This window comes from Rattus norvegicus, chromosome 5 (genome assembly GCF_021556685.1).
Source record: "Rattus norvegicus strain SHRSP/BbbUtx chromosome 5, alternate assembly SHRSP_T2T, whole genome shotgun sequence".
Classification (NCBI taxonomy): domain Eukaryota; kingdom Metazoa; phylum Chordata; class Mammalia; order Rodentia; family Muridae; genus Rattus; species Rattus norvegicus.
In genome coordinates this window covers 75,254,406-75,326,494 of record NC_141538.1, presented here as the reverse complement: position 1 = coordinate 75,326,494, position 72,089 = coordinate 75,254,406, and the positions used below count along the sequence as shown (strand labels likewise).

At 41.9% G+C, this 72,089-nt stretch overlaps 1 protein-coding gene across 1 annotated transcript; it reads right to left on the bottom strand.

Moving 5' to 3' along the window:
- Window positions 1–13,413: 13,413 nt before the first annotated feature.
- Rad23b (RAD23 nucleotide excision repair protein B) lies at window positions 13,414–51,287 on the bottom strand. Its single transcript, NM_001025275.1, is given in 10 exon segments — window positions 13,414–14,747; window positions 18,908–19,096; window positions 19,802–19,929; window positions 20,892–21,027; window positions 22,158–22,285; window positions 25,027–25,082; window positions 31,092–31,360; window positions 33,624–33,703; window positions 35,180–35,261; window positions 50,930–51,287. Coding segments are annotated over 10 exon segments (1,248 nt in total). The 5' UTR covers window positions 50,996–51,287; the 3' UTR covers window positions 13,414–14,633.
- Window positions 51,288–72,089: the final 20,802 nt, after the last annotated feature.

The window sequence follows — 72,089 nt, the reverse complement described above, 5'->3', positions numbered from 1 at the left end:
TGTGTATTTACAGGTTGTTATCAATGTTCCTAAGGGCTGGATGGTACCAGTATGTTTAAGTAGGCAATTATATCTTACCAATTGGGTCAAAGATTATTGTGTTGTGTGTTCTTTAATGTGTAGATTTAAGTAGTGTAATGGAGTATGGGGCGACTGGTCTGGGCCGCCGAGGAGTTGGGATGTGTTTCCGCCAAGATATCTAGCAGATATCTTGAGACACCGTGGTGCGAACCTAGCGGGATAAAAGACAGCTTTACTCATTTATTTCAATATTTTTACAACAACAGGGTAGCTCTTGGGGAAGGTCTCTCCTGACCACAGACTCCTTTTCTAAAATGAATGCCTCCCTCTTTGCTGGCTCTCTGAGCAAGGCCCTAAAAAAGTCCCGCCTGCTTCTCACCTTGCCCCAGGCTGGGGGAGAGTCTCTCCTACACCCTAACTCCAGCATTTCTTTTGGATTCTTGACATTGCCAACAGATACCAATGCAGTACTGTGCCTAAGAACCCCAAGTCCCCTTCCCCAAGAGTGGTCCTTTCAGAGGTCTAGGGTGTTCCCTTACTCATTGTTACTGGCTGCCCATAGGGCTGCCTAATGAGGGGCTTCTGCCAGTCAGGTAGAATAAACCACCCGGTGAACCTCTGGGGACAAGTTGACATTACTCCAGCAGCCCCAGGATGGCAGAGAGGCCAGGTGGAGCTCCGCTCTTAATGAGAGACATCACAAACAGGCCATATGGCAGGCTATGTTCACAGACATATTTTCACCAAGCACCCACTGCACACCAGGTGCTAGTTGTTATGATGTATGGGTAAATTTTGGTCATCGGATTATTGAAGGTTGGGCACATGCATTTCCTTGTTTTTGGAAGAGGAAACAAAGGTGTCTGTTTCTTCCCTGGTTGCCGTGGGAAAATTCCCTGGCAAAAGCAACGGAAGGAAGGAAAAACTCAGTTCAAGGTATAGCCCATCCCCGCAGAGGGGTCAAGGAGGCAGGCGCTCGAAGCAGCTTGTTACATCGCATCCACTGTCAAGAGGCAGAGAGCGAGGAATGTATGTAAGTTTATTCATGCCCTCCCAGACACACACAGTGATGAAACCATGCAGGTACTCAGCCCCCCATCCCCCAACCACAGTGACCAGCAGGGTCTTAGATTGCAGTCATCAATTAATGCAGTCAAGATAACCCCCAGAAGTCCATCTCCCATGTGACTCTAGATTCTGTCTACTTGACAATGGACACTAAGCACTACAAGTCCACCTTTGTTAACTTGACTCAGACACATCATCTTTAAGCCATGAACTTCTGCACTTGTCCATTGGCTCACGACCGTATTATAATGTAAAATGAATTCATCATTATTTCCTGACTGTGGGAATGATGTGACTAGCTGCTTCAAGCTACCCCTCCCCCCACACTTTCCCTTTCCCGCCAGGATTGTATTAATTTGCTTTCTATTGCTGTCATAGAACACTGACTAAAAGCAACTGGGAGAAGAGATTTATTTGCCTTACAGTTCCCAACCAGAGTCATGAAAGGAAGACAAGGCAGGAACCTGAAGCGGGGACTGGAACACAGTCACTGCTTACTAGCTTGCACTGTGTGACTTCCACACCCTACTTTCTTACAACCTAGGACTACCTGCCCAAGGGTGACACTGCCTGGAGTGGACTGGGCTCTCCCACTGCAATCAGTAGTCAAGATGTCCTTACAGACTTGCTACAGTCAGGTTAATTTGATGAAGGTTCTGTTAAGGTCTAGGTGGACTGGTAAGGCCTAGGTGACTGTTTTACCTGGTTAGCCTGCCATTTTGTGCTGTTACGAACGTCATAAGGAAATTTCTCATATGCTGTTACTAGGATGTTCTGTGCTTTGATGTTCTTGGAGAGCAATCACAACAGCAGTCAGTTTGAACTACTTTATATAGTTACCCACAATAAGCTTGAACCCAAACCAACCACCCAGCCACACTTCCTGCACCCATGTATGAGCTTTTATGGTATTTGCCTTTATCAGCTGCCACTGGAATGGACCCCAACATAAGAGACACGCCCACACCTATTTAGAATACGACTTCCATTTTGAGTAGTGGTCAAATAAATTTTAAGTTCCTAAGACCTTCCTGGGAACTGACATCCTACTTGGCAGAAAGAGGCATGCACACGGTAACTGACATTCTGGTTGGCAAGTTAAGACATGGGTATTAGACAAGGCAAGTCCCCTGCCACAGAAGAATACCTTAACTAATGGGAACAACTGTATAACAAAGATATGTTCCTAAGGAAATACCTTATCCCTAAACTCTGACTGGTGAAAACGACTTGGCACAGATGTCTGTAGATCTCAAGCTTTAAAAGCCCTGGTAGGATTGTCCTAGTCAGGGTTCCTATTCCTGCACAAACATCATGACCAAGAAGCAAGTTGGGGATGAAAGGGTTTACTCAGCTCACACTTCCACATTGCTGTTCACCACCAAAGGAAGTCAGGACTGGAACTCAAGCAGGGCAGGAAGCAGGAGCTGATGCAGAGGCCATGGAGGGATGTTACTTACTGGCTTGCTTCCCCTGGCTTGCTCAGCTTGTTCTCTTACAGAACCCAGGACCACCAACCCAGGGATGGCACCACCCACAACGGGCTGGATTCCTCCCACCCCCTTGATCACTAGTTGAGAAAATGCCTTACAGCTGGGTCTCATGACATCATTTCCACAATCGAAGCTCCTTCTGTGATAGCTCCAGTTTGTGTCAAGTTAGCACACAAAACCAGCCAGTACAAGGATCTTGGCTCAATCCAGCTCTCCAGTCTGGATTGTGGTCCTGATAGATCTTTGGGGTGTGGTGTTGAACAAACCATCCCTATTTGAGATCTGTGTTTGAGTGGTTTGTGGAGTGATGCCCAGCCTCCAACAGGTTCCCTCTTCCCAGATGTCCCTAGTTTATGTCAAGTTAACAATAAAGTCACCCCACACAATGATGGATTGTACCTTAAACTGTGAGCCAGCACGAATGGAACCCTCTCTCCTTTAAATCGCCTTTGTCTGGGTATTGATCACAGCAACAGTAAAGAAAGTGAGCCATGCAGCTTATAGGCACGAACTGCTTACCCTGGTGTTTAGCTAAATGAATAACTGCTTGGTCAGAACGCTCACCCTCTCATTTCAAGAGCTTTGAAAATAAAAGGCACTCACCGATTTTATTCTTTTATTCACTATGAAAGGTGAGGGTCACAGAAGCCATCAGGGATGTGATTAATCTGTCACTTAAAATCCTTTATCGTTGACTTTTTCTTTCTCTCTCTCTCTCTCGCTCGCTCGCTCGCTCAAAAAAATTCACATTTGTTCATTCTTCCAGGCACCCAGAGGGGCTGAGGAAATAATTCAATGAGTAAGGTTGCTTTGCAAGCCTGGGAAACCAAGTTCATATTCCCAGCCCCCACATAAAAGCTAAACTCAGTGCATTCATCTGTAATCCTGGTTCTGGTGTTGTAAGACATGACACAGATCCTGGAGGCATGCTTGCTGGCTAGTTTATCTAAAACAGTGAGAGACTCTGTCTCAAAAATTTTTATTTTACGAGAGGGATGCCAGAACAAACAGGTCTCTGGCCTCCATGTGTGAATGCACCTTGGAGGGCACAGAAAATACGTGTGTGCACACATGGTCACATACAAACACACAAAGATCTGCCCTAGAGGATCTCTGAGTCTTAATGCAAAAAGAAATTAGATAAAGGAGGGGGTGATTGCAGCTTTGCAACGAGAGCTAATGTTATAGAGAGTCATATACGGGTACCAGACCAGTGTGGAGGGTCATGGGAGCCTCCACACAGTGAGGCTGCAATGGAAGGCTATTCGGTCAGTCAGTATGGAGGACTGTAAAGCACTCTAGGCCACTGTGGGACATTGTTTTAGGTTGTTCTTGCATGGGGCTCTGGCCATGAGAAGCTCTGGTACATTGACGGAGATCCTGTAAAGCTGGGGTAAAGGAATAGTGGGGTGAGCCTTTGAAGCTTAAAGGAGGAATGATGAGAAGGTGTGTTCAAGGAACAAGGTTCTGAAAGTCTAGTTCTGTTTTTCTTATCCTTGAAACACACATACACACAAATGTAAATGCCCATTTGCATTGTGTGGATGCATGCATTTGTGTACATGTGTGTTCTGAGCCCACAAGGCCTAAGGTGAATTTCCTGTCTTGCCACAGGCCACAAGTGCAGTGGTGTTAATGGATGCACAAAGTTGCTTACGAATTCTGGGCCACAAGAGTGGCTTCTTGAAGTAGTTTGGGTTCACTTTGCACAGCATCCTTGTACCTTCTAACAGCTGCCTCTCCAGCTAGACAATGGCACTGGGCTAAGCCAGGGAGAGATAACGAAATGACAGGCTTTCAGTAGGTCTGGCCGTGAGCTCATGCCCACTCCACCAAAGCTGGTGGGCCCAGCCTCCGACTTCATGAGCTTTGAGTCACTGGATGTGTTTTAAAGGTGATCAGTAACCAGGTTAGTTCTTCTAAACTGACAACCAATTTACAGCAATATAAACAAGAGAGCTATTAGAGAGTGAGAGAGCATCCATTAGACTGCAGATCTCACAAGCCCCTCTGTGCGCTCCTTTGGCCTTAGGGCAAAGGTCTAAGACCATCTCAAGGACTAAAAGAAAATTCCATTGCTCCTTGATCCTCACCTCCTCTAGACAGATCGGCATAAAGTGGAGGCCAGGAGCCACAGGTGGGGTCCCACCCTCTATCTAATTATGATTGCCAGAACACACAGCTCCCTCTCTCTCAGTTGCAGTTTCCCCATCTCCATGGCAACCCCTAAGGTCTAAGCAAGTCAGTGCAGTCTTTTTTTTTTTTTTTTTTTTTTTTTTTTTTTTTTTTTTTTTTTTTTTTTTTGTTCTTTTTTTTTTTTCGGAGCTGGGGACCGAACCCAGGGCCTTGCGCTTCCTAGGCAAGCGCTCTACCACTGAGCTAAATCTCCAACCCAGTGCAGTCTTTTTTAAAAAAGATTTATTTATTCATATTATATATGAGTACATTGTCGCTGTCTTCAGACACACCAGAAGAGGGCATCGGATCCCATTACAGATGGTTGTGAGCCACCATGTGGTTGCTGGGATTTGAACTCCGGACCTCTGGAAGAGCAGTCAGTGATCTTAACCACTGAGCTAAGCCATCAGTGCAGTCTTCAACATGCAGTCCTGTAGGTCCAGTTCCACCGCCCTTCTGCGATAGTGTATAACAGACACTGTGTGTGCCCGGTCTTCAGGTGGGCATCCTTCCCCTGACAATGACCCCACTTTTCCAAATCCCCAGAGCCTCTTCCTCACCTGTCCATTCCTTCCCCGTGCACTTCATGTGAGTCTGCCTCTCACCACAAGGGGGCGAGTCAGGGCAGAACGAGTAGTTTTTCTCCCTCTTCTTTTCCAGACTTTCTGAACAATGCTCATTTTGGACGGTTTACATTTTTCTCTTCAGTGTCAGGTGAACCAGTCCAACCCAGTAGCATTCAAAGGCTTCAAGCCACAGTACTGGGGATAGTCAGCCCCCATGTGACCAAATGAACACATTTTGATTTTTGTTTACACTATTCATAAAAGCAAGTTTTGATTTTTTACTTTGACACACTGTACATAAAAACATCCACACAAAGAAAGGACTATGATCAGAGGTGTGGTTTTCTTGCTGTTTGTTCTGAGAGTACACCAAGAGAGCAATCCTCTGCTGGCACGAGACACAAAAGCATCCACAGAGCCTTCAGTGTTCAAGTGGGATCTTAGCGGTGCATAGCTCACTAGAGAAAGGACTACAGGAGAATTTCTAGTCAGCATATACATATGCCGGGGTGTACAAGACCTGGATAAACAGACCTGGGCCAGTGTGAAAACGTACATCGGATAAGGTTTATAGAGGAGTTTAAAGCCAAGCAGTGAGTGAGCAAGAGGCTCAGTTGGAACTGTTTGCCCAGCACAAAGGCCCTAGGTTTGAGTTCCAAGCATCACATAAACTGAGCATGGTGGTGTGTGCCTGCAATCCAAGCACTTGGGTGGTGGGGGCAGGAAGACTGGGGGGTCTAGGTCATCATTGGCTACAGTGAGTTTAAGGTTAATGCTAGTTAGGGATTCAGGACACCTGAGGGTGGGGGACGGGACGGGACGGGGGGGGGGAGGGAGGGAGAGAGAGAGAGAGAGAGAGAGAGAGAGAGAGAGAGAGAGAGAGAGAGATCTGACCTGTGAGTCGTTAACAGTTGTGTGTTGAGGACCAAAGACCAAATAAAAACCAAATGGGTCATGTTAGAAAGGGGAGATTTCTGTTCAGAAGTGTGCAACACACCACACTGTAGAAAGAAAAAAGACAGGACCAGACCTTCATGGTCAGTGAGGGTGGAAAACATGTCAGTTTCTCCAACATGGATGCTAAGAACAAAGGCCTCATTTGGAGAGAGGTTTACAAAGCCCAACAGTGCAACTCCGGACCATAAATGATCTCCACCAGTAGAAAGAGGCAGATTCAGTGACTTATCTTTAAAAGGCCACTAATGAGACAGTCACTGCCATTTCTATCCCAACACAATGTCTCCTGCCTTTTAACGAGCCATAATCTACCCCGTGGACCAGAAATCAGTCTATGAATGGCAAACAAGAATTTTGTTGATTCTGGTTTAAGTGTGTGTGTATGTATGTATGTATGTATGTATGTATGTATGTATGTATGTATATATATCAGACCTGCAAATATTGTCATCACTTCCCCCTTTTCTACAGATGTTTGGACTTAATTAGGAAATGTCCAACTTTTTACAAAGTTGGGGAATGCCACCTCAAAATCTGTTTAAGTCTGGTTTTAGTTACATAGCTATGTATATGCATATGGAAGGTTCTCAAATGTCTCAAAAGCAAGACTTGTTTCAATTTGTATTCATTAGCCAGGAACAGATAAGGGTTAAAAATAAAAAACGGGGTTGGGGATTTAGCTCAGTGGTAGAGCGCTTGCCTAGCAAGTGCAGGGCCCTGGGTTCGGTCCCCACCTCTGAAAAAAAGAAAAAACAAAACAAAACAAAACAAAAAATCTGCATTGTTCTTGATTATGCCAACCTAGTTAGAAACATCACATGCGAATCAGAAGACACTGACCTTTAGTGAAATGCATTTCAGTGCTATGTGTATGACTATTAAGAATATCTAACATTTCTTTAAAAACAAAGAAAATGAATTTGCGTCCAGCCCAGTGGAGTGGTTTTGAGGGGGTTTCTGCATCTGGGGGAGGAGGGAAGGTGTTACTGCAGTACCATGAGCATCCCAGGGGCTCTCCCACTAGGCTCCTGCAGACAGGAGGTAATACCTCATTTTTCTGAGTCATTTAAGTGTGAAATAGAAAACCCACCATCTGCCATGGCAGCACTCTGATTTATGGGTCCTAGGACCTCCTTTCCCTTCAAAAACCCTCAAGGTTTCAGTTTGTGCTGGTTTTCACTTACCTACATTAAATGTCAAGATGCATAGTTTCCTTGTTTTGAAACAGTTTGGGCTGACTTGGAACTCACCATTCTCCTGCCTCAGCTTCCCGAGTACGGGGATTAGTGGCCAGTGACACCAGGGCTCAGTCCAAAGGTTTTGTTTTTGTTTTTTTGTTTTGTTTTGTTTTTTAATATTTACCTAAAATAAGTTCATCACACGAATTTTTAAAAACATCTTTTAATAAAAGTAATATTTTTTCCAGGGCTGAAGAGATGCCCATGGTTAAGAATGCACACTGCTCTTACAGAGGACACAAGACTGGTTCCTAGTGCCCAGTTGGGTGGCTCACAACTGATGTCACTCAGAACTCCAAGGAGATGCCACACTTCCAGCTTTCTTAAGCACTGGCAGCCCAGTCACATAAACATAATCAAAAAAAAAAAAAAAAACCAACCAAACAAACAAAAAAAACCATAAGAACAAGTCATTTTATAAGCAACTTTCAAATAAGCAGAGAGAAGGATGGCATTCATCGTATTGGAGCTTTGCCAATCTCTGTGCCTTCTGGTTCCACCAAGGATGGTTGGAGTCTCACTTTTCTTGGTCTTTTCTGGGGCTATGACATCACCTCATCTACCCCATGTGAAATGTGCTAAATAAACTATGAGTGGAACCGAAAACAGTCACGGAGTCATAGCGTTCATGGACTTCAGAGGCACTAAGACAAGTAGTCTTCATTTCACATTTTAGAAAGCTACTACTCCAGCGGTCAAAGCAGCAAGGAGGGAATAGGTACGCCAGGGATCAAGGAACCAGTCAGAGTGGCTAGGTCCTGGCACAGCACACATGCCTGACAAGTCCACCCCAGGGATAAGGATAGTAACAAAGTATGTACTAAGGGAGCACAACAGGAGGCCAAGGCCTGACCAATATAAATCACAGGAAGAAGATGCAAAGGATCCAGGACAGTAACTACTAACAAATTCACTAGGTCTATAAGTCACCAATGGCAAGCATGACAGTAAGAACTGATGCAGAAGCATCAGTAGACACTAGAGCAAGTAAGTGACAAACAAGGTATTTATAAAAGGTTAACTTGACGCCCCATCAACTTGTCAGCTACAACACAGGTTAGCTTTCGAGGGCAGAAGCCTGGCAGGGCCACCGCCTCCAAGCAAAGAAACATCAAGAAAAATAATCTGCTCACTTCACAGTAACATTCTCATTTTTTTCCCAATAGGTTTGTGCCCACGTCCAGTAATGAGCAACATTTTATGGCAGCTGCCTGGGAAGCAGTGAAGTCATGAAGATCAAAGAAAGAGCCTGCACCAAGAAAACCACAAGCAGCTTATGAACTGGCTGGGACTCTGGCTACAGTGGACATTGCTGAGAAAGCTGCAAAACTGGAAAGGGTTCTCAGAGGTGGACATCAGGTTATAGAAGTTCTTTGTTTAGTTCCATGTTCTCCTGCAAATTAAATATGTATATAAATACTGCATTTGAAAAGATGGTGCAAACTTATAAAAGCCACACTGAACCGCAGTATTTCAGAATGAGTAGGGGTCACTGGGCATGGAGGCACATGCCTTTGGTCCAAGCACTGTGAGGAGATGCTAACGGACCTCTGTGACTTACATAGTAAGCTCCAGGACAACTAGTAAGACTAGCTGTACATAGAACTACATAGTAAGAGTCAAATATAGACGTGAAATGTTTAATGACTAAGTTTTAATTTCCTTAGAACAATATCTTAGTCAAAATCTAACAGACCAAAAGAAAATCTAGAAAGAAAGAAAAAAGAGCCTGAAATTATGTTCTTGAAGCCATACATCAGAGTGCTGAGAAGTTACAGAAGGTACACCAGGCTCACCAAACAATCGAATACAGTCAGTCCCCCACACTATAAACCACCATGAGCATCACTTCCCCAGTAAACTTTGGTCTTCTCAGTTTTGAGGTGACACGTCAAGTGCTACCTCACGCACACAACTTGTGACCTGCGACTGAACACCTTAAAGTCAGTTTTCAAATAATTTTGGGAGTCTGACACTGGAGGAGGCTGTTAATAACCTAAACCCAGCATCTGGTCAGACATTGCTTTAGGACCCATGTAAGTATGGAGGGCTGTGGAGAGAAAGCAGTCTGCGGTGATTAGTTACCTGAGTTATGACCCAGGTAGGGATACCCAAATAGCAAAGTGTTATCTAGATGTGCCCATGGTCTAAGCCAGTCTCAACCTTCCTATTGCTGCGACTCTTCAATGCCGTTAGTTCCTTACATGATCTGTTTTTACTTTTTAACTGCAATTCTGCTAGTCATGAATTATAATGTAATGTACATACCTAACATGGAGGATATATATTCAACCCACCGGCTTAGGCAATCAGAATTTCAATCTTGTCTTACGAGGAAAGCAGACTGTTCTCATCAGTGTGGGTGGCTATCATAAAATCTGGTTTTGTCTTTAATTTCAGAAGGATTTTTCTGGGTTTTTTTCTTTTAGCCCAGGCTGGCCTTGAATTTGCTATGTAGTCAGGGCTGTTCTTGAACTCCAGATCCTGACACCTAAGTGCTAAGATTACAAGTGTGCAAAATGACGCTTGGGAGGATAGCCTGAATGGAAGACAAAGTTCTTCAGCCGTTGACTGGCAGCATAGCTCACAGTGACACCTTGTACACCAGCATAACCCCATTCCAACAGTCCAGTCTGTTTAGCCTTGGACTGAAGCTCCATTAGCTTTCACAGTTCTCCAGCCTTTCTCATAACAATGTCTGAATCCTATTGTTCCCATGCTCCTGGAGAATGGTGACTCAACACAAACCCTTTTAAGAGTTTATGATAAACGAACATGGAGTTTCCCAATCTTTACACCATGGTTCTCCCGAGTTCTCATCCACACACCCATCCGAGTACAGATCAAGTGTCTGAGACCAGGAGTGGTGGAATACCTAGAATCCCACTTGAGGGGCTGGCGGAGGAATGGAGACAAAGCCACCCAGATTACATGCTGGTTAACAGGCTAACCAGAGCCATGTAATGAGGTGTACACTCATTCTTCATTTTTCATCTAAAGCCACACCTATGTTGACCGTGTACTTTTTGTCTCACCTAAAAGTGTAAGAATATTCAGAGGTTTTCATATTGAGTACTGCAAGTTATCTGCAGATAAAGTACAGGAATTGAGCAGGTTATACAGACATTTTTATGTCAGTGGCTTAGGCATCTGGGGTCCTTGGAGTGCAGAGATCCTAGAAGCAACTTCCCATGGGTATCAAGGAAAGATGCGCAACCCACGGGGAAATGCTATCCATCATATATCCAAGGAATGGAGCCCTGAAAACAAAGCCATTTAAAGGCAGTTGAACAGGAAACAGCTTGACTGCAGAAGGCACAAGCCTGGATGACAGCTTTTCCATGTGTTCCTGGAGGATGTTAGGATGGCAAAGACCACACTACACCGAGTCTTCTTTGGTCTCAGGACCCTGGGGAGAACATAATCTGAGACCACAGTCACATGAGCTCCATAGATTCCTGAGCCTCCTTGCAGTTCCCATTACCGACAGTGCTTCTTTGGCAAGTGCAAGCCTCTGCCCCACCTCATCAGTGCACTCCCCATTTCCTCTGCAAATCAGTAGCAGAAAAAGACCCTGAAACCCAGGCAGTCAAAGCAGCCAAACCGCTCTGCTCTTGTCTCTCATCCTGCACTGTGATTGCTGGCCTATCTCCAGGTGCACCTACTAACGCTAGTGTGCTTGGGACCAATTCTCATCATCCTATTCCAAGAACAAGGACCGTGAGTCAATGGAGAGACTTCAAAGCAACCCAAGGCCAGAAGGTTAACATACCAGGCTCAAGATGCTCCTAGTGGATTTAGGAGCTTGTGACATCCACATGAGAGCCAAAGTAAGTGAAGACCTTAAGTCATGTCTCAGCATGGCAAGATAGAAACCAGAGGGAGCACAGCCAGAGAGCAGGAAAGGTTGAACATTTTCTGTGACAAATTAGGAGCTATTTTGTTCCAGTTGTTCCAAGTGATCAGCAGCAAACCTCACCAGCACTTAACAGCTAAATGAGCAAAACTACAAGGACAATGACGTGTTTATTCCCACCCCACAGAACCTGATTTCAGTACTGTTTAAAAATGTCAAGTCTGTGCCTTGTGCCACTTTTAATCTCAGCCTTCGGGAGGCAGAGGCAGGGCAGCCTGATCTATACAGTGAATTCCAGGACAGCCAAGACTACTTAAGAAACTCTGTCTTGGGGTTGGGGATTTAGCTCAGTGGTAGAGCGCTTGCCTAGCAAGCGCAAGGCCCTGGGTTCGGTCCCCAGCTCCGAAAAAAAGAACCAAAAAAAGAACCAAAAAAAGAACCAAAAAAAGAACCAAAAAAAAAAAAAAAAAAAAAAAAAACTCTGTCTTGAAAAAACAAAAAAACAAAAGGTAAAGACCATTTGTGGCATGCAGTAGTAAACCAGATTTTACTTGTGTGGCTATTGCTTTCCAGCCTGAACCAGGAAATAAAAAAGTGTGATCAGAGGTTTGGGGATTTAGCTCAGTGGTAGAGCGCTTGCCTAGCAGGCACAAGGCCCTGGGTTCCGTCCCAAGCTCTGGGGGAAAAAAAAAGTGTGATCAGCCCACTTGTCAGAAAGCAATCTCTGCTCTCAAGTTAGAGGTGCTATCACTTTTGGGCTGGGTCCTGGAAACGGAGGAATTGGTAATTCTGTGCCATCTATTAATTTAAATGCCTTCATGAACCTTTGTGAGTTATAGCCTATCAGGTATTCCACCACTGTGCCCATGTGCTAGCTGAGAACCATGACCCTGCAGCTGGCAGGATCAGCTTCTACTGAGGACAAATACTGGTGATGGAAACAACATCACTTCCCATCTAACCTTGTATAGAAATCTTAAAAAAAAAAAATGAGAAATGCAATATCAGGTGTGTTGAAAATACTTTATAGTCAATTCTCTGGAATCCTAGCCATCTAGTACAAGAAAACAGGGTGGAACATTTCAGTACTTTTAAACCACGAAACAAAAATATTTGACTAGAAGATGGCAAAATAATCGTACAAATATGAATTCAAGCTATTTCCAATAGAGTAGATAAACAACAAAAATAAGGATGCCAGTATATCTCAAATACAAGATCCAAAAGTCCAAGTCACCTCTGTTGTTAAACATAGTTACCCAAACTATCTAATTCAGCAGTAACAGCAACAGGCACAAAAGCCGCTTTGCTCATGGATGGTGTTTCTGCTGCGGAAGGAATGGTCACACTGGCCCTGTTGTCCTCTGGGGAAATCATTACTCCTACTATCTGCAGGTTTATGTTCAAGGACAGAAGTTCCATGCCACCAACTTCTGCTGTCACTTTCCAAGGAGAAACAACAGCTGCTATTTTTACAAGCTTCCTGTGTCGTCTTATGCTAACATTCTGAGCAGTAAGGAGCAGGCAGACAAATGGAAGCATTCTCCTATGCCACTTGAAATGTGTTACCGTCTTCCCAACCCACTGCCGCTCTGTCCTCAAAGAATGCTGTAATCTGTGTCATTCCCCTAAGACATCATCTCCCATGATCCACTGTAAAGCACAGGGGCAATACAACATCCAACTTCCTACCACATTTACGGAATAAATACATGGAAGTTAAACATGGTACAGCATGAAGGAAAATCACGGTTTCATTTATTTTCATGAACGGGTTATGAGCACACAATGAGAAAGCTTAAGAGTCATCACCAAGCGGTGGTGAGCACGGGACAAGAGACTGTCCAGGGGGTCTGCAAAGCCATCATCATCAGATGGTGGGAAGCGTCACGTCTATTGAACATTTATGTTCAGTAAAAGATTCGACAAATTCAACAAGCTGATACTGGGCCCCTCTTTACAATCAAATAACAATGCCAATGACGGAGTTTCCAAAGAAAAAGCAAGATGAGCAAATTCCAAATAAAAGCCAACACTGTGATTGAGATTTTTCTTTTAATATGCGACGAAATAGCTTGATTGTATATTTTCCAAAGTACTTTCCAGCCACATCTCCCAACCATACAAAAGTTTGCTCCCATCTTTGAATGCAGTAAAAGATGCTGGATTATAGTTCCACCCACCTTTTCTTTGAAAGCAATGTAATACTAATGGATTTAATGGCAATACATTCTTATCTAATAAAGAAAAACATCCACAAGTATCAGAAACCCAGTTTTGAAAGATGTGCGTTCATTTTGAACTGAATCAGCTTTTGTGGTGTTTTTAAAGGCAGCAGTTTGACTCACAACTTGCTGATCAAACACATTTCTACTGAGGAAAGGGGAGGGAAAGGGAGTAAATGCAGCAAAGTTTCTTCATTGGCCCCAAAAGTGCTAATTTCACAAAGGGATACACCGAAAGCAAACATGCAATGGTTGTTTTAAGTCTTTTACTGCAACACAACAGTGAAGTAAACAGTAATCAGACACCTACCAATCCCCCAAACAACACAGAATGTAAACAGGAAAATAACTCTGCCTATAAGTGTACAGCTTCTCAAATCATGTTAGATAGAGGGGCTCACATTCAATAATCAAGAAATTTTAAAATAGCAGTAATTATTTTCATTTTAAGAAAAAGCCCCCTTTCTGCCCTCCCCACCCTAAGCACTGAACATGAAGAATGGGCTTCCTTCTGCATCAATTTCATACTCATGTGAAGCAGCAACAATGACTATCAATAATTTGGCATTTCTGTTTACAGATGCTCCAATGTTTCCCCCTCAATTTCAAAAAGCCATTATCCAGTGTTGCCATAAAACAGACTGTAGATTCTAGGTAGCAAAGATTCTTTCAGAAACCAATGTTAAGTCAAAGAAAAGAGAAAGCAGGGCATCACACTAAATTTCTGGATCTAGTACACTAGAAAGAATGAAACCCAGGAAAAGTTACCTACTGCGTAGAAGAATAAAGCCCTGTAAAGGCGGTGTTTGGTTGTGTAGTATTTTACACTGTGTGGACCTGCAGCATCTGCTGACTGAAGCAGACATGCACTGTATGTATCCCTGCCCTATAGCCTAGCTCCCCACCCCCACCCCACCAACCTACTACCGTATACCAAATATTGTGGATATGAGCCCAAGTCACCCCAGACAATCCAGTGAACAAGGTTAGTGTAATGCACTGGTGTGAGTGTGAGGTACAAAAGAGTCCCTTCAGTCTTCATCAAAGTTCTGCTGTAGAAGAAAGTTGGCCGCCAGATTCTCGTTCTTCTCACAAGCAAAGTATGCTTGAATCACAAGTCCTTCAGGAAATCCTAATGCCTTTAACTGGAAAAGAAGGAAGCAATTAAATCCAGCTTATCAACTATGGTGGATATAAGTCTGCTTACATACTGGGGATTGCGACAAACAGCACCACGGAAAACGCTCAACAAAATCACACAAGGTCAGTCTCACTGGAACCTGGACTCACTGTTCAACACTCTTAGGGTGGAGAGAACATTATAACAATCGAAAATATTTATTTAATGCTGTTCTGAGTTAAGGAGATTAAATTAACAGGCACTCTATGCTAAAAGTATGCTCTGGTACCTACACTAAAAACCAGTAGTTAATTGTCCTGATTTAAAAGTAAATGAGCACAAACAAATATGGATATCAAATGGCTTTAGTAAGGGAAGGTTTAAGAAAGGGAGAGAGCATGTGGAAATACCTTAACTTGCTCATCAACTTCTTGTAAAAGCAAATGTTTCATTTCTTTTTTTTAATCAAATATATCATTCACTTTACATTCCAAAATCAATGTTGCATTGCTTAACATGGCCTGTATATTTCAATGCTGCTCTTCAGTTCCTTGCCTTATCAACACTTTATAGTAGAAAAGTGGATGATCAATTACAGTACCATGATGTATTGCGAAATAAAGACAACTATGCTTAAATTTATAGCATATTTGAATCATCAATATCAGTTACTGAATCTCATTTAAAAACTCGACTAAAGCCCTTAAAACCTTCAAATCAACTATTTACTATATAGAATCATTATTTCTTAGATGAATACCTCCCTCAACTGTCTCAAAGCCTTTCTCTGACAGACTACAGAAAGACTATTAAAAACTGGAAACAACAAAACAAAAACAAAAAACAAACTAAAAAACCCAACCCCAATTCAGCACAAGAAGCTATTTATAAATTAAAATAGAAAACTTCAAAAATGAATTTGTTAAGAGTTAAGTTGTGTACAAATTAAAACTAGGGTAGCTGAAGTAACAAGAAAGAGTTGGAACAATTCAATGACATACTGTGGTGAGACATAAACCTGAGACTTAAAGTCACACAATAACCAAAAGACAACTAGAATAGCTTTAGTTACTAGACAAATTTGTTACCAGAGATGAAGGACATTTTTACAACTAAAAGGAGGGGGCCAAGAAAACATAATGATAGACAGATATAACGAGAGGCCAAAAATACACCAAACCAACAGAACTACCACAGAAGAGAAAAACCAGCAATACTGCTGTACCCGAGGACTTCAATTGCACCACTATTAGTCACAGGGTACAGTCAGACAGGGCACCAACAAGGAAATCAAAGAAAGTAACCAGCACTATAAGGCAACTAGTCTTGACAACAGGAGAATGTTTAATAAGAGCATATTACTGTCTCAAATACTCAGTGCATATATGGATACATGTGTGTTTCTTTAATAATTGGATCAACCTTAATAAATTAAGAGTAAAACTAACCACTTAATATTAACAAGAAAATCAGTAACATTTAAAACAAAACAAAACACCACCTGAAAAGAGTGTGGCTGGAGTGGAGGGCAGGAACTTCAGGAGAGAAAATATCTTTCAATGATAAAAACAAAAAACAAACAAACGAAACCCACAAAAAGATCATTAACTGACAAACATTTAAGATGACCAGGAGGCAAAGAAACCTAAAGATTCAAGGAATAAATTTAGAACAATTCCTACCTTTTTGACAAAGGAAAGGTGTAATGAAGTACGTAAGCACAGGAGTTCCCCAAGAAAAATGAAGGTTCAAATGGCAACTGATAGTCTATCAACTCCTTAAAGAATCAATACCAATTCTTAAATTCTTCCAAAAAGAATTTAAAAAGTAAACACCATTTACTCTTGTGAGGCCCCAATTCCCCAGTATTAAAACAAGATATCCACGACCGAGAAACTACAAAGTAATAGTTGTTATGAATACAGGTATAAAACCCTCAACTAAATATTAGGAAACTGAACAAAACACCTTTATTTAATGGACAGTGGCCTTTATCCCAGGAATGCAAATGTTCCTCTACATAGAATAAATTATTTGTAAGAATGGAAGATGATCCTTTGATACTTAGAAAAAGTATTTAACCGTTTATGAGACAATCCTCACACCCTGACACTGAAGGGGAACTTCCCTCACCAGCGAACTCCATGGGAATAAACACACACATGAGTTTAGCAAGTTTAGGGGACTATAAGATCACCGTGCAAAACCAAGCTGTACTTCTACGCAGCTAATAGTGAACATTTTGAAATTAAGAAGAAAAAAATCCCAACAGCATCAAAAAGAATAGCTCTTAGGAATAAACTCAAATGTAGTACACATTTTTAATTTTTAATTACCATAGCTACCGTATACCATAGAACAAGCCTTGGTAAGCATTAAGTTGTTTCTTTGTTTTGAAATGATCTTACTACACAGTCAGTCTCAAGGCTACAGCTCCCGGGTGCTGGGATCACAATGCTGCTCCATCTCACTCAGACGGTTTTAAGGTCTCAGGGGGCACAGTGCTACATGTTGCAGTCCCAGCACTTGCAAAACGATGGAGAAGAATCAAGACTTAAAGGTTATCCTCACCCACGTACCAAGCTGAAAGCCCCCACAGGCTACTGTATATCAAGACTGCCTCAATGACAAACTCAAAAACCAAAGAGGGGAAAAAGAGATTCAGGACATTCCTCATATCCATTTCCAGGATAAGTAGAATAGAAAAACTCAGCCAAAACTTCTATCCCAGACAAGCTGATCTGAGATTTACACAGAAGAATGAGGGATCTGGATCCTCCACACCCTTTGTTTTCATACTTGTTGATAAATTATTCTCTGCCAGAAAAATGAGCCGATTCAAGCCAAATTAAAGTATAAAGGTAGGTTTCAACCTGGGGGGAGCTCTCAGGCAGGTTCACCAATCTCACAGGCGGGTCAGTGAAGTTGCCATGCAGATAGAAGACAGGAGGGCAGTGTTGGTGAGATGGGCGGAAAGAGGGAGAGAGAATGCAGAGAGGAGAAATGCAGAAAGGGAGAGAACCAAAACGTCTGGATTATATAGTGAAGAGCCCCTGTGTGAGAGGAAGCACAGCCCATGGTGGGGTCATGGTGGGGTATGCCTGCTATGCCCTGAGACAGACAGGGCCTGAGAAGCCTGGTACACTTTGGTATGTTAAATATGCACTTCTTATTTCAGACCACTTGTCCCAAGCCTGAAACTAGAAATCTGCAGTAAAGGTAGTGAATGAGGAGTAAGGTACTGGCCTGGGTGGCTATGGATAAACATAAATCAAAGGACTGAAACTAAGCCCCCAAACAACCCTGACACATCCATGCACCACTGACATTTTTATAGGAACCTATACCTTCAAAGTCTTTTCAACAAATGGTGTTGGGATACATGGATATCCACAGGCAAAATGGCAGACTGGCATACTCCATACCAAAAGAACTCACAAGGGATCACAGCCCTACACATAAAGGCAATCTGTGGATTCTTTGGATGAATTAATAAACCTTTCACCTGGATTAAGCAATGATCTAGAAAACACCACAAAACACAAAAATCAGAGAAAATAAAAGCTACAGTGAGAAACCAACTGAAGCCTAAGTACAGAAGAAAATTAAAGCCAGACATGGGCATGCACGTCTTTAATCTCACAGCAGGAGAGGCAGAGATCTCTGTGAACACAGGGCTCTATCTGATTACCATCTCAAAACACTTCATAACAATGTGAAAACAATGTCAAAAGTGAGGGAGAAATGGAGTTACTGATCAAAGAATCACAAGGTAGGCTATTGCAGGGCCCAAGCCTGTACCAGTCCACTTGTTAGGACATAAGGAGTTAGTGTCTCTCTCATGTTGATTATACACTACTCACATGTAATTCATATAGATATTTAACATTTTGGGGACAGTAGTAAAATCTGAAGTATGAAAAACGAATGATTTTGAATTAGTTATAATATTTAGTGCTTTAGCCAATTAACAGTCATACTTGATTTACTCAAGAAGGTACTTTGCTGCTATTGGAGCCAAGAAAGGACAACGTAGGGGATGTGGCTAAGAGTTAAGTCTTTACCGCAGTCCCTGGGGCAAGGGACAGAAAAATGCCACAGCTGCATGCCAGCAGGAGCCACTGGCCCAAGGTGCAGAGTGGTGTAAATACAGTGACCAAGGAACTCAACTGTACCTAAACTCACCCGTTCTATAGCTTCTTTCTCCTGAGGTGTTACTTGGATGTAGTTCATGTGACCACTGCCAGCTTCTGCAATTCCTCCACCGCCTCCACCTCCACCACCTCCACCACCTCCTCCTCCACCTTGACCACCAGCTTCCTGAACCGGTTCATTTAGCATCTGAATAAAATGCTCCTGGTGTTGGCTAATTTGCTGTAGTGATGTAAAAAACAGAAGAAATAACACATAATTACTTACTCCTAAATAAAAACAAGAAAAAGATTAGCCAGGCGCGAGGAACTACACTAATTTCATCTATTAGAAGGCAGAAACAGATCATCTTAGGCATGCCCGAGTCCTATAGGAAATTGAATTTCAGACCAGCTCTGTCTAAAAGAGTCAGAAAGTTAGTTTTAAGTGATTTCTTACATTATTATTAAAGAAACCCAACAGTTCTGAAATGTAAAAAAAAGAGAGCATGCAAATTCTTTCAAATACTCCACTCACAAAAACCAACAATGAAAAGCTACCACGGGCCTAAGTAGAGAGCTTACTCTTCATGTATAGTTTATTTTCCTCACTAGGCTATTCTGTGCCTATTTTCTGGTCTGGGCATGAAGCATGCCCACAGGTAAGTTTCTAAGAGGCAATGTCCACTAGTAGCAAGCTCATGAAAAGCAAGTCACAAAATTAAATAGCCTCTCGGATTCCCTAACACATAAATGTACCTGGGAAATCTGAGTGAGGAAACCAACCTCTCCCATTGCTAACGTAAGCAGTTAAAGCAATGCACGCTGACTAGTCTTTATCTCGATTCATTCCTCAATATGCCTACCTAGAACACAGGCTCTGGTTTACCTGTAGTACAGAATAAAACAACATTCAAGCCCATTTTCCAAATTAATATGGATGAGTCACCTGCAGCAACTGAGGGTTCTCCCGGCCTATCTGCTGTAGCAAAGCAGGAAGCAAGGAGGGGTTCTGCTGGATAATTTGTCTCATCTGTTGAAACTGAGGCTGATTCCGTAAAAACTCAAGGGGGTGGCCTGAAATATATACAAACATTTCAAAACAAAAACAGTAAGTATATGTAACAGCAGGTAGTTGAACAATGACTTAAGTTCTCGTGTTATAGAGAAAGTAAGTCACAAGGTCTCCAAACTCCAATGTGCCTGCCACCACTGCTCTAAAAAGTTATACTACTTTCTACTAGCAAAAGGATAGACTGCTGAGAGGCAAGCCCACCCACCATGCCCTGTGAACCATCACAAAAAAGCTGGTGTCCTATATCAAAATAAAAGGTTGTCATGTTATTGCCTGTGCTCACAATAAGAAACACATGCATGTTTATGGATATCTAGTCCTATATTATGTACAATAATGAAGTGAGACTCAGGGACCACAGTTACCTAGGAGGTGGCATCCTATAAATCTGAGTCAGAGCTATGCCTCCTCTTTGCACTACATGAGTCTCAACTGCCAAAATGAGAGCAAGAAGCTATCAACCTAAAACAAAACAAAACAAAACAAAACAAAACAAAAAAAAAAAAACAAAAAAAAAAAAACAAAACCCCAGCTTTTTAGAAATCAGCTTGCTACCACCACCACTGCCGTGTCTCTCTATGTACCCTGGCCATTTGAGAACTCTGCTGCGAAGACTACGTTCCCTATGTTCCCTCAAACTCAGATGTGTGTCTACCTGTGCTTCCCAATACTGGGATTAAGGAGTGTGCCTCCACACCCTGCCTGAAATGATAATTCTTAGCAAGGTAAGACATCCACTCAAAAGTCAAACAATTCAAACTGTGAATACACATTTTTTCCAGAGTGAACTACTAGTGTAAGCTCTGATAACACTGGTATACACTAAAAGCCAGAGAATCTCTCCTCTTTGAGTGAAGAAACAAAGCTTATCCAAGTGTTCTGGGAATGAATCTTAACCAGTGAAGTACGTTACATTAAACAATCTTACACTAAAAGACCATTCTCCACCTAACAGCTACTTTACCTCCAGAAGTGGTGGTTGTCGTTGCTGTTGTGGTCGCTGCAGCTGCAGCTACTGCTGGAGACTGAGGAGTTCCAGTACTCACAGCCTGTGGAGGAGGATCAACCACGGCCTGACTTTCTCTGTCTCCAGGGATTCCCTGCCAACACAATTTCAAATTTTAATCAATCTCAATGTAAATCTCTCTCTCTCTCTCTCTCTCTCTCTCTCTCTCTCTCACACACACACACACACACACACACACACGAATCTTACAAGTAGCCCAGATACAATGCTGTAGTGCAAGGGAGCATTGTTCAACAGAATTTTCCAGTGACAGATGCACTGTCCAGTAACAGCCACAACCCATGTCCAAATGAACCCTTAAGAGTATCAGTAATTAAGGCGTTCAATGCCCATGGGTTCCAGGCGACTTTTGGTGCAGAGGTTTTCATAATCTGTCATTCTGTGAAACAAAGGACTGTGTTTACACAAACCAGGCAACTGGTGGATAAGCGACCAAGTCTCCTCTACTGATCTAATGCTTCTAAACAAGTATCACCTAGAAAGTGCCACACATAAAAAGAAAAACTTCAAAGATGGACAAATTGGTATGTAATGTTAATAGTTTATATTTTGAGTTTCTGTATGTTTCAAACATTTATCTTTTGAAATGAGTACAATTTAAAAGGTACACTCAAATTTTCTATTTTGATGCACAAGATTTGATGCACACAATTATACGCATTTAAAAATCCATCAAATTTTTAACTTTAACAGATGGTAATGAGTTCATTTCCTATTAAACCAAGGCCAAATTTCTTTTCATAAGGAAGAAAGAGCAGTGACTAACAGGGGCTACACTACAGGCATTCAAAACAGCTATTTTTCACATGGAGTTACAAGACAATTAGATTCAGGGTACAGAATGTGGCATGAAATTCTCAGACAGAAAAGTTAATGCTGGCTCCTCCAGAGGAAAACTAATTTTGCTCTAAGTACTTCATAAGAGACCTAAGGTATCAGTCTGTTCAATTAGAGTTGCCTTCACCTGCGCTTCATTAGCATGAAAGGCACCAACTACCCCAAACAAGAGTCACTTCCTAACTCACCTCACATCATTTAAATCATTTCAGAATCTTTTCCAGAAGGTTACCTGATAGCAAAATCTCAATATTGGGTGGGGATGGGAACTATCCAGCATATAATGCTTTCCACTGAATTGTTAACTCATTTATTAAAACCTTAATTTCAAGAGTTTGAAAGAGAAAAGTAAAACACGGTTCTCACCATTAGAAGATATTCCACAGCTCTATCAGGGTTGTTGAAGCTGGCTCTCAGGGCTGCAATTACTTGTTCTCGTTCATAGCCCATTGACATGATCTCAGTTACCATATTCTCGTAAGACTGACCTGTCACTAAACAGGTGTGTGGGGAACAATGGGGGAGAAAAGTACAGGAACATTCAACATTCTCCTCATAGTTCTTGACTCCATGATGTTAGTGTTTCATATTGCTATGCTAGGCAGAGACGATTAACAATGTAGTAAGTCAACGTCACATTCTAACTCCCAGAACCTATAAATATGTAATCTATAAATATGTATGACAAAGGGAAGTGACCTTTCAGGTGGGCCCAATGTCATCAACAGGGTCCTTAAAAGTAAAGTGGGACAGAAACAGGGTTACAGACAATAAAGACAAAAGCACTGCTGCTGTTTTTTGCGGGTGGAGAAGGGGGTCTACAAGCTTCTAGAAGTGAAAGGGAACTAGGTTCTCCCAAGTCTCCAAATAACATACAGTCTTCCTTGGTATCAGGCAGCAAAATTCAGGTCAAAGGTTCTGACCTACCAAAAATGGCCAGATAACTTTGGTAACTTACAAAAGTAATAGAAAACTAGGAGGTTTTATATGCATAGTAAAAATACCAGGTACAGATACAAGAAAGAATTTACAGGTCAGGGAAGGCAGCCTGTCAATAAGAGACAGGGGAGTCAGCACCTGGGGATCATTCTTATACTTCCTTTGGAAGACTGCTGCTGTGCGTTGAAGGCCAGTGTTATCTACACAAGTTCAAGGACAGTATGAGGCATAAAGAAAAATGCTATTGCACAAAAAAACCAAGTCCACTGCTATATATATTTTAAACAATCAATTCTGGTGCAGTAAGACTGTGTTTTATCTTTTTCTTTTGACACCTTGTATTTTTCAAACTAATGGGAAACAAAGGTTGGAAAAGTTACAATTTCAGACCAGGTTGCAAGTATTGTATCTGAGTCACTAACATCCCCAACCCTCCCTGATGACAGTAGCTTGCCTGAATGAGAGCTGCTCCCTCAACTCTCAACTCACCTGTCTGTAAAACTATTTTCTTTCCCACTTGTGTTATGGCACCACTGCATTGCCACGTCAGAAAGTGGATTCATTATGGTCTCCCTTCTCCACCCCCAACTCTGTCCTCTAGTTTAAGTGACCAGCAGCCATGTTGTCACCTATGAACAACAGCAAACACACTGGTGCAAGCAAGTAAGGGAACAAAGACTTGTAAGGTTGCAGATTTCCCCCTGGAAGTTTACATAAACAAGTCTGCAAGTTCAGAGGGAAATGAGTAGCATTAATTCATGTGGGAATCCCACATGCATGGTATTCCGCCATTCCCACAGCTTAAATGTTTAACTATAGCCTAAGCCAGAACCATGGAAAGCACATAATTAGTCAGGAACAATATTTTACTAGAGTGCTTGAGAAGAAGGGTTTGAGACATACACAGAACAGGAATGGGATCACAAAAGCCAAGTGGGAAGTTAAAGAAACGAATTCAGCAGAGCAGAGACCCAGGGATTATAAAGCTGCCGTGGAATGTCCAGGGATATAAAGGCTAAATATAAGGGGCACTAGCATTCCTGTGTGCTGGCTCCTTGGTCAAGTCATAGATTGTTTTGCTTCCTACAGACTGAAACATGAGCAAAATATGCCTCTTCTTAAGATGTGTGTAAGTAAAAACATGACCAGTAGCAGCAGCAGCAGCAGCAGCAGCAGCAGCAGCAGCAGCAGCAGCAGCAGCAGCAGCAACAACAACAACAACAAAAGGCATCATCTACTTGGCTCCTGCTCAACAGCACCATCTTGGCGATACTGGCAACAACCAGAACCGTTAGTAACACTAGGGACAAGTACCAACTGGCTCCAGCTCTGAACCACAGAATGGTTAACATTCTCTAAGTACTCCTCTTGTCTAGTTCTTCCAATGCCTTTATAACAATTCTCTATAATTCATGGCTTCCTCTGTATGAAGTATAGTATGCCTTCTGTCTCATGAACGGATGTTTACTGAAAGTATTTGGTGGCAGTGTCGTCCCAGGACAGTTTCTCAAAGATGAAATTCTGAATTTAGTATACCCAGGTGATCTTAGGCTATTTAAAACATCTACATTTTTGTCACTACATACGATGAGGGTATCAAGGAGTTAAAGCCCAAGTAGTTCATTCAGGACCAATGTGTTATCCCAAGGGTTTTTAGAGCCATTGGAATGCTGCTGCTGCTGCTGCTGCTGCTGCTGCTGCTGCTGGGAAGCCCAGAACCCAGTCAAACAGACAGCTTCAACTATCCCAGTCTTTTGCCTACTATGTCAAAACAGAAACATGGATAAACAATAAAAACATTAACCGTACTCCAGGGGTTTAATCATAGGAGGGAAAAGCTGACAGTTTAGAGATGAAGGGAAAGGAGAAAGCATTATTAAAACAGGTCAAATCAAAGACTGGGGCAAGAAGACCTTTTTACTATGTGCCCATGTAAGCAACAGGAGGCAGCTGGAAATCTAGAAAGACAGCAAGGTGAATGAAGACTGGAGGTGAGCAAGCAAATATGAGGTACACAAAAGAAAATGACAAGGCCTTCTGTAATAGGCCATCCACAGACCAAACCTGTTAAGACCACATAAAGTTCACATTGGAAAATAATTTGCTTCAAAGGAGGTACTTAACCGCAAGAAGAGATTTTAAAGAATTCAGTAAAGAATACATCAAAGTCTCTAGTACTAACGATATAAGTAAATCATTTTAAAGCTTAACTGTAAGTGGTCATGAAGCTCACACTGTCAGTGTGGTCTAGAAGATGACACTGCACATCTGACAAGGTGTTTTCTAAGACACTCACCAAGGGCACTTGTTGCATCTTCAAAAAGATTTGACCGAGAAGAATCTCCTGGTGTACTGTAAAGAGTTTAGAAAAAAAATCATTTCAAAAAGTTTTGCATAACTCATTTTATAGTTACTAATTTCTAAAGGATATGTTTAAGTATTAAAGTGTGTGGGCAATCCAGTCTCGTAAGAGGTTATGTCCAAAGTTGTACCTGTAGGATTTATAGTTAATGAAAAAATTTCAATCTTAAGACTTCTGAGAATTCATCAATGCAAACAACATCAAAAGGCTATAAATGTAACACCCTTAAAACTCTTGCTCTAAGAATGAAAATAGCACCGCAGCTAAATTACCCCAGAAAAACAAGCTGCAGCAGCAGAACATTGAAAGTAGTATCTGATAAAGGAGCACACACATAAACCAAGTGAGGTGGCCACGTCTTTCAGTGAGGTTTTCTATGAAAGTTTTCAACAACTAATTGGGAAAGAAGGCATACAAGTTATATTGCATATGCAAAAAGAGGTGGTTGTATAGATCCTATGCTAACCTAAAGAAAACCTTAGGCATAAGGTCCTAGGTTAACCAGCAAAAACATGCATGCAGACATGCAAATTTCTGTTCTGTTGAGAAATCGATGAAGTTCAAAATTAAAAGGCTGACGAACAAGATTATAAAACACCATGGAGCTGCTGACAGTAGATATACACAATCGCTTTGATGTGAAGCTACCTAGAGGAATGAAGAGGACAAATGGGAGGAGCAATTAAAGGAGGTTGAAGTTATGCTCAGTGTACAATATTTATGATATTAAGTAGCAGGTAATTACAATCTTTATTTTCATATCCCAGAGTGTAGATATGTGTACCGCATGTGTAATGCCTTGGAAGTCAGAAGAGACATTAGATTTCCTTGACATGGAGTTATAGACCATGTGAGTGAGTCACCATGTGGGTGCTGGGAACTGAACCCTAGGCCCTCTGCCAGAGCAACTAGTGCTTATAATTGCTAGGCCATTTCACCAGCTCCACTATTACAAATTTTAAAGTGACAGTAAGAGTAAAAATTATCACATGCACTCCATACATTTAAACTTCTCTCCAATTTCAGCTTTTGAGTTAAATGTGTTTGTGTTCATAGGTGTCTGCATAGGCACAATATACACAGTGGGCAAAGGACAATGAGCGGCGGCTGGTTCTCTTCTACCATATTGGCCAGGCAAGTAAATCAAACTCAGGTTGTCTGGTTTGGAATCCAGTGCCTCTATCCACTGAGCCACCTCCTCACCATCCCTCATTCCAACTTTTAAGAGCAGAAACAATGCACTCAGGAAAGTACCAAGCATAACACCCACAAGGAAGTTACTTCTTAAAACATTAAGTATGTGGAGGACAAAAAATTTCAAAAGGCTCTTACAACCGAGACAACCACGAATATAGCAGTTTTCTATTTTAAAAAAGAACTATCTTAGTTTTGCTTGTATAGAGCTTATTTTGTTTTCTATATTCCCTAGGCTGGCCTTGAACTTGTGATCTTCCTGCCTCAGTCTCCCAAGTGCTAGAACTGTAATCATGTACCACTACACATACCCTCCCAACTAGTTTCTAAAGTTTAACTTAAAATTTATTTCATGTTAATAAGCCCAGGTCTATGTCAACATTTTCCTACAAATGCTTAGCAGTCCACCTAGTGGGCCAAAACAAACTCAAATAAGACACGGTGTAGTTGGTTTCTAACATGTTTTATTTCCCCTCATCCTTTACTAGGTTCTAACTTTATCTAACATGGAATCTTTATTAGAATTGATTCTTGTTAGTATATAATGTGGAATCCCTGTTTCCCACCTCCAGATGATGAAGCATTTATCAACATTTAATCAATACTTAAAATACTATTCCTCAATCTTGACTCAGTCTTACCACTTCTTCCTAATTATAAAGACAATCAATCATTCATTACTGAATGTATCAGACCATACATTAATAAACATGCTCAGACCAGAAAGACTTGCCCTCCACCCCAAGCAAGAGGACTTGAGTTTGACTCCTGGGAACAAGGAGAGAACCAACTCCCACAAGCTGTACTTTGAATTCTACATGAATGCCAAGGATGTTCATGCACACATACAAAAATGCAATGAAATTGTGCAAGACTACTCCAAGAAAATAAATATACAATGTTGCTGTATAGCTTGGCTTACATTCCACGGCCACTTTCACATGTCAGAAAGTACTAACGGTGTGGCAGATTACTGCTATACTCTAGCAGTCAGGAGACCTGCTCCTACTTCAGCGACAGAACCCAAGATAAATTTTGAGTTGACTAATGTGTCATTGGCCAACAATACTGACTCACAAAGCACAAATGAAATGAATTTCTTTCTTTCTTCCTTCCTTCCTTTCTCTTTTGAGATTTTAATGTATTTTGCCTGCATATGTTGCTATGCACCACTACACATGTGACTAGTGCCTTAGAAGGCCCTAAGATAGAGCATCAGAAGATTGTGAGCCACTATGTAAATGATGAAACTGAACCCAGGTCCTCTCACTGAGACATCTCTCCAGCCCACAAGTGCAGTTTCTTAATGGCAGTGATCAACACCACAATCTATATTGTTAACAGGTAGCCTTTGAAAACCAAAACTGACCTGAACAAAACAAATCATAGAAAACAAAACACCTGGCCAGCAGTGATGGAGAAGAAGCCTCCAGTATAGCTCCTAACGCCTATTCAAGTGCTGTGCTTTAAAAGGACACATCTGTCTTGTCTTCTAGACCCTCTGTCATACTCCCTGAAGATACACAATTAAGAAAAAAGACTAAGTAGCTAAGTGCTTGCTACAGCAGCACATATAATAGAACTCCTGAACAGCGATGACACTCAAGTAGCAGCTAGAGTATAAAGTCCAACTAGGAAGCATAGACAATTTTAGTGCCAGCACTCAAGAAGCGGAGGCAGGAGGATACCTGAGTTTCCAGCCAGACTGCTCTGTATAATGAGTTCCATCCAGGACACAGAGAAACCCTGCCACAAAATCCCAAACAAAAAAAGAAGTCTACAGTCTGCTTTCCTAGATCATTAAGTCTCCTTTCCTAACTTACTCTTGGGAGAATTAAAAGAATTAACAGTACTGCCTATATGCCCCTGGGTGTGATGCCATCCATTAGAGCTTGGACAATCCATTTGTGGCTATAACTGCCCCCTACCCGTAGAAAAATGACTCCCTTCCCCAGCAACCATCTACTGCCAGTAACTCCTCAGCTGGGGTAGGGCCACATGACCACCTCCCACCCACGCTAGAATGATGAACAGCTTGAGTTTAGGCAAAAAAATTAATCTAATTAGCACATTAATATTCTGTTCAGATGAGATATTCATACTGTGAGCTTTGTGAAGATATTAAGAAAGTCACTCACTACTAACTAAAGACATTAAATTTGTAATATCTAGATCGTGGGAGTAACCAATTTGTCAAATTCCTAAATTCCTTTCTACATACAGACTTTGATGAAATGGTTTAACTCAACTCTGGTGATCTTCCAGAGAACAGAATACATCCTAGCTGTATACTGGGAAACAGGTTTAAGTTAGGCAACGGTGCCACAGACGCTGAAAGAAAAGTATTCTAGTTTAACACAAGAAACTATTACAATGTCCCTTAAGCTTTGAGCTATTTTCTCAGCAAGGAACAGGAGATTCTAGACTCTTCCAAAACACAGCTGACTAGGTCACACATTGAAGCCACATTTGGGAGTAGAACATTTAAAACAAAAGTGTCCCATAACTCATGTTTTTCTAAAACCCCTAAAACCTCCAGAAAGAAGCAACTCAGAAGCTGTTTCAAGCTGTGTGCCATTCTGAGCAGTATGATGAAATACTGTGCTGTCGGCTTCCACCCGAGTCACGAACGCCGTGTGTCCATTATATCCATACTATATGTGTGTCTCCTGTAGTCTCAATTACCAAAACCACTGATGAGGTGCCACAGTATCGTGTTTATGAGACCTTTATTTTAATTTTAATAAAGGCCCCAAATACAAGAGTAGTGATGCTGAGGAATGAAACACAGCAGAGAAGCTTCCTGTAAGTGCCAGGATAAATGTTCTCAATGGCACTGGGGATGGAAGAGGTGCAGAGTGACAAATTTCAAAGTACTTATTTTTGGAGACAGGGTCTTCTCTACATAGCCCCGGTGGCCCTGGAACTCAGAGAACCATCCCAGGTGCTGGGATTAATGGCATGCAAAACTAGGCTCACCTCAAACAACTTTTTTCTTTGAGACAGAATCTGACTATGTAGGCCCATTCTGACTTTGAAGTTGCAATCCTTGTGCTCCGGCCTCTGGAGTGCTCTGATTAGTCATGGGCCACAATAGCTGGCTCATGTGCTACTTTTATCCCAGTAAGCTTCTTTTTTTTTTCCGGAGCTGGGGACCAAACCTAGGGCCTTGCGTAGCGCTCTACCACTGTGCTAAATCCCCAACCCCTCCAGTAAGTTTTTTTTTAATTGTGCTAATTTCTAGTCATTAATCTCTTAGTATGCCTGATCACTTTACCAGGAGCATGTTTACGGGGGGGGGGGGGGGGGGGGGACCAAACCCAGCATAGCAGGTACCCACTGGACATCTGGAACACATCCTTGTATGAGGGGCAAACTTGTGTATATTGTCATGAACACCATAAATATTTGCTTTCAAACATGGCTTTAAAGCATTTTCCACTATGACAGGCTCTGACTCCAAGTTCACATAGCTCCTGCTACTGGTGTTATTTACAAGTTGTACTAAGTCAGAAAACAAAAATAGTGTATTAGTGCCATTTCAGGTTAGTAGTAACAGAAGTCATATTTTAGATAAGGCAGGAAATCTCTTCTATGATTTTTAGGCAAGTTACTATGACTGAACCATTTGCTTTGGCCATTGTCACTATCAATAAAGAACGACCCACCACCGCCTGCAAGCAAATAAAAAAAAAAAAAAAAAATCAAATGCAAAACCACAATCCTGTCCAAAATACCTGCTCAATAATCCTTACTGCAATCCCTCCCCCACTCCTCATCTGATTTACCAGGTTCAGTGAGCAGTACTTCGGCAGTAAGTAATGAGGAAGCAGCTCTGCCGAGGAGGCGGTGGCTAAGAGTGTTATACAAAAGCCACAGGTGCCAATCATCTCCTGTGACAGCACTTCTGAATAAATGAGTCTGCATTGTTCACAGCTGCTGGCTCAACAAAAGGCATCAGAGGAAACAGCTACACTGCTGACTCTTCTTCAGCAGTCTCTGCACACACGCCACTTCCCACTTGCTTTAGACTGTCTAACTTTGACCCATATTTTATAGATGAGGAAAACACCCAAAGATCTTAACTACACTATTCTAAACCTATCAGAACTAACAAACGCCAGAACTAAAAATATAGTGCAACACAGCAGCTGAGTTACTGATATGGAAGGATGCTTCTGTTCATATGTAACAATGGCCACACACAACAAATAAAAATGACTGGCTGCTTTATAGTTATTCTTTTTAAAATATATATTTCTTGAACATCTCTAGTCAAAATAAGTAGTAGCTTTCCAGTAAACTTTTAAATCTAGAATATAGAAATCTACATAAAAATTTATGCCTATATTATTAATAGTAAACTATCAAAACAGAAACAAGCTGGCTGGGAAGATAGCTCAGGTGATAAACAGCCTGCTAGGCAGCCATAAGAAATTGGTTTAGACCCCCCCCCACACCAAAGCCATGTCAAAGTAGGGTGCAGAGGCATGCCCCTGTAACCTCAGCAATGTGGATGGTAAGGGGTGGATCCCAATGCTTCATTGGACAGCCTAGCTGAGCTGGCAAGCTCTGGATTCAGCCAAAGACCCTGTCTTAAGTAAGGTGGAGAGCAATAGAGACACATTACATTAACCTATACCCTCCACACGTGTGCACATACACATGCACAAACATGAAAAACAGACACAAGTACATGATTCAGAGTTCATTTAGAAATTAAAGATGTAACATAGTAGTCAGCTTGTTTCTTAAAAATTAAAAATATGGCTACTTGTGATGTAATTCTTAAACGTAGTCCTTACCTGTCAGCTGGTGCTGGGCTAGTAAGCACTGGTGTCTGTGCTGGCTTTTCTGCAGGTTTCTCGGGCTGAGTTGCACCAGTAGGTGCAGGTTCAGAAGATGCTGTAGTTGAGGCTGGAGTCGTGGAGGCAGGTGTGGAAGTGGGAGCCAGAGCAGGGGTGGGAGCTGGAGCCTGGGCCACAGCTGCTGCAGGGGAGGAGCTGACTGTAGTGGTGCTGGGAGAACTTGATTGCTGGGTTGTAGCTGGCACTGCTGATGTCACTGCTTTGGGCTGGATGTGTCAAACAACAAAGTAAATAAGGTATCACTGGACTTCAACAGCCACACAATCAGCCTAATAACCAGTAAACTGAACATCATTTTGTAAGCGGATGATAAAAGATCAACATTAGCAAATGAAAGCAATTCACTACTCTTCAAAGTACCTATGGAAATTTAAATATCTTAGCTCTCAAGTGCAATTAGCATTAGACAGTCCATCGAAGTCTTTACTTATACACCTTAACTGTACCTGTAAAGATTACATTGCCACATAAAAGCATTCACAAAGTAAGTTCTGGGGTGTGAAGTAGACTGTCTATGAACATGCCCAACAATCTGCTGTATTTTAGGAGGAAAACCTCCTGCTGTAAAGCAACACGGGTAAGGACTCACACGTCTCCATGAGCTAAGGTGTACAGCTAACGTATACAGAACAGACTAGCACTGATGAGGGAGAACATCCTTTTTTCCTTTCTGAGACTGAGTTCAGCATAACTTAATTCTAAGTCTATTTTTATGAAAATTTTGTGATTTCAGTTTTCTTTAGAACTGAAAAATATTCCGTTTTTATCTATACTAGATTTTTATTATCCATTTCACTATTTCCCACTGCTATTGTTATTCTGTGACTTTGGAGGAAACTCACATTTAATCCACCACTGACTAATTTGATAAAGTAACTTTGACCATCCACTTAAACTTGCTTTCATTATTACCAAGAGTGCTTTCCATGTTTGGTCCCTCCCAAACTCAGGTATTTAAACCCTAAAGTCTTTGTTGTTGTTTTCAGTGAGTGCTGGGACTAATGACATGATGTACCACCAAACCTGGCATAAACCCTAAAGTTTTATGACAAACCAGTATGAGGAAGGCAGAAATTACATCTGACTGTGCTATTAAAGGTAGGGCCTTTTAGATTACATTACAGCAGAGACTCCATAAATAATTCCAGTGGCTTTATAAGGACCAAAACACAAACAAACAACCCCTACACACTGATAGAAATCCAAGCATCACCACAATGACAACATGCTACTAGGTGTCCTTGTGCAGTCTTCACCATGCTGTTCGGACTTCCAGTCTCCACAACTGTGGCCTGATAATAAACCCTTTTCTGCTTTACACTTTTACCTTGGATATTTTATTACAGCAAAGATGACTAATACACTGCTCTTCCCCAGATTATCCATTTGTAAGCACATATACAAAGCAGTCTCTTTAAGGAATCAATGCTGAAGTTCTGATCTGTAAGTGTGTGCAGGCAGGGCCAGATGTCAACTCTCAAGGGCCATCCATCTTTAAAAGAAAATCTCTCGTTGGCCTAGAGCTCACCAAGTAGGCTAGACTAGAAGGCCAGTAAGCCCCAGGGCTGACCCTGTATGCCTCCCAGTACTGAGCTTCTAGCAGTGGATCTGAGCATGCATTTAATGATGTACTGGAGAGACAGAACTCGGTTCTTAGGAGGCTTGTAAGGTAAGCTTTACTTTACTGGCTTAGCTTTTCTTCAGTTCTCAAGCTGTACTTTAGAAAAAAGAGTTTATTTTCAAAAAATTACCCAATATATTTAATGTAGTTCAATATCATAAACCATAAAGCAATTCTTAAGAATTACTCCAGGGTTGGGGACTTAGCTCAGTGGTAGAGCATTTGCCTAGCAAGTGCAAAGCCCTGGGTTCAGTCCTCAGCTCCAGGAAAAAAAAAAAAAAAAGAATTACTCCAAAAATCATTCCATTTTTTTAGTTGACTTTTCCTTTTTTATTTTATAAAACTCTTATCTCTTGATTGAAAACTGAACTTGCATTCTTTCTTTCTTTGGCCCTGAGCTTGTTAGGTCTAACACATACCTTATCTAGTACCTGAAAGGCTACACATTAAAAGCTATACAAAGAAAGACATTTAATTTGATTGCTATTTTTAGATGATCACATGGTAACTTAACTATTCTGGCACCTCTTTTTAAGCAGTAAACACAGATAAAGGAAAAGTAAGAAACTCTTAAGGGGTGTCAAGGGAGAAATGCCCTTTTAAAAATATAATACTTTGTTTTATCTTACATAAACACAACTTTATGGCTACAAATATCTAATGTTACTTTTCTAAGGGGCTGAGGGAAACTTGCCTACATTTGGAAAGCAGGTAAGCACACCGTGCTCTTTGTTACATATGCTGTGCAGGGTGTAGAAATGCATGAACTGTGTGTGTCCATGTGGACTTGGTCACCGCTTTTGAGATGATTTATAAGCATAAAAATACATAAGTAGCACGAAACTTACCTTTGTCACCATAACCACCACAAAGTTTTTCTCATCAATTTTATATTCTTTGAGAGCAGTATCATCACTGAGGATTTTGCCTAATAATTCAGGGAGAAAAAAAGTTAAAGACATATCAAGCTTCTTCTTATAAAGAAACTACTCTTTTTAGTGGTAACCATTTCTACCAAGTAAAACTCCTAAAGAAAACCTTAACAACCACGTGAGGTAAATATAAACAGACGTGTACTACTTTAAAAGCACAAGTGTCTTACAAGATGTCTAACATCTCTAGTATATAAAACACAAATTGATTTGTTTTTAATTTATTAACTAACTCTAAGATTTACTAGACAAAGAAATTTGAAGTCCTGAAAAGAGATATTAAAGACAAAGGAAATTAAACATTTCTTTGTTAAAAAGATTTATTTATTTATTATGTATAAATACACTGTAGCTATCTTCAGACACACCAAAAGAGGGCATCAGATCCCATTACAGATGGTTGTGAGCCACCATGTAGTTGCTGGGAATTAAACTCAACCTCTGGAAGAGTAGTCAGTGCTCTTAGCCACTGAATCATCTCTCCAGCCCCAAAGTAAACATTTCAATTGCCTAGTCACCCTTTGGGAAATAAGTTTTTTTTTCCTGAAAGAAGGAATGAATAACTTCTTATTCTGAAATACCAAACATGTGATGAAGCAGTTGTTCCAACATCGTAAAAACAAAATACGTATATACAAAACAGGCCAAGTGAGCAAACAAAACCTTTCAGAGAAATAGCACAACACACAAGAAAGGGGAAGATTGGGGTTGGGGATTTAGCTCAGCGGTAGAGCGCTTGCCTAGCAAGCCCAAGGCCCTGGGTTCGGTCCCCAGCTCCGGAAAAAAAAAAAAGGGGGGGGGGGATTCTTGGAAGCCATGCTTAGGCTAGACACATTTAGAAGATTCACCTGCCTCCAAAGTGCTGGGATTAAAGGCATGTACCACCATGCCCAGCAAGAGGCCATCAAGTCTATTTTCCTGGGTTATCAGTGATGCCAATTAAATTTGCAATTTCCTAGTCATACTCTTGGGTACTTTTCTATTTGGGCCTCTTTTAATTATCAATTCAAAGTACTCTATATAATTTGTACTTAATTCTTTTTTTTTTTTTAATACTACCATGAAGGTCTTTTGATGTCTGAAATAAAACAAACCTTCATTCTTCTGCTGTGGTAGTTTAGAAAGATATACTGATTTTCTTTGACAGGAACAATTTCATGCACATTAGTGAACTAGTACACACATTATTAATAGATTAAAAATAATGATGCTCAGTTTATGAACGGCACACTAGTCGGCCACAATGCTCACAGACTAGGGAAATCACTCCATGGACCAGGAGGCAAATGTATGAAGAGAAGACTGATTATCAAACCATAATTAAATACCCATTTCCACTACCGTTATCTATGCAATCTTGTTTCTGACAGAATCAATTTGAAAATACTATCTTTTCTAAGATAACATTTCTAAAACTAAAACAATGTCAAACAGGCAAGACATGGCAATTAATCTCAGAATTGAATTCATACCTGCATAAATTAACTTCTGACCTGCTACCGGAAAGGCATCTTTCCCCTTCTCAGATTCAATCTTCTCTTTCAATGCCTTTACCTATAGGAAAAGTTTAAAGTAATTAAGAAAATTAAGCCTAAACAAAGAAAAAGTACAATATATGCTGAAAACAGAATGCAAGATAAAAATTCTAGTATTTTAATTAGTGCTTCAAGTACTCAAAGACCCTCCTTGTATTATTAGATGCCCCTGGTCTGAGCTTTCTTGTGCACTGTTACACATACATTGATCTAAAACGCATGAGGCCTGGATTCACCCTTTAGAACCACAAACATCTAACAAAACATTTTATATTTTGACTTATCATTTTAAAATAAAAATCTCAAAACTTAAAGATTTTTATTTCACAAAACTTATGAGCTTATCACTCAGATTAAGAAATGTCTTCTAGGGGCTGGGGATTTAGCTCAGTGGTAGAGCGCTTACCTAGGAAGCGCAAGGCCCTGGGTTCGGTCCCCAGCTCCGGGGAAAAAAAAAGGTCTTCTAGCTGGGTGGTGGTAGTAATGGGGGCTATTACAATAAAATCCCTATTTTGAAAAACAAAAACAAAAAACAAAATAGAAATGCATTCTTGCCTGGCATGGTAGCACATGCCTTTTATCTCAGCACCTTGGAGGCGGTAGATCTTTTAGAGCTTGAGCTGGCAAGCTTTATGTCAACTTGACATATGGCAGAATTATCTGAAAGGAGGGACTTCAACCGAGGTCTTCCAGTTGGACCCCCAACTACCAGGGAAAAGTATGTTACTGAATCTGTTGGCTGCCTGTGGATCCTGCTCCCATAAATGAAGGGCCCTGTCTGGCTTCATTGGGAGTGGATGCACCTAGTCCTACAGTGACTCAGTGTGCCAGGGTGGGGCGATACCAGGGACGTGGAAGGAGGGGGCTGCGATTGGAATATAAAATGAATGAGGAAAAAAAGATTTTCTTAGTGATTCTTAAGGCTGAATGAGCCTGTTACAGATGGTGCCTTCCTTGGGCTGTTAGTCCTGGTTTCTATAAGGATGCCAGGAGGAGAAAGCCAGTAAGTAGCAAGCCTCTGTGGACTTTGCATTAGCTCCTGCCTTCAAGTCTCTCCCTGCTTGAGTTCCTGTCCTGATATCCTTTGATAAGTTTTTCTGGAGAGACCAGGTTATACCAAGGCCTTTGCACACAGTCTGACTCCAGTCCCTACTAGAAAGTGAGAAGCTGCTGGGCACGGCTACGCGCTACCTTACACACATTGGCTATAAAGAGCAATCAAAGGAGCTCTGCAGAGGCTTAAGTGCAGCCTATCAGAAACAGCTAGCTGGGGACAGGAAGACGCTAAATTATACCTAATGGTGGTGGCAGCAGCTGGAACTCTATTGAGTTCAAGGCCAGCCTGGTCTAAAGAATGAGATCTAGGACAGCAAAAGCTACACAGAGAAACCTGTCTTTGACACCCTCCCACCCGCCGAAAAACTAGAGTACAATGTCAAAGTGTAAGCCAAAGAAACTCTTTCCTCCCCAACTTGCTTTTGGTCATGGCGGTTCATCACAGCAATAAAAACCCTAAGGCAGAGCTCAAGTCTGTTCTACATGGTAAGGTATATAGTGGAGCTTTAAAGAGAGTGCACTTGAGTAAGCAAGTGCAAGAGAGCAAAAGCTTTCTGGGGTTAGCAAAATGGCTCAGTAAGTAAAGGCACTTGCAGCTAAATCTGAGGACCTGAGTGAAATCCCCAGGACTTATGTAAGTTGTTTTCTAAGCCCCTATGCCATGACAAACACACATGAAAAAATAAGTACAGGTGAAAACAAAAGCCTTTTACGTTAAGCATTCTAAGAAATAAAATACTTTAGCTAAAATAAAATACATCAATACTAAAAGCAATTTTATTATAATGCTTTATAAACAACCAGAAGACCAAGGATATGTAATGCCATTTACCCAGCAGTGTTTTTTAATCCCGTCACAAGGTAATTCCAAGTTCATCCCAAGCTAAGAGCCACTGGGCCACTTAAATGATTCTCAACAAGTAACTAGGCCTCTCTCGCCATTAGTCTCATCTACAATGGAGGGCTGGAATGGATGACCTCTATGGCATTCCAATCCCTAGAACTACGTGGTAACAAGGCTCATTTAAAGAATTAGAAAATGAATCTAATCAACTCCTTGACCCAACCAGAAAGTAGAGAGGCTTATGACTTGAAAAGACAGACATGACTCTCCCTCATGTCTTCATGGAACTCTATTACTTTAAAGTCACAAAAATCAAGGACAAGATCAACGGGGAAATCCCATTCTCTTCAATTTTCTAGAATACTTCTGGAAACTGTCTAGGTTGGTGGTCCCACCCTTTCTGTGAAAAAAGAGATACAGTTTCTTTGCACAATTTGTTTTTATGCACACGGGTGGTGCTTCCCCTGCATGTATTGTCCCTGCACCAAGTGCATGCAGTACTCGCAGAGGCCAGAAGAGGGCACCAGAATCCTTAGGGGGACAGGAGTTGTAGATGGTTGTGACCCACCAAGTGGATGCTGGGAATCTAATACCAGTCTTCTGGAAGAGTAGCAGGATTCTTTACTGCTCAGCCACCTCTCTGGTCCTCTGTGTGGAATTGAAGTGATGCCATGGAGCTGGGCAGAGGTGGACACCTGTAATGTCGACACTCAAAGGAATCCTGCTCAAGCGTGATCTGGATTATGCAATCAGTCTGGGCTACACAGCAAGACTGTATTTTATTGATGCTCTTTCCAAAATAAAAGATTGGAGCATTTAACTATACTAACACGAATGCAATACTCAAAACACTAAGATAATGGTATTTTACCCACTCAGTTTTATAAGTACAAAGGTTAATTAAATTGTCTGCCCTATGACTACACACTACTCACTCTGGGATAGCTGGAACCCAAAGTGGTTCCCCATGACTCAAGCTTTAGTGCATTTTAGAAACATTCTCAGTTGCCTGTGTCACATTCACTTCCTTAAATGCTATTCTGATATAACACAACATCACAAAACTCTCGGTATACTATTTCCCACTGTTCTAAAATCCACCATTAAAAAAACTCAGGGGGGTTGTGGATTTAGCTCAGTGGTAGAGCGCTTGCCTAGGAAGTGCTAGGCCCTGGGTTCAGTCCCCAGCTCCGGGAAAAAAAAAAAAAACAAAAAACTCAGAAAATCATCTCAACATCAATAAACTCATAATATAAATTAAAGTCATTAGCCAATTAATATACTTTTCCTGTGATATAAAACCTAAGTGTGGGTCATCATGTCTTTCAGTCTACAACCAGTTTAACAACTTTGATTAATCTCTACGTAAGTCATTCCTTACTTCTTGTGTGAAATTTTACTCTAATTTTCCCTTGTCCTTATTGGCATATATTCATTGCACATGGCACTAGGCTGTTACATAAGGACATCTCCATACAGACATACAATGACTACGCTTAGGGCTTGTTCCCTCATCGCCTCCCTTTTGGGACACCTCTCTCCTCCTGTCTTTTTTAAAGACAATTTCACCTCTACTTTTATGCCATATATACACATGATTCGTCTTCAACAAATTTAGAGACCACAAATGAGAAAGCCTGTACCATAGGTATTTCTCAAACTGACTTAATTCATTTAAATACTGTTCTTTTGAGTTGCATCCACTGTCACACAAACAATACAGTACATAGTGTTTTGAGCTAGTGAGTGATCAGCTAGACATGCTGAATGAATATATTTTTATATTATATATTATATTTGTTATATAATAATATACAGCAATATGTGAAAGAAAATGGTAAAACAAAGCAGGAATCTTATTCCTGACAAAAAATACTGGGGAGAAAAAAATAAGACAAAATTAGCATGCATAGTCACCTAATAGAAACAATTTTTAAAAAAACTTTCAATATTTGTGCATATGCATGTGTATACTATGAGTGTGTGAAATCCACAAGTTGACACTGAGTCTACCTTACATATTGAGGCAGGGTTGTTTAAAAATGTGGCTAGTCTAGCCAGCTAGTTTCAGAGATTTCCCCTTCTCCACCTCCTGGGTCAACACAGAAAGCTACAGTACTTGCCTGGCAAACTTTTACATGGGTGATGGGGGTGCCGAAGATGGTCCTGATGCTTTTGCTATAAGCACTGTGCTGGCTAGTTTCACATCAATTTGACATAAGAGTCATCAAAGGCAAAGAAGCCTCAACTGAGAAAATGCCTCCTTAAAACTGGGCTGTAGGCACCATTTTCTTAATTAGTGATTGACTAGGGAGGGACCAGCCAGTTGTGGGATGTGCTATCGCTGGGCTGGTAGTTCTGGGTTCTCTAAGAAAGCAGGCTGAGCAAGTCATGGAGAGCAATAAACTAAAGGATACTTATACTTCTCCATGGAGTCTGGTTCAGCTCCTGCCTCCAGGTTCCTGTCCTGATTTCCTTGAAAGATGAGCAGTGGTGTAAAGTAAGCCAAATAAACAAACTCTTTCTTCCCCACGATGCTTTTTGTCATGGTGTTTCATCACAGCTATGACAACACTGAAACCCTGACAAACTCTTAACCCATTGAGTTTTCTCATTAGCCCAAGAAACTAGTTTTATTTCTCATAAACACAACATTTTTAAAACTTTAGAGCAATGTACTTTAGATTCACTTTTTCTTTTTCTTTTTTTCCCCAGAGCTGAGGACCAAATCCTGGGCCTTGAGCTTGCTAGGCAAGTGCTCTACCACTGAGCTAAATCCCCAACCCCTAGAGCAATGTACTTTAAAGGCCTAAACAACCACCTTCTAATTTTGTATATGAAAGGAAAACAAACAGAAACCCTTGTGAATTGCAACAAAAATATGTACATAGGACCAAAAAGGGGGCTCAATTTTTTACTGTTACAACTTATGCCTGAAAGAAATCAAAACTGTGATTAAAAAAATATCAAGGGCTGGAGAGATGGCTCAGTGGTTGAGAGCACTGATTGCTCTTCCAGAGGTCCTGAGTTCAATTCCCAGCAACCACATGGTGGCTCACAACCACCTGTAATGAGATCTGATGCCCTCTTGTGTCTGAAGAGAGTGACAACTACTTGTACAACTATTCACACAACTAAAATAAATAAATAACTAAAATAAATAAATCTTTAAAAAAAATATCAAGAGTCTGACAGTGAGAGCTCTAGGCATAAATATTATACCATTTGGCTAAAGAATCAGAGTAACAACTCAAACAGGAAAAAGAAATGCAAATGAAATAAAAAAGCAGTATGATGTAGTCTTGCACCTGCAGCAAAACAGTAAAATGACAGGAACAGATAATTTGGGTAAGTAGTGGTGAACCTGCCACGTTGACACCAGTCAAGAGCCAGTGTCACAATAAATATGGCAGCCATTTACACCTGCAGGCTGCACATCAAAAGACTCAACAACTGAAATACTTGTTTCTAGTCTCAGAGAAAGTCTTCCCACTATATACATAACATTCACATTACACTGGGTATTCAAGTAACCTAGAAAAGAATTACAGTACAGGAGTAATGTGAAATGTATGCGTGGAAGGTTTTTATTTAGGGTTAGGAAGTGTTCTGGAACTGTCTGATAGAACAAGATAGATGCAATTACTTCTCACCTACATCACACCTCCATGAGATGTGGTAGCTGGATGCCAGTCACCACATCCTAGAGACACCCAAGCAGCCCAGGAGAAATTTGTCTGGGGTAGGGAAAGAAGTTTCTGGCCAACAGCAAGCACCAAGGGGTTAGCCATTTGAGGGAGACACTGTTAACACTTACAATTAACAATTTACACTGATACAGATAGTTTAAAAGCAGTATGTAATAAGCCAGTAATTCAACTCAAATCATATACTCCCATTGTCTTTCCGAGGCAGGCATACCCATTTTTAACACTAAAACCTGAAAACAAACTTAAAACACTTATCAAGCTGGGATAGTAATTACTACACAAATATTCATTCGAATACTGTGCAGTATTAGTCAGTGAATGAATGACATATTTACAAAATCAAGAAAGGAAAAAGCCCTAGTGGCTGAACAATTCATTTTTGAAAACAAATTTAGTAAGGCAGAGTCTAAAGAGGTTACTCAACTAAAGACAAAGTTTCCACTTTACTATAACAAGTCTAGGTTACTTAACCAAGTAAAGGGAAAACTAGAGTTTGAAATAAAATGTTTTTATCACTCATCAACACTTATTAGCAATATACAAGAAAATTTGCGTTTTTAATTAAAAAAGAGAAAGTAGGCAAAGGGGACAACTACCATTGTATAATCTAAAATAAAAATTAAAACAGCAGGATGGGAAGATGGCTCAAAGAGTAAAAGCACAAGCAAGCACAGTAAACCTGAACTCAAACCTGACGGCGTGAATTTGGATTCCTGGAATGCACACAGCCAATTATACGTGGTGGCACCTTCCTGCTATCCCAGCACATCTGTGAAAAGGAGAAAGGAAACTGCACACACACACACATTCATGCCAGTACTCACAGGCCAGCTAACCAGAGTGAACTACATCTACACACAGTAGGGGACCTGCCTGGGACAGCAAGGTGATGGCTCAGCAAGTCAATGTGCAGTGGTCCTGCACCCCGAGGACTTGGTTGGATCTCAGAAACTCATAAAGAGGGGAGAGTAAGTTATCCACTGATCTCCAATACACACCAAGGCATGCTTGTGCTGTCCAAGGCACACACAATACACAGAAAAAAATTCCAAACTCAAATAAGTTTACAAAGGACTTCAGACTTACCCAAATTTCTTTGGGTAGTATCCCTGGCATCTGAAAAGTCTGACATAGGCACTAAGGAGCATTTTCTAAATTTCTTTTCTAAAGCAGATTCTGGATAATTATAGAGACAAAATTGATTATAAGGTTTTTACTGCTGGACAGTGGCAGTGCACAACCTTAATCCCAGTACTTGGGAGGCAGAGGCAGCTGGATCTCTGAGTTTGAGGCCAGCATGGTCTACAGACTGAGTTCTAGAACAGCTAGGGCTACACAAAGAAACTGGTGTATGGGGTGGTCGTGGGGAGATGTCTACCAACTGCGCAATGAAATCAGGAGAATCGCACCACTAAACTCAAGTGAAAAGATACAGCAAACAAAAGTAATCAATCCTCAGGTTTTGCTACCAAGGAGGGCAATCTAAAGCTTCATCCCCAGGAGCCAGGAGGCCAAACTAGAAGAGAACCAATTTTTCAACACTGCCTCCTGACAGCTGTGTATTTGTAGACAAATAAATAAAGGGTAATTATTTTAAAAGGCAATCTTCATTGGAGTTATTATCCAAAGGGTATTAGTTTAAATCAGCAATCTATTATTTTTCTCACAGAAACTAAAAAACTATGTAAAATGTTCCTAAGTCAACTTACACACATCAATTTAATTGCTTTTAAAATGCATTCCAGATGTTACAATCTTAACACAAAGCAGATAGAAATGGAAGTGTTGTGTGTGTAAGGTAAATCCCACACTATCTAGAGCTTTTAAAGTTTCTAGAAGAATAACAATAACCCACTTTATTGTGTGAGATGGGGAACCCACCTGCTTAATCAACCAAAGCAGTGTTGAGCATCTAAGATCTGATCACAGACAGTCACCTGCAGCAGATCTCCCTCCACTGGCTGAATGAGCTTATGTGCTGTGTAAAGAGTTCACAGAATTCATTCAGAAGTGAGACTGGCTTCACTGCCCAGGTATTTAGAAGGACAGATGGCACAGCCTCACTTGGCAGGATTCACTGTTACAGCACATTTAAGTTTAGCAAATTTCTTTAAAAATTTCATACCTTACCTATGGGGGTGGGGGGGAGGATGGATTGAAAACAGCACAATTTCCTTCAAATTTCACCATATACTTTTATGCACCAAATTACCTGGTTTTTACATCAACTATTTAAAGCAAGCAGGTAATGCATATTCCCTTTCTAAAGAGATTTTAAAAACACTGACCTCAAGGAGAAAAGAGGAGTGGACATACACGTGAAGAGCAGGGTCACTTCTCTAGTAACACTGTTTAGAGCACTTGGAAGAGAGCAAGACACAGAAGAGTGAAACAAAACCACTGTTCAAGTTTTGCTGTCAGGTAGAACCAAGAAACAAAACCAGAGCTCAGTTTTATTAATATGTGGACGATCATTTGCATACTCTAAAACTGGAAACCAAAGAGGTGCTGGGGACAAGTATAAAATGTTCCCAGCAGGTTCATGTGTTAAAATCAGCCTGCTACTAGTAGCACTATTTGGGGAGACTCTGGAAACTGTCAGGGAGGAAGTAAGACAGTGGGGGCATTCCTTTCAAAGTCTAACCCATAATTTCTATTCTCTGCTTCCTGATTCCATGAGGTAGACAGCTTCCTCCTCACTAGCTCCAGCTGCCATGATGTTCTACCCAAGTCCATAAGGCCAAGCAACTGTGGGATGAGCCCTCTTAAGTATCAGTGCTCTCTTACATTACTGACTTGGATGTGTTTAGTCACAGTCACATGAGGTGACTAATACAGGTAGGTAGTAATACAGATAGGTAGGCTATATCACCCTGACAGAAGACAGGAGATAGGTAGGGTAAAAAAATGCATGGTGGAGGCTTACATAATAGAGACATGAGTCTGAGACAATTCCATGCAACTAAGTATTTCCCTGACTACAAGGAGAAAGGAGTTCAAGCAGAAATCAAGATGATTTTACAGCTTCCAGGGATTCCCAATTGAGAACAATGGTGTAGGAGAGGGTCCATGCTGTCAAGCACTGTTGACAGCAAAATCTATGTATGTATTATTTCATACTCACAGAATCTTCAAAAAGGCTATCTAGTAACACTTTCCCCACTGTGATGAAGACACAGCCCTGGCTGGGTAACCTGCCCAAGGTCACAAATCAGCTATTTGGGCAGGACTGACTCAGGCAGTCTGGCTTCAGGTATGCTATGCTGAGTCTTCCAAGCATGTGAGTATATATAAATGCCAACCCTACTACTTTTCGGGAGTTAAGTGTAGAAGTGACAAGAAACAACAGCTAATGAAAATTGTTATCAAATTCCTTACAAAAAATCCCAATAGAGTTGGAATCAGAAATAGAAAAGAGTGCAAAGCTAAAAACATTACTAAGTGTGGTGTTTTAAATGAGAAATGTCCCATTGGCTCACATGTTTGAACACTTGGTCCCCAGTTGGTGGCAGTTTGTGGAGGTTATAGAACCTTTAAGAAGTAGAACCTTGAGGAAGTACATATGGGATGGCTATAAGAGTTTATAGCCTTGGGCTGGAGTGGTTAGGAGCACTGAATGCTCTTCCAAAGGTCCTGAGTTCAATTCCCAGAAACCACATGGTGGATCACAACCACCTGTAATGGGATCTGATGCCCTCAGAGCAACAGTGTGGTCATATGCATAAGATAAATAAATAAACCTTTAAAAATAGTTTAGAGCCTCACCAGTCTTGATGGCACATATCTCTAACCCCAGCACTTGTTAGGCGAGGTAGAGGCAGGTTAATCTCTGAGTTAGAGGCCAACCTGGTCTATAAAGGGAGCTTCAGGACAGCCAGGGCTGTTATACGGAGAACTCCAGTCTCACAACAAAACAAAAAGTTTATAGCCTCACTACAGTTGCAGTTCGCTCTTAGCTTCCTGCAAGTGTATGCATAAACTGTGGTCTTTCATTTTCCTGCTCTGACCTTTTGCTGCTGTCTCTGTGGCCACTATGAATTCTCCCTCTAGAACCATAAGCAAAATACACTTTCTTCCATAAGCTGCTCCTGGTCATGAGTGTCTTGTCACAGCTGCAGAAAGTAACTAATACACTTGAGTGGAGGAAAGAGGCAGTTAGCAGTAATACCAAGAGCTAACTTCTAATAAAGGGACTGAGGCTGAGACAGAATAAAGACCACTGTGTACGCGACAGAAAGAATAAAAGGAAAGATACAGGCAAGACCATCTTTCACAGATAATGAAACTAAGGCCAATTACTTTTCTTTCCCTCTTAATACATACATTAATCAGTTTTTAGCAATATGAGATTCCTTTTAAAATAATGAATCCTCCAAGGTTATGAGGCTGAGAAGTACTCTGCTCAACTTATTTTTAAAACTACAAATAAGAAAAAAAGATAAACACTATCTACCCACAGCTACTATTCTACTTCCGCACATGCCCATTCATTTCAATCCAGTGTCTGGCTCCATTTCTACTAGGATACTACTCATAGGGTCAATGACGACCTATAAGCTGCCCAAACTATCAGGTCTGTTTTTAATCCTTTTCATTTCTGACCCCCTTTCTTTCCTTGAAACTCTTCTTAGATTATCCCTGTCTCCAAGACCACTACTGACTGACCTCTGCTCCTGCGCACATCAGAGCACCCCAGGATCCTATCCCAAGCTTCATGCCACTACTACTTGCAATGTCTCAACCACAGCTCCCAACACTAAAGCACAGAAGGCAAACGACTTACCAAGTATACCTTAACCATACTGCTCAGATTTCTCAAAGACCAGGCCCTGAAAGACTGACAGACCTTAGATCCACTCACATGAATTAAAGTAAGGAGTATATTCGCTATTTTCACATCCCCATGTAATCTCTGTAATCCAGACTCAACAAATAGCAATGTTCCCACTCCAACCCCCAGTTCTGTTTTCAGTCTTTCACATCCTTGGGAAGAATACAAGTATTCACAAGTTTACATTATCAAATTAACAAGGCTAACCCAACGACAACAAAAAAGAAAAGAAACATGATTCTACTTTGCAAAAATATATCTCAATTCCATATCCAATCTTGGCTAGAGGTTTAATTGCTTAAAATTATTGCATAAGCCCTAGCTAACCTCCCTGGCCTTCTTTCTTGTCCATTCTCCCAAAACAAGATCAAGTACCCTTTAGTTAAAAGATCGTAAGTTAGGCAGGTGGCTCATGGCCTTTATCCCAGAATTCAGGTAGAATAGGACTACCATAGGTTTGAGGCCAGCCAAAACTACAGAGTTGAAAGAACATGGGCTGGGGGGGGACCATAAATAATAAAGGCTTCTCATCTATCTTTGAAAAACTCTACCCTTTAACAGTCTACATGCCCTGAGCCCCGTCTAACTCTAAGCTCCTCACATTACCCCAGAAACACTGGCCTTACAGATAACCCAAACACATTATTAAAATCCTAAGGTCTGTACATACTGTAAAGGTTCCCCACAGAAAAAATTCCTTACCTGCTTTGTGCTGTATGTTCAAGACCTCAGCTGTACTCTCCAGAACGAACTTCCTGGCCTCTAAAGTGCCATCCAGTCAAGGCCTACCACACCATCTCACTCTATTTCAGTTTCTACACAAGTACTTACCATTAAGTGTTTTTCTTTAATCTGCCTGATCTTAACAGGTTTGCTTTTAAAAAAATATATATATGCATTTAGGTATTTAGCCTGCATGTATGTCTGTGAGGGTGTTGGAACCTCTGGAACTGGAGTTATAGACAGTTCTGAGCTGCCATGTGGGTGCTTAGTATTGAGTCTGGGTCCTTTGGAAGAACAGCCAGTGCTCTTCACCCGAGTCCTCTTTCCAGCCCCTCTTTTAGCAGTTTTAGTAAACAGCAAGACCTTTGAATGAACTCAGGAACTTGGATTAAAAGCTGTTCTATCGCCTGCTAAATGTTTACTGACACCAAACTGCAAGACTTTAAAGCAGTGGTTTTCAAACTTCCTAATACTTTGACCCTTTAATAGTACAGTTCCTTATACTGTAGTTACTCCAAACCCATACAATTATTACAATTACTATGTTATAACTATAATTATGCCACTGTTATGAATTGTAAATATCTGATAAGCAGGACATCTGATATACAACAATTGTGAAAGGGTTGTTTGACCCCCACCACCACCACCCCAAAAGGGGGTCACAACCCATAAGCTGAGGTCAAGCCTGTGTGGTCTATACAGTTACTACAGACCCTTTAAAAACAAAACCACCACGCCAAAAATATAACAAAAATTGACATTAGATATTTCAAAATTCACTAGCATGTGATATAAGCTGCTTACATTTATCATTTTTACAGTAACAATCTACTTACAACACTATAAAAATGAAGCAAATGTCTAAAAACCTCTCTTCTCACTTGCAACAGTTTTCATTTTGTTTTTTAATGTTTAAAACTTAGAGCCTTTGTAATAGGTAAAGGAGAAGACACTGTATGGTAATGTCCAAGTAAATGGCACAAAATAGTACTCAGAGATGGCTCAGGGGTTAGGAGCATTTGCTGCTCTTGCAGAGGGTCAAATCCCAGCAACCACTTGGCAACTAACAAACGTCCTTAAGGCAGTCCAGGGGGTCTGATGCCCTCTTCTGGCCTCCAGGGCACTATACATAAGTGGCAAGTATGAGAAAGACAAAGACAGGGTTGGGGATTTAGCTCAGCGGTAGAGCACTTGCCTAGCAAGCGCAAGGCCCTGGGTTCGGTCCCCAGCTCCGAGAAAAGAAAAAAAAAAAAAAAAAAAAGACAAAGACACCCAAGCACAAGACATAATCTTATAAAATACTGTTTTAATTTTTAAATCTTGCCATTTTAAAAAGCAAGAGCAAAAACCAAGAGCAAACCAAACATGCCCCTTGCCCTTTAGCCACTGAGCCTCAACTAGGTGAAAAAGCTTCCAGAAACCCAAACCATTGCTGCCATGCCCCTGTGTTCAGCACCACCAGCAGAGCTACCTCAGCCCCCAGCAGGTCCAGCAATGAATCACTGTAGAGCAGACCTTAGCTCTCAATCCTTTCTCACTGTGCTCATGTGTGCCTCAAGCTCCTAAGAGTTTCTACACAAAGTAGCTTAAGTCATTTCACTTCCTCAGTCCTTTCTAAGTAAAAACTAGTTAAAGGTAAACCTGAAACCACAAAATATAAGTTTCCAAAGACTAAGTCTGTAAATGGCAGGCATTCCTAAAATCCTAATTTTAAATCTACTTTAAAACATAGTCACTCATTTATTTATTCATTCATGGGAGTCGGGGTCCCCAAGTACACAGTGCTCAAACCAATGAATGAGTCAGAAAACGACCTTTTGGACTCAGTTCTCTCCTACAATGTAGGTCCAGAGGACTGAATGTAAGTCATCAAAGCTTGGTGACATGAACTTTTATCTGCTGATTCACTTACAAATCCCCCAACTGATCGTCTGAAATCCCTGGTTACTTTTTATAACAAATTAGAAACAAAGTATCTCATGTTATCTATTTTTATTTTTACTGGAATTCTAAAGCACTCCATCAGAAAATTATCAATTAACCTAAACTCTACCGGGAAGTGGCCACAGCTTTAACCTCAGAACAGGGGGAGACAGAGGTGCTTTTCTGTAAATTCCAGGCCAGTAGGACTATACAGTAAAAACTTGTCTCGAGTGAATGAATGAAAGAAAGAGAGAAGATATATGTGTGTGTTTATACACTAAAAACTCCCAATAGATGTAAATAAAGGGGCGAATACTGGCACAAAGCTTGTCTATGTGTGCATAAAGCCCAAAGTCCTTGTACTGGATCCCTAGCAAAATAAAAAAGGAGTTATGGAATAGGAAATCAAAATACTTACCGGTTTTTATATTACACTAATAGCAACAAATTACATTTGTTCTAATAACAAAAGTTGAGGAAGTCACTAACATTTTACCAAACATGTATTTCTAAAAATATAAAATATTACATTCCCATAAACTTGTAAACAATAAGGGAAGTCAGGAAGTCTTGGCTCAAAGATAATAACAGACATGTAGAGGGCCTAAAGTGAAGCACAAAGTTTATACGTATATACATATGTACATATTTCAGTAGTGTGAAGTTACTATACAACTCCAACACATTCACATATTAAAGAAATAAAGCAAAACGTGTTTCTCTGTGTTTTAGTGGTTCTGGGATAAGTTCATATTATAAGCCCAGAACTTACCATGATTTATCTCAGCATTTACCACCTGCAAGGGGCCAAATGCCAAGGAGGCATTTTACATATTTTGCATACCATCACTAAAGAGATGACTGCGCTATTCCTTCTCTAGGTGCTGGAGATGAGCTCAGGCTCTCACACGTGTCTGACACCCAGGCCTGCACTATCATCTTTCAGTGTACTATTCTGAACTATCTTAAGTAGTAAAAGAAAATGGTGGCATATTCCCTTAATCATACTCAGGAGGCAGAGGCAGACTGACCTCTGAGTTTGAGGCCAGCCAGGACTAGAGTTGAGTTCCAGGACAGCCAGGGATACACAGAAAAACCCTGTCTCAAAAACCTAAAGGAAGGAAGGAAGATGGAAGGAAGGAAGGAAGGAAGGAAGGAAGGAAGGAAGGGAGGGAGGGAGGGAGGGAGGGAGGAAGGAAGGAAGGAAGGAAGGAAAAAAAGAACTCAATTTACTGGGCTTCTGCCCACCAAGTGTTAACAACTGCTTCTGAGAAGACTGCAGAGTTCTCAAATAATTTTTTTTCTATATCTTTAAGAATTATCGCAGATGTCTGGAAAGTAACTAACTTCTTAGAAAATCATTTTGTGCCACACAATTTCAAAAAGGTCAGGGATTTTTGGCTTATTAAAGACTGAAGGAGACTTTAGAATAGTAGACAAGATAGATAAAACAGAACACCTTGTCTTCACACAAACATATTGATTAAATAGTAGGCCTCATTTAGGAACCAACCAAATGCCATTTAATCCTCACCATCTCAGATGATACTGTTCCCATTTCACAAAATCAAACAGGGTAATTTGTCCACATCGTAGTAAAGGAGTTACAGAGCCACAAATAGAATTCCAGTCTCAGGTCTATTTAATTAATACCACGTCCTGGTTCTTCAGCCAAAATTCAATCACAAATTCAGTCAGTCATAAAAAAATTAAGAAAAAAAAAAAAACCACCACAAATACGCAGTAATTGCTGGCTTACGACAATCTTAATTTAACATAGTGTCACAATTCCACGTGAGGAAATTAACACACATGGCATTTTTTAGATTGCTGACATAAAGTTGTATTAAAGTTAATATAGTAGACCTTTTTACAGGCAAAGCCGGAGACCACAGCATTAGAATTCATCACGTGAACTCGTTAAGTGAAGTCGGCTTTAACTGTAGATCATCGAGTTTTATATTTTTTTCCCTCCCTTCAAATACTACTATTCTGGGAGTCCGAGCGGCGTTCAGGTTCCCAAGACGACGGAGAAAACTCATTTAAATCCGGATCTGAAGGTTTCTAATGCAAAATTCTTCACCACCAACGTGGCCTCTGAGCGTAATCCACCTGTGGGTGTGGGTTCGGTGGCTTCGAGGGAAGGATCGTAAAAACTATCCAAAATAGACACAAATAAAAGGGTTCCTTCTGGGAGGCAAAAAAAAATTATTTTTTCCCCACCGTCTCTCTTGGCTACAGACAAAACTAAGCGCATTTAAGGCCCATCGTCTTGGGTAACCAGACCCTAGACCTCCGCACCTAGCCAGGTCGTAGGAGGGTGGTGGCGACGCCTGGGTCTCCCTCCCCCACCTGTGCACTTCAGGCCAGGCTCCAGCGCCCAGGCCGCCAGGCCTCCCCTCCCCCTCCGTCCCCACGACCACGCGCTCCGGGCCGCGGCCTCCAGTGCCCGCGCGAGCCGGTGCTGCTCCACGCCATCTGCCCCCAGGCCTTCCTCGTTGTCGGCCCACAAAGCCGGCAGTGACCTGACGCCCCTCTGGGGCCCTCCCGCGTCGCCCCGACCCAGGCCCGCGCTCCCCTAACCCTGCAGCGCATACCGTCTCCTCCGGGTCGATGTCGATCTTGAAGGTCTGCTGCTGAAGGGTCTTCAGGGTGACCTGCATGGTGCCTAAGCCGGGGCCTGGCCGCCCCGGGGTGGCCGCGATCCTCGCGCTCTCGGGAGGAAGGCGGTGGGGGTGGGGGCTTGTCACATTCGCCCGGAGTCGCGCTCACCCCGGGCCCCGCGTCCCCCGGCCGCGCCGCCGCTCCCGCGCCTTTCCCCGCAAGCTCGACCCGCGGTGCTTCCTCACGCGCCAGACACCGGGCCCGCAGGAGGCGCGAGGGACTCCCGGAGAGACGCAGAGAATCCGCTACCTCACCACAGGATGGTGGCCGCCATCACCGTGACTCGCCGAGACGTGCCCCCTCCCCCACCAGAAAAAACCCGGAGGATGGGGCCAGACTCGGGAGATCTGAGCAGGCGCAGGGTGCGGCGACGCAATGCGCAGGCGTGAACAGGAACTCCGCCCGGGAATTGGAGGCGGGGCGATGGGTGGTGCTGGAATATCGGCGGCGCGTCGCCGGCGTGCGCAGGCGCACTTCGCAAGCAGCGGCGCTCGCGCTGGCCTAGTCGGGTCCGCCGGCTTGCATTCGCTCCGCCTACATCCAGGCTCCGCCTAGCGGCGCGAGTTGCGCAATCCGTAGCCGGGGAACGGCTACGTGGAGACCCGGCTCAGTAGCAGCGGAGCAGTGAGAGGGCGGTGTAGAGGGCGGAGCCTTAGTGGAAGGATTGTCTAAGGCCCGCCCAAATGGGGCGCGCGTTGCCGGTCGAGCGTGTGTAATGCCAGTTCCTGATTCTGAGACAGGCTCCAGCAATGGACTGCTTGCTTGCGAGTCTTGGGTTCTCTCACTAGCCTCTGGACCTCCCACATGTAAAGAAAGGCGGATTTAAGGAGGCCTAGTTGTATCACGCCTTTCACTCCTTCGTTTTGCTGTCTCTGTTGAGGGGTAATTGTTGGTGGATATTAGGAAGTTGCCCTCAGTCTCATCCCAAGTGCTACTTTCCTTTGCATTTGGACCCTTCTAATCTTTGCTCAAATGTCGCCTTCTTGAACTCTATCCTGCCTACCCGACTTAACGTATCAGCTTCTTCGGATACGGTTATCCAGCTCCACTTTTCTCATAATGTTTATCACCTTCTGATTACTACACAATGTGTGTGTTTAGTATGCGTGTCTTCTCTTCCTTTACCAACCCCCAGGCTGAAGCTACACAAAGGCATGCATTTTGTTTTGCCCATGGTGTACCCCCAAAGCCTGTAAAATAAGTCTAGCATGTTGTAGGTACAAAGGTTAATATTAGAAGGATGGGAGGACGTGCTTCTGGTTCCTTGGCAGTAAGAGTGAAATGTCACTCAGCCAGTTGGTGGTTGGAGAGAGTGGGATCATGCATGTAAGTCTTAGTGTCAGGAACACAAAGTTAAGTGCTTTGCTGTAGCAATATGTCCATTTACACAGAGATAAGACAGGGTGCAGAGGTGTCGGGTAATAAGCACCCAGCCACCACAATAGTAAGTGACACCTTGTGTGCTTGTCTGTATGCTGCCTCTTAATAATGCAGTGACCCTTGCTAGACTTACAAAGTGAGAATAAAAAGCAGTTACCATCAGACCACAGTGAGGACAATTACAACCTCTTTGAGCCAGCACCGTCAATGATTACAGTATCACTATTTGGATTTTCATGGTTCCAGAAGCTAGGATATAATTTTGTCATGGAACTTTCCCTGACCAAGTTCCCTCTCCACTGACAAGGTATGTCCCTGCACTATGATAAATTTTGAATTCTTTGCCTTTTGTCTTCCTGTGGAGCTAGTCTTAGTCACCAGGTGTCCTTAACTTTTGCCCTGAAAAACTGGCAGCTGGGATCTCTCCCTTTAGCTGTAGGGTCAGCCAAAGGCAAAAGCAGTTACTGTGTTCAATGTAACCAGATGCTGGGGGGAAAAAAAAAAAAACCATGGGTAAAGGTAGCGATTGACTTCCTTGTGGACTTTCCCCCAAACCATTTCTCTCCCAGTCTTCCCTAACTCATGACATCTCCATCTCTCCAGGTACTCAGATCAAAACATAGTCATCCTCCTTAAGTCCCTTTCTTCCCTGGCTCCTGCTGCCTAGCCACCACATCCAAACCAGTGTCAAATCTTACCAATTTTACTCTACAATCTGTACCCTCAAGTTCAGCCACTTTTCTCCAATTTCTATGTCCACAACCATCATCAGTTGCTGTCTCCTAAGGAGTCTTCAAATCTAATCCCCACCCCGACAACAGTGCAGCAGGCGAAGCACCCAATATGTTAAACTGGGGATTTTAGTTTTGATTCTGTTTCTTATAACAGGGTCTCAACTATATAGCCCCCAAGCTGAACTGAAACTTGCAATTCTCCTGCCTCTGCCCTCTGAGTGCTGAGATTACAGGTGTACACCTCTATTCCTAGATCGAAGCTGTCTTTTGAAAACATAAATCAAACCATGTCACATTCTTAGTATTTGTTTTACTTCCATATATGACAAAACGTCACAGTGGTCAACATAGGCAGAAAGATCTCTTCCTTTAGCTCACGGTTTCAGAGGTCTTAGTACGTGGATGCTTGTTCATGTTTGGGGCCTGTGGCCTGTGTGAGGGCCTTTAATCCCAGCACTTGGGAGGCAAAGGCAGGCAGATTTCTTGAGTTCTAGGAGGCCAGTCAGGTCTATGAAGAGAGTTGTAGGACAGCCAAGGCTACACAGAGAGAGACCCTGTCTCTAAACAAGCAAACAAACATACATACATACAAATAACAAATATTTTTATTTGTGGGTGTGAGAGAGTAGGTGTCACATGTGTGGGCGTGACTTCAGAGTCCAGAACAGGGTGACAGATCTCATGGAGCTGGTGTGACAGGCCATTGTGAACCCCCATGTGGCTGCTGGGAATCAAACCCAGATCCTCTGGAAGAGTAGCCTGTGCTCTTAACTAACTGAGCCATCTCTCCAGTGACAGGCCATTGTGAACGGCCCAACATAGATGCTGGAAACTAAACTCTGCAATTGCTCTTACCTGCTAAGCCATCTCTGTAGCTCCTTGCTGTTGTTTTGAGAGAAACTCTGGAACCAGGCTAATGCTCACACCTCAGCAGCCTGAGTGGTGTACTGAGGAATTTTTTGTGTAAATAGAGTAATTTCTTGATTTGTAGAGAAACTACATATTACTATACTTCAGAACTTCTAAGAGAAGCTCCATCTGGCTATGAAGGAAGAGTCCTGAAAGGGATCTGTGTCGGCAGAGAGCAGCTGATTAGAATCTCAATACTGTGCAGAGACTGAAATGTTGCAGGTCTAGAAGCTAGTTACCTTATCTCAGGCTAGTCCTAGCCTTCCAGAACAGCTTCTCTTTGCCCGTCTGTGTTCTTAGTAACATCTTGGAACAAAGAAAAACCTTTTAGAATCTGTTGACTTAGGAGGCAGCTAGCACGTCCCAATCCAAACACTAAGAATGCCTTCAGTGTGTGATGCCTGTAGATGAACTTCCCCATCTCACCGTACCTGCCTCTTGATGTACCCACCAATATATCTTAAACTTGCCATGGTTTATGACCTTCTCAGTTCTGTGAAAGTATAAATACGTCATAAAACTGCTTCCATGTTGGAACATGGAATTTGGAGTAACCCAAATCTGTTTTCCTGGGCCACGGTCACTCAGAATGGCTCCAGAATAAATTATCTCTCATTCCCTAGAAGATGAGAGCTGTGGTGTTCATGTGGGCATTGCACATACCTACTATTGACCCAATAGCCCAGGGCGAATGCACTGTTCGGGTCCTTATAGGGTGTGGCGCCCAAGCCCAGAGTACCATAGTTCACGTGCCAGATAATAAAATGTCATCCTTATGCATAACAATCTGCTAAGTGTTAAGAGGAGGTATCTGTCAGCAAAGGCTGTTCTGTAGGTTCTGTAGTTACCAGGCTGAAAAAAGGGCGAGGCCACCAAAGTATGGGGTTTTACTAGCATTCTCAGAAGGTACGGTACCACTATACCACCAGTGCCTTGCCACTGTCAGTTACGGAAACCACTCAAATGGTTTCAGAGAATAGAATTAGTAAGAAGATATGCAGGTAGTTGTGTTAGTCCATTTTGCCATTACCATAATGAAATGCCTGAGATTCGGAAATTAGCTTGTTTTCACGGTTTACTTTGGCTCTGATGTATACAAGTAGAAGGTCTAGACACCTCATCTGGTGATGATTTCCCTGTAGTGTTGGGAGTGGCACAAGGCATCACTAGAAACAATTGGAGATGGGTGGATGGGTGGGTGTTTCTGTGTCTGTGTTGTTTCTCCTTATATAAAGCCATTAATATCTCATAGAGGCCATACCCTGATGGCCCCATGAAGTCCTGATCACATTGTTATGGTGTACACCAATTATCTATCTGAGAAGCTGACACAGTGAATCTTTTTTTTTTTAAGATTTATCTATTTATTTGTTTACTTATTTACTTATTATCTGTAAGTACACTGTAGCTGTCTTCAGAGACACCAGAAGAGGGCGTCAGATCTCATTACAGATGGTTATGAGCCACCATGTGGTTGCTGGGATTTGAACTCAGGACCTCTGGTAGGGCAGTCAGTGCTCCTAACCACTGAGCCATCTCTCCAGCCCGACACAGTGAATCTTGAGCTCCAAGCCAACCTGGGCTAAGTGGCAGGCAGGACCTTGTCTAAAGGGGTTGGGGATTTAGCTCAGTGGTAGAGCGCGTGCCTAGCAAGCACAAGGCCCTGGGTCTGGTCCTCAGCCCGATGGGGGGGGGGGCTTTTGAATTTTTAGATTTTGTCTAAAAAAACAAAAGTAAATCTGAATATACTTGAAATAGCTTTCTACCTTCTTAATAATGCCTCAAAATGAGAATTAAATGTCAACATAAAAACCATTGTCAGACACATTCAAATTCTATCTAAAGCGCTGTCGGGGAGGTCCAAAGGGCTTAGAGGGAAGCATGTGGAGTAAAGGAGAAGTCTGTTAGAAAGTATTCTACTTGGGCGTGGTGGTGGTGCTGGTTTTAGATATGGTGACCATATCTAAAACAAACAAAAACAAGTTTCAATGGAAATTTAAGCATTAAGGAGAGAGAAAGAAACATTTTTTTAAAATCATTTGTTCTAGTAAGGATTGACCCTAGGGCCTATGCATGTTTGACAGGCATTCTACCACTGACCTTTATAACTGTACCCCAAGAATGATTCCTAAGTGTCTTAACAATAGGGATGGATATATAAGATCTGAAGAGGTTTGGTAGTGACAATATTTAAAGGATTTAAAAGGACTAAGTGAAATGTTGCCAGTACACTTCTTTTTTTTTTTAATCTAAACCACTTTAGTGAATACGATTGTAAGATGCTTTATGAAGTACATTGTACAAATTAACAGGCCAAACGATAAAAACGTAGGTCAGAAGAGAAACTCTTACTCTGTATGTCACAGGCTTGTGTTTTCACTGTGAACAGTTCATAATCTTGTTTCTGGGGTTTTAATTCTTAGTCAGCAGGGTGAAGCACTACTCTCTTTTTAAAGATTTATTTATTTATTTTACATGAGTACACTGTCGCTCTCTTCAGACACAGCAGAAGAGGCCATCGAATTCCATTACAGATGGTTGTGAGTCACCATGTGGTTGCTGGGAATTGAACTCAGAACCTCTGGAAGAGCAGTCAGGGCTTTTAACTGCTGAGCCATCTCTCCAGTTCCCAAGTCCCTCTTCTTTTCCTCTGCCTTTTAGTGCTAGGATAAAAGTGGTCAGACTTGAAAAAATTCATTCACTGGACAGTTTTTGAGTTCTCTCTCTCTCTCTCTCTCTCTCTCTCTCTCTCTCTCTCTCTGAGATAGGGTTTCTGTGTAGCCCTGGCTGTCCTGGAACTCACTTTATAGACCAGGCCGGCTTTGAACTCACAGAGATCCACCTGCTTCTGCCTCCTGAGTGCTGGTATTGAAAGGTATGCAGCATCAGGCCTGGTTCAGTGTTTAGTTTCTTCTTGCCAGGAACTGTTCTGGCTTTGGGGATACAGAAGGGAGACTAAAGAACCTTTCAGAGTGTTATATTCTAGAAAGATTAAAAAATATGTATCAGATAGATCAGAGAAGCTAACAAATCAACATGTACATAATGCATCAGACGGTGGTGAGCACACTTTTGCTGCAGAAGCACATGGAAAGGGTCAGTCATGCTCAGGAAAGGGAATGCTACTACATAATGTTCTGGCTGTGTTTCATTCCCTCCCCAGCCCCAAGTCTTGAAGCGTCAAGAGATAGGCCCTTCTACAGTGTTGAGGTCCTCCCACCCTAGCATAGGTGCAGCCATTTTGTTCTATACCTGCCAGCTATTTCATATCATTGCTGTAATATGCCTGTCAGTCATTGACATAGAAAAATGACTCGCCTCAGAGCAGGGTCACGCTGACCACACACCCTGTATGTTCTATGTGTTTTGAGGTTTGTTACTCCTAAGAAATTCCTCAAAGCTTTACATAGGACCCATCAAATTAAAGGTCCATATGAACTGTTACGTCTCAAATGGCTGGCTTGAGTTAGAGCTGATCACTGGGCATCACTTCTTGCACCTGCATATGAGTGCACACACCATGGTGTGTGTGTGTGTGTGTGTGTGTGTGTGTGTGTGTGTTTCCTTTATAAGCTCATAGACAAAGATGTTGAATGCCCTGAATTCTGAGCTAGTGCCCTGATATATCAGTATTAGGGTATGTGTTCAATAAAACATCCCAGTCTGACTGAGATAAGTGTTTGTTTGGTTTGTGGGACACTTCATGTACTCCACAATAGTAGCTCACCTGGCTTCCTGGGGTTTTGCAGAATGTTGAATCTAAATCACACAGGGATTAATTTGACAGAGGAAATTTTAAGACAGCATAACATTTAGGCTTTGGCATGGATATTGCTGGCTTTGTTTGGCCAGCTTTATAGCGAGAATTAGGAGCAAAATGCAGAGTATAGTTTTTGGGATTGGGCTGGGGGTGTTCAGGTCAACCAGAAAAGACTACTTTTCAAAGACAGTTCACCCAGTATGGTGGCTTGAACATACTTAACCCAGGGAGTGGCACTACTGGGAGGTGTGGTCTTGTTGGAGTAGGTGCAGCTTTATTGGAGGAAGTGTGTCACTGTGGGGATGGGCATTGAGACCCTCCTCCTAGCTGCCTGGAAGACAACAATCTTCTGTCTGCCTTTGGAACAAGGTGTAGAACTTTCAGCTCCTCTAACACCATGTCTGCCTGGACACTGCTATGCTTCTCTTGATTATATTGGCCTGAACCTCAGAATCAGTAAGTTACCCCAATTAAATGTTGTCCTTTATAAGAGTTGCCTTGGTCATGGTGTCTGTTCACAGCAATGGAAACCCTAACTAAGACACCTAGGGGCACAGGGGCATGCAAATAAGTGTTTGACAGTATTCAGCCTTCCAGGTACTCAGAGGCCACTCCTGTGTTGGCTTCAAAAGGCCTGACTACTGCTCAAGATGGCTGCAATCTGGTTACCATCCAAGTGGTACTAGTTTGCCAGGCATGTAGAACACAAAAGTCACAGGGTCATGGAAGCTGCTATCTGCCTCTCAAAGGAAAACGTGCCAAACAAAGCAACTTATTGCAGGATCAACATCTCTGAAGGAAGTCCTGACTGTCTGGCTTGCAGATCTGTGAAGATGAAGCCTAAGCCACACTGGAGCCCCAAGAACATGGAATGTCTGTCATGAAGTCTGTAGCCAATGAATACAGTCAACTGTTGTTTTTAACAGAATCTCATATGTTTGATTTTACCAATAAATACTGACCTTTCTCCTCAGCCAATATCCCAAATGGAAAAGCAAGCTCTCCTTTCCACATCATCTCAAAAACTCCTCAAACTAAATGTTCCTCCCTTCTACTTCCTGTTTATCTCTCTGTCCTCCTGACTGCTTACTGTCCATGTTTTTTGTTCCCTATGTTCACTCTCCTTCTACTTGTTGAGTGCTCCACCTTTTGACCTAAGGTTGACTTTATTTAATCCTGTTTACAGTAAACAGAAAGCTCTTGGATTAAAGTCGTGTGCTCTGGCTGAACCACACCACAACTAAAGAATCAGGTTTTTCCAGTAAACAATACAATATAGGACTTCACAGTGTGGTCAAATACTCTGCAACAGTCAGCCCATGACAACATCTATGTGGGCTGTAAGTGGCAAGGACATAAGGGTAAGGCTGCCCAAGCCTGTTAGAGCTCACACCATTCTCTGATATGCCATAGACATTGAATATAGAGCTACAAAATTGTATGACTGCCTTGCTAGATTTGCATCTTGTTTGGTCCCTGTCTATGTCCCCATTGTTCCCTTTTTGAAAGTTATTGCCTTTGTGTGGGTATGTCTTGTTTTAATTAATTAATTAATTAACACGCACAGAGTTGCATATAGTTTGGGCTAGCACTGAACTTGCTATGTTGTAAAAGATAACCCTAAACTCCAGGTCTTTACAGACACACACCATCACACTCAGTTTACTTGGTGATTGAATTAGAACCCAGGTAGGGAGCCATACATGGTAGGCATATGTCTACCATTTGAGCTACATCCCTAGCCCATGTGCCTCGGGACAAATATAATTTTATTTTCTTTTTCTTTCTTTCTGAGCACTGAGACATAAACTCTTCAAGAACTGATTTCTCAAGATTTTGGAGAGCTGCCAGACAGTGGTGGCACACAGTTTAATCCCAGCACTTTGGAGGCAGAGGTAGGTCGGTTTCTATGAATTCAAGACCATCTTGGTCTACAGAGCGAGTTCCAGGACATCCAGGGACACACAAATCCTGTCTTTAAAAAAACAAACCAACTAACCAAGAAAATTTGGAGGCTCCTGGAGATAGACTAAATACATTTTCATTATGTATGTATAAATCCACGAGCCTTTGGAGGCGCACAGAAGAATATTACAGCTTAAAATTTGAAATGTCCCCTGTGGACTTACATGTTGAATGCTCGGACGTGGGCTGGTGGTTCTGTTTTAAGGTGGTGTAAACTCTAGGAGATAGGATCTGGATAGAAGTATCACTAGGGGTGTGCCTTGCAGGGTCATTTCCTGCCATGCCTCTTTCCTGTACCCCTGCTTCGGGTCCATCATGATTTGAGCAGCCACTGTCATCCATTTGTGCAGCCATGCTATTCTGCTTCGCTCTAGGCCTAGAACACAGAGCCACATGACCACAAACTGAGTCCTCTGAAACCATGGGCTAAAATCAATCTTTCCCCTTCACTTACTATTCTCAGACGCTACAGCGATGGCAAGACTGATTCGGTTGAAAATACAATGATGTACAAAATCTGATTTGATCCTTGTCGGAAAAGGAGCCAATTCTTCATGTAAGCTCCGTCATAGGAAACATACACTGAGATAAGTTATCCTGTTTTTAAACCTGATGTAAGTTATTTCAAACCCAGTTATATCACCTTTGTTCTACTTAAAACTTCCCCTCCCCATTTGAAATAAAGCTCCCTATATTTCCTCATCCCAGTGATTCAAATGCTTACTCCCAACAGCCACTGGGCACAATGAAACTCTAAGGCCTGTAAACAAGCAATCCCCCTTTGCATGAGTTTCTTTAACAAATCCCCTTGGTAAATGGTTTTCTTTCATGGTGTCATCAGCAGCTACTGGGGCAAAGGCCTGGCATCCTCCCACCCCCTTTTTATATTTAAACAGTACTGTTTATACAACTCAGCATTCTTTTTTTCTTATTTGAACTGATTTTCTCATCAGTTTTGCAAGAGAGCTAAAAAACCTTATTGGCAATACATTGTGAAATAGATCTTCTGCTAAAGTTCAGTGTGTTTAAATGGTCTCCCTCTGTTCTCAACACCCTCAAGACTTTTCCTCATTCCAAACAGGGGTCTCAGTTTTAGTTAAAGCTGACTCTTACATGTAATTTATTTCAAATGTACCTGGCTTATTTCTCCTTAGTCAAAAAACATAGCTGGCCTTCTGCTTAAATGGTGTGTATTTGCTAATTAATTTGTTATCATTTAACTCTCTAGCACTTATACGAATGTGATTGCATGCTGGGGGCCATATCAGATAGTACTCCGAAACTCTACCTGAGGTGCTTAGCAGAGAAAAAAACAAAACAAAGTAAAAGATTTGTGTTTCACTCGAGCTGTTGAGGTTAAGGAATGTTCTGGAAAGCCAGAAGCCTTGATTGGCTCTGAGAAAGCGGGGATGAGTGTCTGCTTCTGCTTTTGGCCTTTCACAGCTGGTTGTCTAACCTATAGGTGTTGGCAGAATGTTCTGAATGTTCTACTGGAATTAGAATATCACCCTCTCATAAAGTAAATCCTGAACAAATTTACATAATTCTGTAGCTTCCTGGAAGAAACTTTAGAGTGCTAAAAAAAAAAATTAATTTTAAATGAATAGTGCAGGTCCCTTTTTTATTGGCCTAATAGTGCTATTTGTGTTTTTGCAGTGTAAATTTGCTTGTGTTTTGCAGGGAGGCTCCACTCTGTATGAATTAAGAACAGCTTCAGGACCAGATGTGGTATGTAATTGGTGCCATTAATACGAGTAGTAGTGAAGATCCCGAATTCAAAGCAACCTAGGCTGCAGACAGGAAGGCTTTGTTCCAAAGACAGAAGAGTCTTAAGTCTCCAAGTGCACGACATTCAGCTTGACCTGCTAGTCTACCTACCCTTGATGATCATTGTTAAGTGATATTAGTTGTATAGTTTATGGGTCCCTCTTAAATTTATATGTCTCATTTTCTTTGTCCCTTCCCTGAAGCTTCGAGTTATTATAAAGTAAATATTGTCTCCATTATAGTTTAATTGAAATCAAGGGAGCCAGCAAGAGAGCTCAGCAGGTAAACGCTCTTGCCATGCACATCTGGTGACCTGCTTCAGTCTCTGGGATCTATGTAAACTTCTTTGGAAAGAGAGAATTGGGGTTGGGGATTTAGCTCAGTGGTAGAGCGCTTGCCTAGCAAGTGCAAGGCCCTGGGTTCGGTCCCCAGCTCCAAAAAAAAAGAAAAGAAAAAAGAGAGAGAGAGAGAGAGAGAGAGAGAGAGAGAGAGAGAGAATTGGTGCACGGAGCCATATTGGATTTGGGCCTAGTCGCTTTTTGAACTGCTTGGCTCAAAGTGGCTAGGTGACTCTGGGCTGTTTGGCCACAGAGACTCACCCCTAAGATGACTGCCATAAGTCTTAAGATTGTTGGACAAAGCCTCTCCCATGAATTTATGGCACAGGAAGATAACATTCAAGGGATGCCTCAGCTCCCTTAGCAGATACCAGTTATCTCCTCAGTCAACACCCAGTGTCTCTACCACCTGACCTCATCGCCTGACTTCTTTGCCTCCAGCTATCACTGCCTATACCCTCATCTCCCCCTCCTTCATATTTCACAAAGGTCACTCCCCCTACCTGAAAGCCTTAAAAGCTGTAACGTTCATCCCAATAAACGAGACCTTGACAACAGAATCTTGCTTGGTCTCCTTCTTCTCTTCACCCCCATTTAGGCCCAAGGGTAGCGCCCCTTCAGGACCCTGAATAACTGGGTCCCCGCTGGCGGGGACAAGTGGCGCCCGAACACAGGGACCCCAAAGTACGGCCAACTACCGGACGACGGAGACAGGAGATCTGTGGAGAGATTGAGGACTCTCAGGCTGCATCGCTCGTGCATCACTGGAGAGGGAGGTAAGACCGGTCGAATAAGTGTCGTCCCATCGCCATGGGGAAGGTATTGTCTAAGGAGGCTTGATTCATAGGAGAGATCAAGCGCTCATTCAGGGAGAGAGGAAAGAGTTAAGAAAAAGGATTTAATCAATTTCTTTTGTTTTGTTGATGAAAAGTGTCCTTGGGGTAAGGTGGGATAGAAAAGGCCTTGATGATTTGGGATAGTGTAAGTAAAACTTGTAATAAAAAAGGGACAAGATAATGGTAAAGTGTTTTTGTGTATGCGTTCTTTTAGAGTTATGTTTTAGTCTTTGGACCCTGACTAGAGATAGTTTACACCCTAGACTTGAGAGAGAATGAATGGGCTTGGGAAAAACAGTCCTGCCGGACTCTCCGCAGATGCTTTGGAGAAAGAGAAAAACTTTTTAGAGCTCTCCTAGGAACAGAGGGAAGGCAGGAGACGTCCTGCCTCTCTGCTGGCTCCTATTGGAGAAATGCTTATTTCTGGTTCTGGGTTCCATAGCTTGAATGTTTTGTGTTTCATGTTTAAAAGAAAAGGTTAAAATTTTAAATGCTGGTTGATTCACCCATTGATGTAGTTTTAACTCCTTTCAAGAAAGGAACAAATAAATAAAAAGTTTCAGTTGGCTTTTGGAGCCTACATCTGTAGCTAGAAGCCTAAGTCCGCTGGGCAAGTTCCCCAGGGGGCTGGCTAAATGTTTACAATATGTTTTTATGCAGTTTGTTTTCGTCCTGGCGATTGTGATTTACATTTCGTGAGCTCGCTTATAATTTTAGAGAGCCCATAAAGTGATATCATTAAAATTTTTACAAAAGAATGGCTAATAGCCTTATGTAATTTTGTCGCTGCTTCAATGTAAGAAGTTAGAACTTTAAATCTTTCAGTGTATATAGAAATTTTTACTACAAACTTTTGCTCTCAAAATGAGCTTTAATATTTGGGGAGTAGCTATTGCTCCAGAAAAGATTCAATATTCATTTTTAACATTTAAAACTAATTTTAAGCTTCTAAGGATATGTTAATTGCCAAAGTACCTCACCTTACCAGAAGACTTAACTTTGTTATCCTCATTGGAGATAAAGCTTTTGTCGTATTAGTACAGAATTGTAGGCTAGAGTCATGGAAGTATTTTAAAAAGTAACCTGGTAAAACATACCTTATTCCAAACAACAGTTAATTGGTTATTACAAAATACTGATATTTGGCCTATTACATATACAAATTTCAGGCAAAATTGATAACTTTACTCTTTGCGTGCTTTTGTACTTCCTATAAATTTGTGCATGCAACCCATAGAAAATGCGCTTACTGTATTTATAGGTGGTTCATCTAATGAAAAGGCTACATGTATGATTGGATCACTTGTTTATTCTCTTCAGTTTCCCCTGCTTCAGCACAGATTATTAAATTACATGCTGTAGCCACTGTTTTTAAAATTAAAAAAAAATCATCAAGCTTTCAATTCATATACTGATAGCCAATGTGTGGCTTATGGTTTACAATTGATTAAAAAGTTTTCTTTTTTTTTTTTTTTTAAGATTTATTTATTTATTTAATATCAGTACGCTGTAGCTGTCAGACACACCAGAAGAGGGCATCGGATCTCATTACAGATGGTTGTGAGCCACCATGTGGTTGCTGGGATTTGAACTCAGGACCTCTGGAAGAGCAGTCAGGGCTCTTAACCACTGAGCCATCTCTCCAGCCCCAAAAGTTTTCTTTTTTTAGATACTACTAGCCCTCAAATTTTACAATTACTTAATGCTTTATTAGAGGCAGGTTTTCTACTTAAAATCAGTGAGTGATGATTTCAGTGTGAATGTCTGACAACTCACTGTCCTTTCAGTGCTCTGACTCAGACAACTAAACAAAACCATTGACCCAGCTCTTTGAAAATGATAATGGAGTTGATAACACTCCCTCACAAATAGAGGAAGACTCCATTTGCTTACTTTCAACTCCCATCCTCACCTTGCCGGCTCAGGGATTTCTAGTGCGACTGAATCTGGACAATATTTATAGGATTTGGCATCTCTAATTAATGCTTATGTTTAGGTAAATAAAGCTGGTGAGGGGCTGGAGAGATGGCTTAGTGGTTAAGAGCACTAAGTACTGTTCCTTTATAGGCCATTTAAGAACTCAAACTGGATTGCCTGGACCCCTTAGCAAGGGAGGACAATGATACCAGGCATGTTATAGGCCTTATATAGAAACAGTTAGTCAAAAAATCTCATTCTTTATATATCCAAAACAATAATGCTGGAGACAATAATTTGGTATAAAAGTCAATTTATAAATACAAGTGCTCAGTGTCCTCAATTTAATCCTCAAGGACTTATCTTAATAAATAATATTTTAACAATATTTTAATAAATAAAAAAGGGGAGTTATCCCTGTATGCTAAAATATGCTTCTTTTATTTCAATTTTAAAATTTGGATGCCAAGGAACACTCTGAGTTTATGGCACCCTACAGCTAGGCATACTTCTGCCTAGGTGAAATAGAAAGATCCACATATTGGCATGATCCTGTTCAGATATTTTATATGGGGAAGAGGGAATCTTTGTGTTTTTTCTACAGGATGCTACAAGAGTATGGCAGCTGCCAGAGGTGGTTGCTGAGACTTGCTGATCCTGGGAGCATGAAGATTCAGCTCTCCTGGTTCGGGTCCCTGGAGTCATTCCTGTGTCCTTGGAGGAATATGGAGGATTCCCACTCATCTTTTGTCATCACAGAAATTCTGGTGTTGCTGCAGTCATTGTGTCCCGTCCCACCTCGGCCTGCGCTCCGACCCTCTGTGCACTGCTGCTTGCTGGAAGCTGCTGTGGACTGGGGAACTCTGCCCTGGTTTTGCAGATCTCAGACATGGTTCCATTGCCTGCTAGTTGTTCCAAAGAAGAATGACCGATCCTGAACTGTCCTGGGAAAGTCCTTGGCATTTTCGCTGCTATTGTGGCAGCCATTACTGCTGCAGCCATTGTGTCTGCAGTGTCTGGAGTTACCCTCCCCCAATCTATTGTTAGGCAATCACAGTGGGTGAACTTTCTGGAGTAGTTGCTAACAATTGGGAATTCTAAATTTTATTACAGGAGAGGCTTGACTAGGCCCTTGGTGGTAGCAGCTGAGGAGAACCAGAGAGATAACGAACCAGATGAGGTGCCCACTACTTGTCGGGAGAGGCTCAATTTCCACAATCTCTTATATTAATGCCATCTGGCCCCTGCTCCTTCGCCCCTGGGCTCAAATAAGAGGAATGAGAAGATGACCTGATGTAGCTATTCTCAGCGACGGGCAACTTCCTCTGACCCTTGACCAATCTAAGACAGGAACCTTGGGGGCGACAAGGTGATCCTATGACAGATAAGGCTGGGGTTCGAGAGGTCAATCCTAAGACAGAGGTGGCTACACCCCGTTTAAATGTACGGGCTGGTCAAATGCTCCTCTGCCCAGTTTCTCCCCCAATAACACACACGTATAGTCCAGAACGGTGTGTTACAGCATAAGTTTCTAGCCATTGGGGTGCAGTCCTAACTGCAAGAGTGGCTCGCCATGGCCGAGCTGGGCACTCTGTGAGGCATGTCTGATCTCTCTCAGACCACTACTTCCACCTAATGGTCTTTTTTAAAAGAAAAATGGGGGAGATGCACGGAGCCATATTGGATTTGGGCCTAGCTGCTTTTTGACTGCATGGTTCAAAGTGACTCTGGGCTGTTTGGCCACAGAGACTCACCCCTAAGATGACTGCTATAAGTCTTAAGATTGTTGGACAAAGCCTCTCCCATGAATTTACGGCACAGGAAGATAACATTCAAGGGATGCCTCAGCTCCCTTAGCAGATACCAGTTATCTCCTCAGTCAACACCCAGTGTCTCCACCACCTGACCTCATCGCCTGACTTCTTTGAATAACTGGGTCCCCGCTGGCGGGGACAAATTGGCACCACAAAGTTGTCCTCAGAGCCACATACTCACAGCGGCATGATTACCCACTGGCATCACGCACACTCGCACACATACAAGCACATTTTTGTTTGTTTCTTGTGTTCTTTTTGTTTGTTTGCTTGCTTGCTTTTGAGACAGGGTTTCCCTGTGTAGCCCTGGCTGTCCAGGAACAGCTAGGCAATGGAATGGTAGTATGCATTGCACTTTGGGAAAGACCTTTATACTGCAATTACAGAGAGGACGCATAACAAAATAAAATACGGACAGTGTCCCTAATTCATTGCTCATTATCTTAAGGGGAATAGAAAGGGTTTCCGGGGCTTACAGTTTATCACCAGATGTAACTAGATTAGCATTTGAAATCTGTTTAGAGGTTTAGCTACCTGGGGTTTATTTTATACATATGTGTATATATATATATATATATATATATATATTTTTTTTTTTTTGTTCTTTTTTTCGGAGCTGGGGACCGAACCCAGGGCCTTGCGCTTCCTAGGTAAGCGCTCTACCGCTGAGCTAAATCCCCAGCCCTATTTTATATTTTAAGACAAGGTTTTTTCTGTGCAGATCTAGCTGTCCTGAAATTCACTTTTTAGATTAGGCTGGCCTTGAAAGCACAGAAATCTACTTGCCTTTGTCTCCTGAGTGCTGGGGATTAAAGGCTTGTGCCTTTGCTACTGGGCTACAAGCACATTTTTTGTACACACACACACACCACACACACACACACACACACACACACACACACACAAACACACACACGGGGGCTGTGAATGGAATGTGTTCCTAAACATATAAAACACACAGCTCCTCTTTCTCTTCCAACATAACATCATCTGCTTGGGACCAGGAATTTGGAACGTGAGACTGTGTGCGATAATTTCAGACTCAAGCCATAATGTGGTCCATTCAGTTTGAGGTAATCTGTTCTGCTAGGTGTAAGAAACTAATGCAAATGCGGTAATACACGAGCCATACTAGTAAATCCAAACAAAAACAAACCGGAGAAGCAGATGAGGTTTAGCAACAAACTTCTCACAATTGCCAGCCAACATCCCAATGTCAAAAACCCTAAAATAGCTAACTACAAAAAAAATTATTATTACTGCTTGTAGCTCCTATAGTCCCAGCACTCTGAGGAGGCTGAGGCAGAATGATCTTGGTTTAAGGCCAGCAAAACCCTAGAACAAAACAAAACAAAAAGAAATTTATTATCTCATTATCAAGTAAGAATATAAACAGAAAAATGAAACGAACCTAAATTGTTTCCTTTTTTAAGATTTATTTTTATTTTATGTGCACTTGTTTTCTGCCTGCGTGTGTATCTATGTGAGGATGTCAGATCCCCTCATACAGGAGTTCCAGACAGTTGTGAGATACCATGTGGGTGCTGGGAACTGAGCCCAGGCCCTCTGAAGGAACAGCCAGTGCTCTTAACCACTGAGCCATTTCTCTATTCCCTAACCTAAAATACTTCTAACATGTGACAAATGAAATGTAACTATCCAAGTTGTTCACACAGATGGGGGGAGGGGGGTGTTAGGAGTCAATTAGAAAATAATCACAAAAGCCTTATAAACAAAACCATTAGGAAAAAGACAATTTGTCAATAAACTCTGTTAATAGGTATTTCTGTAGTCCTACTATGTCCCTGAGTTGTTCCAAGTCTTAACTCTTGTGATGATATGATGATTTTTGCTAAAGATGCTTACTCTTGTGTGTTTCCTTGGTTGCTTCCTCCATGAGACAAACAAATGAAGGAGAGATCTGCTTTGTAGAGAATTTATATTTTAGAGGCATTACCATATATGAGGCTCCACATCTACAGATCCATCTTGCTGTGGATCAAAAATATTTGCAAGGAGAGATGGCACAGTAGTTAAGAGTGCCGACTCTAATTCTAGAGGACCTAGGCTGGATTCCTAGCACCCACATGGCAACTCCAGCTCTGGGGAATCCACCACCCTCTTCTGGCCTCTGTGGGTATTGTATACACAGATATGCAATCGAAACACCTCTATACATAAAAATAAAAGTTGTTTTTTTTTAAGTTGCCCAGAATGAAAATGTGGAGATGCTTTCTCTTGTTATCATTTCCTTGGCAAGGAGGTATAGCAAGTGTTTACACAGAATTTACATAGCATTAGGTATCCAGTAACCTAGAGATCATCTTCAGTACTTGAGGAAGCGATCACAGGTGACAGTATCCCATGAACTATAAAGGACCTGAACAGCTGTAGATTTCCAAATACGCAGGGATCCTGAGGACTGACACCTGACAACGCTGGGAGAAAATAGTTATTGACATATAATATAGAAAAGGAAAGAGAGAAAGAAGGAACAAAAAGGAAAAAAACCCACAAAATTGGGAGCTGAGACATTGGCAAATGCTAAACACATAACCATGAGGAACCAGATTCAGTCCCTAGAATCCATATAAAAAATCCAAGCCTTGTAGTACATCCCTGTAATTCCAATGCTGGGGAGTCAGACTAGGGCTCTTGGGCCAGCTAGCCCAGTCTTCAGGCTAATGAGAAATCCTGACCTAGAAAACGGGATGGACACCTTGTTTGTGATGTCTTTCCCAGTCATCTTTAAGAATTACCCAGAACCTCTCTCTTTGTTGAAACTCTTCCCAGGCTGTCTATAATGCCATACATGGAAGCCCATCTCAATTCTCTCTAGGCGGTTCCCTCCCCTCCTTTCCATCTGTTTTCCATTTGTAATCCTTGGCCAGATGAGCTGGTCTCTGACTAAACACATTCTTTACAGTCTTTGAAAATGATCTTTCTTCTTAGCCAAATAGCCATCATTCCTACTTTTGAAACAATGACCTTGAAATGAAAGCCAGCACCCGTCGTCTACCTAATCATTCCTTTCTCTTTTCTTTTACTTGTATTTTTTGTTTTCAACATTTATTCACTGCAAAGTTTTGTTTTATCTATTAAATTTCACAGCATCTCAAGAGGCTTCCTTACTGGTTGGGTGTGCTTTTGTTTCCTTGACACTTAGTAGATGATGTCATTCGGCAACCTCGGTAGGTTCTGCACAAACCGATCTTTACTGTCCTCAGCCTACATTCCTTCCTTTCTTCCTTTTTTTTTCCCTGATAGACTATTCATATGTATTCCATGATGACCTTGAATCTAGAATGTTATCCCAGGCTGCCCTTGAGCTCTCCGTAATCTTCCTGTCTCGTTCTCTAAAGCGTTGTGATTATAGGTGTGCACAACCACACCCAGCTGAAACTTGCTTCCTCATAGAACAAGGTGGTGCCAGTCGCGGACATTATTGTGTCCTTCACAAGGACTCTCCGGGTTCCGGCATGGGACTTTCTTTCCATAGCTTTCCCATTCCATACCTTTCTCTGTGAGAAAGTCACGTTAAGTGGGGAGTTGCACGATAGCAGAAACGAAGCTTGTTTTAATGCTTTTGACTGGGTTGCTAACAAGGGTAAATAACTAAATGGAACTCTGTAAGCCTCAAGACATTCATCCATCCCGAGGACATTGTAGGGAGCTTGAAGAGTTGTTGGGGTGATTTCATATGATCGTTTGTGTGAAATGTGGTGTACACTAACAGTGATGCATTCATAGGTTTCAGGTTTGATATTCATTTATTTGGTTTTTCACAAACCTGCTGCACTGGCTGCTTTTCTACTGCTGTGGCAAAATATCATGACCAAGGCAAATATTGAAGGAGGTGGTTTATTGCAGTTTGCAGTTCTAGAGGAATAGGAGTTCATCACCATCATGATGAGCATGGCACCAGTCAGGCAGGCAGGCAGGCAGGCAGGCAGAGCACAGGAGCAGCACCTAAGAGTTCAGGTCTTGATTCACAAACAGGAAGCAGAGAGCACATTGGGAATGGCGTGGGTCTTTGAAAACCCCAAGCCTAGTCCCAGTGATACAACCCCTCCAACTAAACCACGCTTCTTCTTTCTCAAGTAATCTCAAGTTTTCCGCGTCTTAACACTGGGAGGCTGAATTTAAGGGTGATGAACTAATTAACCTAATGTAAGAAATGTAGGCCAAGTATTCAAACACGAGGCTAAGGAGATCATTTTCATTCAAACTGACCACCCCTGCAGGACCCTTTTCATAAGGGAGAAGTCACCAGTGTTTGTCCAAACCCATATTAACATAGTTATTGAGCATGTCTATTCCCTAGAGAGTATGCTAAACATTGTAACAGTTGGCATGCTACTGAATTCATTTCCTGGATTTTAATGTGCTCACACGTCTTCTGCCATTCCAATAGGTCATCACAACACTGTACGAAATTTTGCTTATATTTTAGAACACCATGTCATTCAGACCTCCAGTTCCGGCAGGATGGACCTTAAGTTCATCTGTCAACTCACACCATACCGGTTTCTTACCTTATCCATGATCAGAAAAGTAGTTTCTCTAACTGACTAGTGGGACAACATAATGGTATTTTACCATGAAACAACACTTGTACCTTTTTGTAGTGAGCCATATTGGATTTGGGCCTGGCCGCTTTGTAACTGTAAGACCACAGTTAAAGTCATGGGATTGTTGGACAGAGGCCTCTCCCATGTATTTACGGCACAGGAAGAAAAGACCAAGTAGTAAACATCCGTGTCTCCACTGCATGACCTCTGCTGAGCCCGGCTGATGCATGTGGAACCAACACACCTGGACCACACTTGGGTGGTGGTCAATTTACTTCTGCCTTTTGCTTCCTCAGCCTTTATCCTTGAGATTTAGGCTGCTCTTGGATTTCTCCCTAATTAATTCAGGTCTCATAGTCGGTCTGGTCTTTTGTTACGAGCCAGGTAGTCACGAGCCAGGGTTTCCCACTGTTATTTTCTACCTGGAGACTTGGGTATATAAGTGGTGAATAAAGCTACAGGAGACTCTCACTCTCACTCTTCTTCCTCACTCTCACTCTTCCTTCCGCTCTTCCACTCTTCCTCTCTCTCTCTCTCTCTCTCTCTCTCTCTCTCTCTCTCTCTTCCTCTCTTCCTCTCTTCCTCTCTTCCTCTCTTCCTCTCCTGGCTTGACACGATAACCTGTGTGTGGTGTGTATGTGTGTTTCTTTCATCCCGTAGGCTTTCGCCTGATTCTCGGTACCGTGTCGGTGCTGGCGCCGACACCTTTTTACATGTTGAACACCTACTATGTGTCACGTGTGTTATCAGGCTCTTTACATGTGTCTTTGTTTTTTTAATTAAAAAACTTTCTTTACGATTTGGATATTAAATATTTTCAAAAGGGCTCATGGATTGAAGGCTTGACCTACAGCTGGGCGGCACAATTTTGGGTGTGCCAGACATTTTAGGAGGTGAGGCCTAGCTGAAGAAATGAGACCACTGGGCCAGATCCTTAATTTAGTCCAGCCTCCTCCCTTTCTCCCCTGGCTGCCTTTCTCTGGATCGAGTGCCACCATGAGTTAGTACCTCTGCCCTGTGATCTCATGACTATGATGGTCTGCCTCACCCTGGGCCTAGAATGTCTGTGGAGAGCAAACTCTGAAGTTTTAACCCAAGTAAA